Consider the following 72,089-nt stretch of genomic DNA (forward strand, 5'->3'; position numbering starts at 1 on the left):
CACTCGCAAGGTCACTCGGTCATCCCGTATCTAGACGACCTGCTTATAAAGGCACCCTCTCAAGAGGCATGCCAACACAGTCTGAAGGTGGCACTAGACACTCTCCAGAGTTTCGGGTGGATTATCAACTTTCCAAAGTCTCATCTAACCCCGACCCAATCTCTGACTTATCTTGGCATGGAGTTTCATACTCTCTCAGCGATAGTGAAGCTTCCACTGGACAAGCAGTGTTCGCTACGGACAGGAGTGCAATCTCTCCTTCAGAGCCAGTCGCACTCACTGAGGCGCCTCATGCATTTCCTAGGAAAGATGGTAGCAGCAATGGAGGCGGTCCCGTTCGCGCAGTTTCATCTGCGCCCTCTACAATGGGACATTCTACGCCAATGGGATGGGAAATCGACGTCCCTCGACAGGACTGTCTCCCTCTCTCACACTGCCAAGGACTCTCTGCGTTGGTGGCTTCTCCCCACCTCATTGTCACAGGGAAAGTCGTTCCTACCCCCATCCTGGGCAGTGGTCACGACGGATGCGAGCCTATCAGGGTGGGGAGCGGTGTTTCTCCACCACAGGGCTCAGGGGACGTGGACTCAGGAAGAGTCCACCCTGCAGATCAATGTTCTGGAAATCAGAGCAGTCTATCTTGCTCTGCGAGCCTTCCAACAATGGCTGGAAGGCAAGCAGATTCGGATTCAGTCGGACAATTCCACGGCAGTGGCGTACATCAACCACCAAGGGGGAACACGCAGTCGCCAAGCCTTTCAGGAAGTCCGGCGGATTTTGACGTGGGTGGAAGGCAAAGCGTCCACCATATCCGCAGTTCACATCCCAGGCGTGGAAAACTGGGAAGCAGACTTTCTCAGTCGCCAGGGCATGGACGCAGGAGAATGGTCCCTTCACCCGGACGTGTTTCAGCAGATCTGTTGCCGCTGGGGGACGCCGGACGTCGATCTGATGGCGTCACGGCACAACAACAAGGTCCCAGTTTTCATGGCACGGTCTCACGATCACCGAGCGCTGGCGGCAGACGCCTTGGTTCAGGATTGGTCGCAATTCCGACTCCCCTATGTGTTCCCACCTCTAGCATTGTTACCCAGAGTTCTCCGGAAAATCAGGTCCGACTGCCATCGAGCCATTCTCGTCGCTCCAGACTGGCCAAGAAGGTCGTGGTACCCGGATCTGTGGCATCTCACGGTAGGCCAACCGTGGGCACTACCAGACCGTCCAGATTTGCTGTCTCAAGGGCCGTTTTTCCATCTGAATTCTGCGGCCCTGAACCTGACTGTGTGGCCATTGAGTCCTGGATCCTAGCGGCCTCAGGTTTATCTCATGAAGTTGTTGCCACAATGAGACAGGCTAGAAAACCATCCTCAGCTAAGATCTATCACAGGACGTGGAAGATATTCTTAGCTTGGTGCTTGGCTCAGGGGTTTTCTCCCTGGCCATTTGCATTGCCAATTTTTCTTTCTTTCCTGCAGTCTGGGTTGGAAAAAGGTTTGTCGCTTAGCTATCTTATGGGTCAAGTCTCCGCGCTATCCGTATTCTTTCAGAAGCGCTTGGCACGGCTTTCTAAAGTACGCACGTTTCTCCAAGGAGTTTGTCATATCGTTCCTCCTTACAGACGGCCATTGGAACCCTGGGATCTAAACAAGGTTCTCATTGCTCTCCAGAAGCCGCCTTTCGAGCCTTTGAAAGAGGTTTCCCTTTCTCGGCTTTCACAAAAAGTAGTTTTTTCTTGTGGCGGTCACGTCTCTTCGAAGAGTGTCCGAGCTAGCGGCGTTATCTTGCAAATCTCCCTTCCTGGTGTTTTCACCAAGACAAGGTAGTACTGCGTCCAATTCCAGAGTTTTCTCCCAAGGTGGTTTCTTCCTTTCATCTCAATCAGGATATCACTTTGCCATCTTTGTGTCCGCATCCAGTTCACCAATTTGAAAAAGGTTTACATCTGTTGGACCTGGTGAGAGCACTCAGGATTTACATTTCTCGCACGGCGTCTCTACGCCGTTCTGATGCGCTCTTTGTCCTAGTCGCTGGTCAGCATAAGGGATCGCAAGCTTCCAAATCCACCCTGGCGCGGTGGATCAAGGAACCAATTCTTCACACATACCGTTCTGCTGGGCTTCCGATTCCATCTGGACTGAAGGCCCATTCTACCAGAGCCGTGGGTGCGTCCTGGGCATTGCGGCATCAGGCTACGGCTCAGCAGGTGTGCCAGGCGGCTACCTGGTCGAGTCTGCACACGTTTACCAAACACTATCAAGTGCATACCTACGCTTCGGCAGATGCCAGCCTAGGTAGACAGGTCCTTCAGGCGGCGGTGGCCCACCTGTAGGAAAGGGCGGTCTGACAGCCCGTTCATGTGGTATCTTTTTACCCACCCAGGGACTGCTTTTGGACGTCCCACTGTCTGGGTCTCCCAATTAGGAGCGAAAAAGAAGAAGGGAATTTTGTTTACTTACCGTAAATTCCTTTTCTTCTAGCTCCAATTGGGAGACCCAGCACCCGCCCTATTTGTTCTTAGGGTTTCGTTTTTCGGGTGCACATGTTGTTCATGTTGTTTCTTAAGTTCTCCGATCTTGTTATCGGATTGAATTTGTTTTTGAAACTGTTATTGGCTTTCCTCCTTCTTGCTTTGGTACTAAAACTGAGGAATCCGTACTCCTACGGGAGGGTGTATAGCCAGAAGGGGAGGGGCCTTACACTTTTAAGTGTAGTTCTTTGTGCGGCCTCCAGAGGCAGTAGCTACGGTATACACCCACTGTCTGGGTCTCCCAATTGGAGCTAGAAGAAAAGGAATTTACGGTAAGTAAACAAAATTCCCTTCTTTGCTGAGCGGCACAATACGGCTGTTTGCAGGAAAAACGCAGTTTTTTTTTTTTTTTTTTGCCGCTGGTTGCGTTTTTTCCGCATAGACTTGCATTAGCGGCGTATTGTGCCGGATGGCCTTGCGTTGCGTCCGGTTTTTGCCACATGCGGCACATTTAGCCCATGCGGCGGCCGGATGGAACATTTCCTGGCACGTTCTTTTGTGTGGCAAAAAAACGCATCGCGCAGAATCTGGTGCGATTTACAATGCAAGCCTATGGACGCCGGATGCGTTTTTTTTACACTACGCATGCTCAGTATCAAGCTGCATGGAAAAAATTATGCAACAGATCTGTTTTTTCATCGCATCCGTTGCATAGGTTTTTGAGCCGGAGTGAGCCGCACTGCAAAAAACGGATGTGTGAAATTAGCCTAAACCTTCCAAAGCAGTGCTCATCTTAAGTCTGCACTAACTTCTACTAAATAGAGTAACAGTCACATCTGCTGCCTCACAATTTAATACACTACTGTCCCTTCCCAAAATTTCCAGTCCGGTATCCATCACAGCAAAGGGCTTGGCTGTGCACTTAGCCAAGAGCTCTCTCCCAATTGCCCCATAGAAATGTTTGGCCAAGGCATCCTTTGTGTGTTCTTTATGAGCGAGCCACTGCCAGACCCCTCTGACAGGGGTTTGTTTCCACTGAACAAAAAGATTGGCTACTGAAATTTTAATGGCAGGAGCCTTCTCTTTCCTCACCGTCAGGAGAGAGTCAAGAAGTCTCCATAAACATTTGATTGACAAAAAAATTTACATTTTTGGCCAACTTTAACACTGTATGGGATGGATTTTAACATTATTAAAGTCAACGTTCTGCTGCCCTGTAATCCAACTTTTTCTTCTCACCCATGGCAGCACCACAGAGAGAGGGGATCCGCCCTTCATGGACCAGAAACCTACTGAATAGAAAGACGGTACCTGTCCCTTGCATTAGTTTCCTGTCCTTGGAGTGGGAACCTTTTGAAGCGGTACTCACCAGGAAGAAGTTCCCAGGCCTACCTTGCCTGGACAGGCAGAAGAGAGGTCTCTGCTGTGGCTGGAGCGAGGGGTCGTGAAGGCGCTGCGGTGGGCCTTTTATGTCGTGTGTGGGCACAAGCCGCAGCAACCTCTAGGTGTTTTAGACAGGCTGCTGCGCTTATCCCGAGTGTGCATACGCGAGACGCACATTCTTAACCTGAATTTTCAAGTTAAGTGCAATATACCACTATAAAGTGGCCTGAAGTCAAAGAATATTTCCATCTAGATCCCTATCTAGGGGGGTCATAATCTAAGCTATTTTCTAATATACTTGTATTAAAAATTACCCTTCCATATCTACATTATCTGCTATTCTAATTTTTTTTTTCTTCTATTTCCTGTCTGATGATGGTTGGTTTGAGAATCCCAGTGCCTCCTGGGATACTCAAAGGAAGCGTCATCAGAGCAGGGGGCAGTAAGGGAACAGTAGGGAATTTTTATTACAAGTATATTAGATAGGGATTTAGATGGAAATTTACTTTGACTTTGGAACACCTCTTTAAGTCTATTTGTAACATTGGGACAATCTGACATTTTCATGCGTGAAGTTTAGTGGTTGAGCGGTCGAATAAATTACTGTTGTAGTTAACATATTTATTAAAAAAAACTTGAAAGGAAGTCTTCATAACTGAAAATTATCTTCCAACGTAGGTGGATTGAACGTTAACTAACTGAACATTGAAGAATAGAACTTTTTGATCACATATCTTCTGTGTTGGCTTATGTCTTTTATATTACTGTGACCGGCATGTGCAGACTCTCAACACTGTGGTGGATCCCATATCCAAAATATATAGCGAAACCTGGAAAAAAAAAGTTTATATGGTAACAGGGCAGAAATGATAGCTCGTTAATGAGATTTTTTTTTCCACATTCATTCTGGGGGAAGCAGGAGGGTTGCATACAGGCTAGTCTAAAACACTGTTTCTAGAAGACCTAGGCAATGACCAGATATGTGGCCATTTCATAGGAATGGGTAAAAGTTGTGAATTTTATACATTCTAAATCTTGAGATGTAATGTAACTGTGACGCCCTGGCCTATCAGGTCGTCACAGGGTATTGTGCAATCTGCCCTTCTGCACAGTATCCACCTCCTCCTTGGTTACGGATCCCTGTTCTTTGGTGTTGCTAAGATCAGAGCCAGTCAAAACCGTAGGAACACTTTACACCTTATCCACCAGACACACCACTGGGGGGCCTGAAGGGAATAGGGCCGCCCACTTGGGGGGTTGGTAAGGGGAGGTGAGAAGTGTCAGAAAGATGGAGAGTTGTGAAGTGGAGAGCGAAGGGTGAGGAGCTGGGCTCCGAGTAGAATCCTAGGTGGCAGACGTTGGTCTGGGCCTGGGAGGAGCTGGAACCCCGGTGGCAGGGGATCGTGTCAAGGGGCACGGACTTGCTGAGGAGGGCAGCCAGAGGCCTTGAGCCATCTCCGGGCAGGGGCCAGGGCACGACTGGGTACGTGGACCCTAGGCCGGGAAGTAGCTTCAAGTGTCCTGGTAATTTACCTGACGGGGGTGAAGTCTTAAAGATTCATCCCTCTCCCACTCTAAAATTGGGGTACTAGCGCAACGAGGGGATAGGACTTTTCCCAAGTACAGTCCACCAAATCCCAAGAGTGAACTCTGAGAGCAAGCTCACTCAATTAGCCATACGGGTGAGTGGGGCTCAATTAGTTCCAGACTATAGGGTCCAACAAGTGAGAAGGTGCCACGGAAAAGGCCGCAGGCTAACAAGCAACACCAAGGGCAGGGAACCAGGTGTGCTCCCTCATTGCTGCAGTGGTGCTCAGAACTCTGGTTTATAAGCTGTCGGTGTCAGTATTCTTGGACTGAGTGAGTACGCAGAGACCCTTCCTTTTCCTAACGGCACCCCCCTGCACAACCACCGGGCCCCTGGGTACAAACCCCCTACCCACGGAGGGGTTAAACACCTTGCTGCCATACCACCGCCCCCGGGCTCCCCCACCAACAGTAGCAGTGGTACTCCATCTTACCACGCACCATGGGTGGCGTCACGAACTTCTAACTCCCCTGTATATACTCCCTTTTCAAACTCGAGTGACCGCGCGAACCCCCGGGTTTGGAGACCCCCCTCAAGCGACCGCGGTTCCGGATCCGAGCGGCTTGGCCGCTGACACGGGGTCGGTACACCTCTGTTAGGAAAGCTCTTAAGGCATTGTCCAGTAATCGGTAAACCTCTTTTTAATCCCTTTGTCGCCCACCTCCCTTTGTAAAATAGTAACACTTGGGCTGTGGTCACAAGAGAGTACATTCTCTGATGTGAGAGAAGGATCGATTATACACATGACTATGATTATAGCACATGACTGATGTATATGTTCCAGTGAGAGAGCCCTTAGGCCATGTGCCCACGGGAGCTTGCTTCTGCCGCGGAAAACCTGATAAATCCGCAGGTTTTAGCATGTACAGACATTCCCCATGTTATCCTATGGGACATGTGGAGTGTCTGTGTCCACGTTGCGGAATGTGCGACTGCGGAATATGTTGCGGATATCCCGCAGCTGCACATAACTGCATGTCAATTATTCCTGCGGATTTAGCTGTGGATGGTCCCATACTTACTTGCCTTGAATGCAGACACCCGGTCACTTTCCATCGGTGCACAGGAAGCTGGAGCGCGGTGGATCCATGAGCAGGAAGAAGGAGGTGGGCGGGGCCTGCACGAGCTCCGGTCAGGTGACAGCCAGAGCTCATTCAGGCCCGCCCACCTTTTCCTGCACAGTGTAGAGATGCTGACAGACGCCGGAGAGAAGTGCTACATGATGGAGGTAAGTATGAACTCCCCCAATCACTGCAGCACTTGTTCTGCATTGAGGATGCAGTGCCGAAGCCATGGTACTGTATACTCAATGCAGAATGCCCGCACCATATCCGCAGGACATTCTGCAAATAAACCGCAGCACAAAACAGACAAAGTTGTGCTGCGGTTTTCTGGGAGCTCCTGCCGAATGTCCTGCGGATATAACCGCAGGACACTTTCCCCCGTGGCCACATAGCCTTATACTCATTGCCGGCGCCGTTACAGCACTGACTCTCCTGGGAATCGCGTTATTGTCACATGGTCCCCAGCAGCCGCTACACTCTCCCGTCCTTCAGACGAAACATACTGTACATCTAGAACAAGTGTAACGGCAGCAGCTCATTACTTCCTTCAGGTGTATGTGATTTGTCTGGAAGTGGGGAGAAAAGGTTGCTGATCAGCCACAGGGATCGCATGACCCAGTGCCATACGATTTCCGGGAAAGCCAGTGCCAACACCACTGGAACGGCACAAGAGGTGAACACAAGTGTTATTTTACTAGGGGGAAACCTAGGGATTGAGAAGGGGTTGTCCAAATAGTGACTAACCTTTTGCCATAAAAAAGCTGAAGTGTACTCTCTTGTTGCTTATTGATGTTTCCACTTACCAAATGCCATCCAGACCAGGTATCGAAGCCATGTGTCAGGACTTAGTTGGACCATTAGGTATATGTTAACAAAGATGCTAAGTACCGGTAGAAATGGCAGACATGGAACCTAAAGAAAGAACAAATGGAATTCTAATGTAAAGAATTTGCCTTAAGGTATCTTTTAAGACACACATCCTTGATTGACCTACGATGATGTAAGACCTTGATATCTTAGTAGCCTAGTACAGTATTTACACACACCCTAAAGACAAAATCCTAAATACCACAGCTACAAAAATTAGTTATGAGCACCTTAAAGTGTAGGCAGACAACATATTAACCCTAGAACGCGCAACTATAGAAATCTACCATAGAAAACAAGTGACCTAGCAGGCCTGCGAGGCCCCAGGTATGCGTTCTAGGGTTAACATAACTACAGTATATGATGCTGAAAGCCACTGTTGCAAAAGAGCTAGGCAATGTTGTACTTTGGCTTATGCAAGTATAACACCTACTCTTCCCATGCTGTCTTCTGTCATCAATTCTCAGTATTTCATCTCCTGCACATGGTGTCTCCTCTTGAGAGCTCTCAGTTTTGCACTTCCTGCATATGGTCTCTCCTGTCCTCATCTACCAGTATTGAGCCTCCTGCACAGGGTGTCTACTGGCCTTAGTTCTTCGTAAAACTCTTCCTGCACATGGTGTCTTCTCTCGAGCACTCAGTATTGCTCCACCTGCATATTGTGTCTCCTCTCAATAGCTTTCAGCATTGGAGCACCTGCATATGGTGTCTCCTTCTCTCAGTATTGCTCCTCCTGCACATGGAATTTACTGTACTCAGCTCTCAGTATTACTTCTCCTGCACATGGTGTCTACTGTACTCAGCCCTTAGTATTACTCTTCCTGCACATGGTGTCTACTGTCTTCAGCTCTCAGTATTACTCCTCGTGCACATGGTATCTACTATCCTCAGCTCTCAGTATTGGACCTCCTACTCATGGTGTCTTCTGTCCTCAGCTGTCAGTATTGTTCCTCCTACACATGGTGTCTCCTGTCCTCATTTCTCAGTATTGCTCCTCCTGCACATGGTGTCTCCTGTCCTCAGCTCTCAGTATGGCTTCTCCTGCACATAGTATCTACTGTCCTCAGTATGGCTCCTCCTGCACATGGTGTCTCCTGCTCGCAGTATTGCTTCTCCTGCACACGGTGTCTCCTGTCCTCAGCTCTCAGTATTGCTTCTCCTGCACACGGTGTCTCCTGTCCTCAGCTCTCAGTATTGCTTCTCCTGCACATGGTGTCTCTTGCCCCTTGAGCTCTCATTTTTATGGCTTTGCACATGGTCATGGCTCTTTCCAAATGCTGAGGGCACAAAGTGTGATTAGTATCACCTACCATGAAGGCTGCTTTATTCTGATTCTGTGGCTGCCTCCAGATGAATATGGTGAGTGCAACTATTCCAAAGAGAGCCAGAGCAAGCGGAATAATATACCAAACTGTACCAGACAGCAAACAGTGCGATCCTGCTGTAGTCATCACACTCGTTACGCAGATTAGAACGGCTGTGGGAAGATATTCTTGTATGTAGTTAGTTGTTCCAATGTTTGCGTCCCATCAGCTTTTATACTACTATAAATTTTTATGGCTACTACCATACCCCACTATATGGTTAGACGAGTAGCTAAAATTATTCAAAATACAGAATTCATAAAAAATTATGAACCCATAGAGTGTCTTTTAGGTACATACAGATGGTGAAATAAATATTGAACAACAATATATTTTTAAAGGTGCTATTGAGATTAAATTCTCACCAGATCTTGGTAGCAACCCATCCAATCCATGTAGGCAAAGAAATCAAACCTTAGATGTCCATAAATTAAGTTATGTGTAATAATCAGAAATGACATTGGGAAAAAGTATTAAATACATGAAGAAACAGGGGTGCAAAAGTTATGACACCAGCTGAAATCTATCAGTAGTTAGAAAGCAATCCTGCCACTTAATATCAGATGTCTCATTACGAAGGTGTCACACAAGAAACGTCTTACGATGGGTAAAACCAGAGAGGTGTCTCAATACCTTTGCAACCATATTTTCGGAAAACATACAGATGATATTGGTTACAGAAAAAATTCCCACCACTGTATAAGTATGAAGTGAATGGTGGAGTGAAGGACGTGTGACTGCAGTGTTTCTTTGTACCCTATAACCACAAGTATCTCAATAGGATATCTATATAGAAAAGTATAGCAGATTTATGCTCAACTTGGAAAGTGGAATAATTTTATTTATTTTAGATGTTAATGCATTGGAATCAATAAAACAAAGGCGGCAACAAAAGTGGGCATAGCCTTTAACCACAATGGTCCATGTCACAGTATGACTTCAATTTTACCCAAGTTAGGGAAATTCTATACTCAACACTAACAAAATACTAGATTTACCACTATCAGAAATAATAATACAATGGACACTAACTTATTGCTACTACGCTCCGTGTCACCAGTGTAGAAGAACGTGCCGGCCTGATGGCTGAAGGCCTGTTACCGTTAGGATCCTGGATGTTTCCATTGCTGGTCGGGCTAATTTCGACTAGTAATTGGTACCTGGAGTTAAAAAAAAAATAATCAAATGCGTAATAAACAAATTTATAAAATAATAAAACATTTTATATCTGACTTTACCTTAGCAACAGGACACAAGTAGACACTAAGGTGTAGGCGAATAAGGTTCCAATAGACATCATATCCACCAAGGCTTTCAGATCAAACAAGAATGCCATGAGAGCTGTCAAGAAAAACTTTTATTTACACAATGTTTTTTTAGTAAAGCCATTTTAAAGAACTTAAAGGGAACCTGTCACCGGATGTTTATAATACTCACCTAACGGTCAGTGCGGAGAAGACTGGTCGATGGGCGTCTCCGTTCTCTTGGTCCACACCTCCTCTTTTGGCCATCTTTGTCCTTCTTCTGAAGCTAGTGTGGATGACACGTTCTACATCATACACACAAGCCGACATTGAGGTCCTGCGCAGGCGCACTACAATACTTTGATCTGGCCTAGTCAAAGTGCGCCTGCGCAGGACCTCAATGTCGGCTTGTGTGTATGATGTAGAACGTGTCATCCACACTAGCTTCAGAAGAAAGAGGACAAAGATGGCTGAAAGAGGAGGCGCGGACCCGGAGAACAGAGACGCCCATCCGACCAGTCTGCTCTGCACCGACCGTTAGGTGAGTATTATAAACATCTGGGACAAGTTCCCTTTAATATGTGCCTCTGTAATACTATAAAGTAGTAACCACATAATTTCACAACGTTTTACACCAATAATACAATCCTAACACAGTAGATAAAACTGAGTTATGGAAGGTCTGTAATGAGATTTATGGTAATAACCAAGGAGCTCTAAAGCAGTGAAGAGGTGATTACTGAACTTCTCCAAAAATAAGACTGGGGTTTATACTATATTTTTGCTACAAAAGATGGGATAGGGCTCATTTTCAGTGAATATCTTATTTTTTTTTCCATGAAGAAAAATTTACATTAAAAAAAGTCAACACTTATTCAAATATAATCCTGTCATCACATTCTGGAACATCAACACAACTCTCCAAACCCTGAATTCCATCCTGAAGTTTTCGAGATGCTATTTCTTTTTCCATGCACAACAACAATCTACAGTACATTAGCCGGTATTCATTTATAAAAAGTGTCCAGGCAGCGGCCAGTATACATGTAAAAAAAAGACCTATTTACAAATTATGTATAACCATGAATAAATTATAAAAGTATACTGAACAAAATTCTGAACATAACACTTTTGATTTTCCTCCCGTTTTTCATGAGCTGAACTCAAATATCTAAGACCTTTTCTATGTACACAAAAGGCCTTTTTCTCTTAAATATTGTTCACAAATGTGTCTAAATCTGTATTAGTGAGGATTTCTCCTTTGCGGAGATAAACCATCCACCTCACAGGTGTGGCATATCAAGAAGCTGATTAGACAGGATGATTATTGCACAGGTGTGCCTAAGGGGTACTTTGCACACTACGACATCGCAGGTGCGATGTCGGTGGGGTCAAATTGAAAGTGACGCACATCCGGCATCGCAGGCGACATCAAAGCCTAGATGATACGATTAACGAGCGCAAAAGCGTCGTAATCGTATCATCGGTGTAGCGTCGGCGTAATCCATAATTACGCTGACGCGACGGTCCGATGTTGTTCCTCGTTTCTGCGGCAGCACACATCGCTGTGTATGAAGCCGCAGGAGCGAGGAACATCTCCCACCGGTGTCACCGCGGCTCCCGTAGGATATGCGGAAGGAAGGAGGTGGGCGGTATGTTTACATCCCGCTCATCTCTGCCCCTCCGCTCCTATTGGCCGTCTGCTGTGTGACGTCGCAGTTACACCGTACGACCCGCCCCCTTAATAAGGAGGCGGGTCGCCGGCCAGAGCAACGTCCCAGGACAGGTGAGTCCATGTGAAGCTGCCGTAGCGATAATGTTTGCTACGGCAGCTATCACAAGGATATCGCAGCTGCGACGGGGGCGGGGACTATCGCGCTCGGCATCGCAGCATCGGCTTGTGATGTCGCAGCGTGCAAAGTACCCCTTAGGCTCGCCACAATTATGTACCACTTGTTGATTCTTTACCATAAACATTAAAATTTTTATCTTTATGTTTGAAGCCTGAAGGCACTGTATGTTTTATGGCCACTCTAAAATGTGCAGTTTTACAGTATTGGGACCACTCGATTCACAATGTTGACATCAGCAAACTGCTCACCCACAAGATGCCGTACACACAGTCTGCTATGCTATCTGCCCTGTACAGTGAAAATTGAGGGTCATCCATGAAGAGAACATCTCTGTAAGGCTGCTTTCACACATCAGTTTTTTGGCATCAGGCACGTTACGGCGAAAAAACTGATGCGACGGATCCGGCGAAAAAACGGATCAGTTGCATCAGTTTTTTCCATCAGTTCCGTCAATTTCTTGACAGATCCGGTGTGATACTGAGCATGCTCAGTTCCAAAAAACCGGATCAGGTGACCGGATCCGTTTTTTTGCCGGATCCGGCGTCCATAGGCTTCCATTATAAAACACGCCGTACGGCGCCGGATCCGGCGCAATCTAGTTTTTTTGCCGGACACAAAAACGTTAACTTCAACGTTTCACCCGGCCGCCGGACAAGTAAAGTTTGCCGGATCTGGCAAAAAATGGATGAAGCGCAAGGCCATCCGGCACAATCCGGTGCTAATGAAAGTCTATGGGGGAAAAACGGATCTGGCGGCAACAGACGCCGGATCCGTTTTTTCATGTTTTTGCCAGATTGTTCCTGATGGAAAAAAAACTGATGTGTGAAAGCAGCCTTACATGCTAGATGCCATGCAATGTGAGCAGTGGGCCACTCAAGTCGGTTATGATAAAGTGCAGTGAGGTGGAGACCCCGATGAGGATGACGAGCAGCGGATGAGCTTCCCTGAGACAATTTTAGACAGTTTGTGCAGAAATTCTTTGGTTATGTAGAAGCAGGCTGTAGCAGCCGCTGTCCGGGGCCCGTTCTCAGATGATCTTGGAGGTGAAGATGCTGGATGTTGAGGTCCTGGGCTGGTGTAGTCACATGTGGTCCGTGATTATGTGGTCAGTTGGAGGTCCTGCCAAATTATCTGAGTTGCCTTTGGCTTATGGTAGAGAAATGAACATTCAATTCTCGGGCAACAGCTCTGGTGGACAATCCTGCAGTCAGCATGCCAAAATGTGCAACATCCGTGGCATTGTGCTGTCTGATAAAACTACACATTGTAGAGTGGTCTTGTATTATGGCCAGCCTAAGGCACACCTGTGCAATAATCATACTGTCTAATGAGCATCTTCAAATGCTACACCTGTGAATTTTACAGTTTGGTTCAGTGTATATTTTTATTACTTGTATCAAATATCACAAAAGGTTAAAAACAAGAGGAGCATTCCTTGCATGTCAGTAGCTGCCTGGACACTTTGTTTTAACTAAATTATAACTAGAGCTTATTTTTGGAGTGGGGCTTATATTTGACACATACTCCCAAAATCCTGAAAAATTATGCTAGGACTTATTTTTGGGGTAGGCCTTATTTTCAGGGAAACAGGGTTTTACAGTTCTTGTGGAAATGGGTGGTGAAGGGATTAATGGATATATCTCCAAGGTGTAGGCTACGCAAAAAAAGGGGTTTTCTGATGTTTTTACGATGCTTTAGGTGATGGAAGTGATTAGTGTCAACATCTTTGGTAGTCTAGAGTAAAGAACATGATGAATGGTAAGAGAGCAGAAAATTATACCTGCCACTACTCCAGATGACATGGTAGCAATCACTGGACTCTGCCGGCTGCTAACTCGGGACAATGGTTGAAAAAGTAGTCCATCTCTAGCCATGGCAAAGAGAATCCGAGGCATCGGAAAAATAGACCCTAGAAGGCTTAAAAGGCAAGATAATAGAGTGAATGTTGCAAGACATGGTATAAAAAGGAGAGCAAAAGGATGTCATAGAGCAGAGACTGAAGGTGAACTACTGGTTCTCCTTAAAGGGGACCTGTCACTAAGTCATGTGTCTGTGCCGCCCCTGCAGCAGTCGGACTGCTCGGATCTGGGAGTTGCTGTGGCTCCAGACCCGGGGGCTTGCGATCACCCGAAAATGAAAGGGGGCTATTTACAGGGGATTAGTGTTCATGACGCCACCCATGGTTCGTCGTAAGGGGAATACTGCCGCTACCGATGGGAGTACCCGGGGTAGATGGAGTCGGGCAGCCAGATGACGTTCCCTCCACGGGTAGGGGAGGCCCCGGGACTCTGGATGGTGAGGTGTAGGGCAGCGTGGTTCAGGCCAGGCGGGTAGACTCAGGGGAGCGCAGCGTACTCACTCAAGCTGTGTAGATGTTGGTGCATCTATTAAGCAGACTCTGACACATTTGTAAACCAAGTCTCTGGGTGCCGCTGCCACTCAGGGGAGCTTGTACGGGAATCCGTCTCCGTGGGTATTGCTGATGGTTCTGGACCTGCCTCCATGCACTGAATTTAGACTTTTCTGAGTGACCCCTCAGCCTGAAGCTTTCAGGGTCCTGCTCCCTACAGTTAGTTAGAGGAGCTGTGCTCTCGATGGCTGACACTTGGGATCTCAGTGGGCCGCATAAGCTGGAAAGCCCTATCCCCCTCGTTGTGTTGGTGCCTTCGATCTCTGAGCTCTTGGGGAAAGTTTATAAACAGACTATCCTCCACAGGTTAATTATCAGGTTGCGTGAAGCTACTCCCTGATCTAGGGTCCAGTACCCCGCCGTGCTCGGTACCAGTCCGGTTACTAGATTTTCCGGTGCCGACCGTTCTTCAAAACTAAGTCTTGGGCACCCTTCTCTAATAACCTACGGCCGGGTCTCCAACTCCTCCGGGCCCAGACCACCATCTGCGACCTAGCTAAAGTCTCCCCAGGGAGCCCCAACTCCCTGCAGATCCTCACTCTTCGAGGGCTACCACTTGACTCTCTAAGTCCCTCCCACCAATCTGCCTGACCCCTAGGCGGGTGGCCCTTTTCCAGCTAGACCACCCACTGGTGTGCCTGACAGGGTGTGGTGTGAAGTGTGGCTAGGATTTGGATGCTGAAGGAAGCAATACCGACAGTTAGGATCCCAGAACCATGGGGGGTTCAGCTCTTCACCAGAAGAGAAAGCAGTACAGTACCCTGTGACACCCTGACTAGTTCAGGGGCGTCACATGTCCACTTTTGGCTCTTATTTTATTCCCGATGTTCCTGAGTATCCTATTTTTTTTCTTTTGTTAAATCCACCATATTGTTCCAGAGATATGGTCCTTTTTATTTAGTGCTGATGTTTATGGTCTTTACCAATGGGAAGTTGTTTCCAGGGGTAATAGTGCAAAACAGACAAAAGTCACGCCTAAGAGGATCCTGTGAGCCACACCCAAGAGGATCATGTGAGCCATGCCAGCTTGTAAAGACCATAAACATGAACACTAAATAAAAGGATCACATCTCTGGAACCAACAACAAAATCAACAACAAAAACTGTATACTCAGGAGTACAGTAGAAATGGAATAAGCGCAGAAACAACTTTGACCCCCGTGACAGGTCTGCTTTAAAGAGATTAAGTGAGGAATGCTGGGTCTTATTGGAAGTGTTCCATAGGAGAAAATTAGGCAAATTAGCTATCTCACAAATCCCACGTCGGAGAGGTGGCTACTATATAAGTCAATATCAACGCTTTAACAAACTTTTCATCAGATCCAGGGATAAATGCCAAGCTACAAATTCAACTCCAGGTAGACTGTTTCATGGTGTTTATCCCTCATAAGTGTAGAGCAGAATCTTGCTGAGTGCTACACCACTGAGCAGGGCTGGGACAAGGGATAGGTAGGATAAGCACTCGCCTAGGGCACAACCTCCTGCCTCCCCAAGGGGGCGCACTTTGGGAGAAACAAAGTGACATTGCTGAATGACTGCGACCACCCAGCATCTTCCTCCGGCCGTAGGCATTCAGCACACCGACGGTCACAGCGCAGTTAAAGAGGCGAAGTGTGTCAGTGATGTATTTATGTACTGATTGAGGTTTTGGTGAGGCATTAATTTATTGATGTGGTTCTGTTGATGAATAAATGTACTGATGGTGATTCTGGTGACATATGCATGTACTGATGATGGTACTGGTGTATTGATTTACTGACGGTGGTTCTCTTGATGTGTTCATATACTGATTGAGGTTCTGGTGTCACATTAATGTATTGATGGTGGTTCTGGTGCCATATTCACCTACCTCTGGTGGTTCTAGTGACCTATTTATTTACTGGTTAAGATTCTGGTGCTATAATTATAGTCTGTTATTGACTCTGTTGTTCTATTTTTGTATTGATGATGATTTTGGTTTTGTATTCATGCACAAATTATGGTTTTGGTGATGAATACAGCCCCAGAACCATCATCACTGCATGAATACATCACCAGAGCCATTGGTAATACAGGAATACAGCACTAAAAAAACATCACTACATGAATATATCATCAAAACCTCCATCAGTACAGGAATACGACACAAAAAAGACCATCAGTACATGGCAATGTAATTGGAACCAAAATCAGTACAGGAATATGGAACCAGAACCACCATCAGTACAGAAAAACAGCACCAGAATTACCATCGGTTTTGCTGAAAACTGTATTTGTCGCATGACGAAGGTAAAAAGCGTCATGCATATTCCTGTCCTATAATGGGGCCTTGTTTAGTTTCCATTAGGGTATCTAACAAATGCTTGATACCTTAATTGAAACCAATTGGCCCCCATTATACACTCCCTGACAGAAGTTCTGTCGCTTATCCATGTTATGTAAATAAAAGCTTATATCCTGACTTTAAATTGATCCATTGATTTCATAAATTAGTCTTTTGAAAGCTGAAACCCTCTCAAATTTGGTTTAGGTTATGAAAATAAAGTTGCTGCAAGGCTGAAATATTGATCATTTAATGAACACAGAAAGGTCAGATTTTGGCAAGACAAAAGTTTTGTCGCCCACAGAAAGTAATGTGAAATTCATAAAATAATTAACTTCTAATACAAAGATATGTCGCATTGGTGAATGAAGTTGTGGTGCTTTTAGAGCCATATTTAATATTTTGTGTGACTTCCATGAGCTTGAGGACTGCATCCATGCGGTTGAACAATGATCCATACAACTTATTGCTGAGGTCATCAGGAATAGCAAAGAATGCAGTCTTACATGCCTCCAGAGTTCATCTAGATTCTTTGGTTTTGTCTTCCAAGCTTCCTCTTTCATCCTACCCCAAACATGCTCAATGATGTTCATGTCTGGTGACTGGGCTGCCCAGTCCTTGAGCACCTTGATGTTCTTTGCCAGGAGGAACTTTGTTGTAGAGATGGATATATGACATGGAGCATCCTCCTGCTGCAGAATTTGACCCCTTTTATGATTGGGAATGTAAGAGGTAGCTAGTACTTCTTGATATTTTAGGCTATTGATATTGCCTTCCACCTTGCAAATGTTTCACACACCCCATACTGAATGTAACCCCAGACCATGATCTTTCCACCACCAAACTTAACTGTTTTCTGGATCCATACGGGCTTCAGTAGGTCTCCTGCAGTATTTGCAGAAGCTGTGGTGTAATTCAACTGAAGATTCATCAGAGAAATCCACCTTCTGCCACTTTTCCAGTGTCCATCTGTTTAGCAGGCTGTGGGACTTGGCAAATGCCACACGTTTTTTTAATTGCCGTTTGTTTAGTGCTGGCTTCTGGGCACTCATTCGACCATGGAGGCCATTTTGAGACAGAATCCTACAAAGTGTTCTAGTTGACACAAGGACTTGAGGTGACCAGGCCTGTAGAAGCTGTGCTGCAGTGGAAGAGGGGCTGGCTTTGGATTTTCTAACCAACAAACATTCCTTCTGAACAGTTGTCTTGTGGGGTCTGCCGGATCTGGGTTTGTCAAAAACAAATCCAGTCTCTTCAAATGTTTTTTTTTAATTCTTTGTACTTGACGCTGAGACACATTAAGGGTATGTGCGCACGTTGCTTTTTACCTGCTTTTTACCTGCTTTTTTGCTGCTTTTTCTTCTGCGCTGTTTAATGCCAAAATGGATGTGTTCTTCTATTCAAGCAAAGTCTATGGGAATTTGGGTTTCTTGTTCACACTATGTTGTTCAAAATGCTGCCTTTTTGTGGCAGAACTTTGGTCAAAAACTCAGCTTTGCAGTGCAAAACCCAAATGGCAAAAACAATTGACATGTTGCTTCTTTGAAAAGCTGAGTTTTTGACCAAAGTTCTGCCACAAAAAGGCAGCATTTTGAACAACATAGTGTGAACAAGAAACCCAAATTCCCATAGACTTTGCTTGAATAGAAGAACACATCCATTTTGGCATTAAACAGCACAGAAGAAAAAGCAGCAAAAAAGCAGGTAAAAAGCAACGTGCGCACATACCCTAAATGTGCCAGCCACCTCTGCAGTGGATCTGGTCTTCACCCTCTTGATAATCAAGGCTTTGGTCACAGGGTGGATTTTTGGCATGTTGTCAGAGGTCAAGTTGCAGTTCAAGTGAAGGTCTGGGGTGCTGGGTTTCTTTTTATACACACGCACTATTTAATTGATCATTTAGTGAGCACAGGTGAGGATGTAAACTAGGATTGGGTGCATTATATGACAAGGCGACAAAACGTTTGTCTTGCCAAAATCTGACCTTTCTGTGTTCATTAAATGATCAATATTTCAGCTTTGCAGCAACTTCATTTTTATAACCTAAACCAAATTTGGGAGGGTTTTAGCTTTCAAAAGAGTAATTTATAAAACCAATGGATGAATTTAAAGTCAGGTTATAAGCTTTTATTTACATAACATGGATAAGCGACAGAATTTCTCTCAGGGACTGTACTGGGGAGTTTTACTATATATTTTATAGGAAGGTATTCTATATTTTTTTTTTTTGCATGTGATAGTGATGAAAAAAGCCATAAAATAAAAATCATGGCAGTTCACCTTACCTTGTGGTCAGGGCACACAACGAACCAATGGCTACAATGTACTTGGCCACACTCCACCCCACATACTCAAAAGCAGATGGCAGTGGACTCAGAGAATCCAGGAGATAATATGGCATCATGAGAGTCAGAGACGCAGAGACTCCAAAGTACGCCAGGAAGCAAATGGACAAGGACACCACTATTCCAAGAGGAATCGCTTTCTGCGGGTTTTTTACTTCCTCTCCTAAAAATAGAGTTTTTTGTTTTTTACATTATATTTAACATTGTACTCAACTTTTTTTTTACACATTATGAGCTTGTTTGCTGATATAACACACGCCATTATTTCTGTCTTTGGCAAAGATGGCAGATCTGGAGGTCCACTATGAAAACCCATTCACACCCCTAAGCAAGACATGTGGTAGCGAGTAATGAGGTGATAGAGGAAATTTCTTAAAGGGAATCTGTCAGCAGGTTTTTACTTTGTAACCTAAGTGAAGTATGATGTAGGGGCAGAGAACCTGATTCCAGTGATGGTCTGTTTGGTGCATTTTTTTTTATAAAATCCCTGTTTTTTCTGCTGTAAGTATAGCAGTGGTCAGAATGAGGAGCTGTGTATAACCCCGCCTACTCACCTGATTGGCAGATTCCTGTGTACACTACCAATCAGGGGTGGCTGCGTGGTTAAATAGATTGGCTGCACTGCTTGGCATGTGACACCTAGTTTGGCAGTGATAATCACCTAAAACACTGATTGTATTGAAACTACAGCAAACGACTTCATAAGTGACTCATTCCTGGAATCAGCATCTTTGCCCCTACATTATCCTGCTCTCAAATTACACAACAAAAACCTGCAGACATATTCCCTTTTACTCTACCTAAATACTTGGATGCTGTAGTGCCGATTGACCAATGCATCTAAAAAATTAGACAGGATCAGAGTAATCTTTGATATATAGCTGACAGCCGCTGCCAATGGCTGTGTAGATATACGTAAGGTTGTGGGATATTGGAAAGAGATTAAAACTATAAAATGTATTTCTTTGCCACCAGTTTTCACAATACAAATTGCCTATATTCTAGAAAAAAAAAATCGCTATATATTCCTTTTTGCATCTTTCCCTGCCTAATATTTAAATTATTATTTTTATTTGCTTTAAATGTACATATAAAATGCTATTTTCTATTTCAGAATTCTACAGCACCTCTGACATTAATTTTCAAAGTAAGTACACAAGCCTCATCAGGTCTAATAGATCTATTCAGTTTCTATTGTGACAGATCAGTTTTAAATCCGTCACTTGGTGTAATACATAGTATATACATACCTGTAGTGGCGATGCAGTCAAACCCAACAAAGGCGTAGAAACAAGTGGCTGCTCCTGCCAATGTGCCGCTAAAACCGAACGGCATGAACCCACCAACTCCGTACAGGCCAGTTTTGTTGCCACCTGCAGAATTGTTACTGTGGGTATGATGGGTTAAAATAAAGTTTCAGTGAAACCATGTTATATCAAAGCTATATAGAGAGCGAGCAAAAGAGTGCACTACTATAAGAAAGCATCATCGGTATAATTTCAGTTTTTTTCTTGCCGGAAAGCCTTCAGAAAAACCTTATCACAATATTCATGTATGTTAATAATGTATAAGTTGCTTTAATCACTATGAACCTAGGGAAAATTATCATTTTACCAATATACTGCATACATATACAGTTGAAACCAGAAATGTATACACTCTCTATAAAGACACATCTGCAGATTTTTCCCTCCGCTCTCTATAAAGACACATCTGCAAGTTTTTCTCAGTATTTGACATGAAATCAGAATAAACCTTTCCAGATTTAGGTCAATTAGCAACCAAAATTATTTATATTTACCAAATGCCAGAATAATGAGAGAGAGATATTTTTATTACTTTCTGCAAAGTCAAAAGTTTACAAACACTAAAGGGGGCTTTACACAGTAGCGATACCGCTAGCAATTTCTAGCGATATTGAGCGTGTAAGTACCCGCCCCCGTCGCGCATGCGATTGTTTGTGATCACTGCCGTAGCGAACATTATCGCTACGGCAGCGTCACACATACTTACCTGGTCGTCGTCGTCGCTGTGACTGCCGAACAATCCCTCCTTCAAGGGGGAGGGACGTTCGGCATCACAGCGACGTCACCGCAACGTCACTAAGCGACCGGCCAATGAAAGCGGAGGGGCGGAGATGAGCAGGACGTAACATCCCGCCCACCTCCTTCCTTCCGCATTGTGGCCGGCGGCAGGTAAGGAGACGGTCCTCGCTCCTGCGGTGTCACACATAGCGATGTGTGCTACCGAATGAGCGATGAACAACATGGATAAACAACCCTTACCGATTTTTGAGTTTGTTACGACCTCTCCATGGTGAACGATTTTCACCATTTTTGAGGTCGCTTAAGGTTGCTGGTCAGTGTCACACGCTGCGATATCGTTAATGACGCCAGATGTGAGTCACTAACAACGTGACCCCGACGATAAAACATTAATGATATCGTAGCGTGTAAAGCCCCCTTAAGAGTACTATGCCTTTCAACAAAATGGGACAGCTCATATGATGATGTCATGTCTTTGGAAGCTTCTGATAGGTTTATTGGCAACATCTGAGTTAATTAGAGACACATCTGTGGATGTATTTTAGTGCACACCTGAAACACACTGCTTCTTTATGTAGCATCATGGGGAAAGTCAAAAGAAATCAGCCAAGATCTCAGGAGGAGAATTGTGGACTTGCACAAGTCTGGTTCATCCTTGGGTACAATTTCAAGATACCTGAAGGTGCCTCGTTCATCTGTACAAAGAATTATATGCAAGTACAAACAAGATGGGAATATCCAGCCATCATACTGCTCAGGAAGAGACGGGTTCTGTGTAACTGAGACGAATGTGCTTTGCTCAGACATGTGCATATCAACCGAAGAACAAAAGCAAAAGACCTTGTGAAAATACTGGCGGAAGCTGGTAAGATTGTGTCATTATTCACAGTGAAATGAGTATTGTAACAACATGGGCTGAAAGGCCACTCTGCCAGGAAGAAGCCATTACTCCAAAAGAAACAAAGCCAGATTAACCCTTTCACGACCGGCCGATTTTTCGCTTTCCGTTTTTTTTTTTCGCCATTCTTTTTCTGAGAGACGTAACTTTTTTATTTTTCAGTCAATATGGTCATGTGAGGGCTCATTTTTTGCGGAACGAGCTGTACTTTTAAATGAAACCATCAGTTTTACCATATTGTGTACTAGAAAATGGCAAAAAAATTCCAAATGCTGAAAAATTGCAAAAAAAGTGCGATAGCACTATGGTTTTTGAGATATTTTATTCACTGTGTTCACTATATGGTAAAACTGATGTGTGGGTGTGATGCCTCAGGTCAGTGCGAGTTCGTAGACACCAAACATGTATAGGTTTACTTTTATATAAGGGGTTAAAAAAAAATCGGAAGTTTGTCCGAAAAAAGTGGCGCACGTTTTACGCCATATTCCGTGACCCGTAGCGTTCTCATTTTTCGGGATCTTAGGCTCAATGACGGCTTATTTTTTGCGTCTCGAGCTGACGTTTTTAACGGTACCATTTTTGCGCAGATGCTACGTTTTGATCGCCTCTTATTGCATTTTGCGCAAAAGTTGTGGCGACAAAAAAACGTCGTTTTGGCGTTTGGAATTTTTTTGCCGCTACGCAGTTTACTGATCAGATTAATTGATTTTATATTTTGATAGATCGGGCGTTTCTGAACGCGGCGATACCAAATGTGTGTATATTTTTTATTTTTTTAACCCTTTAATTTTCAATGGGGCGAATGGGGGGTGATTTGAACTTTTAGGTTTTTTTGTTTTTTTTTAATTTTTTAAAACTTATTTTTTTACTTTTTTTTTTTATTTTACTAGTCCCCCTAGGGGGCTATTGCGATCAGCATTCCGATCGCTCTGCAGTATCTGCTGATCACAGCTGGAAGGCTGTAAACAGCAGATACGCTGTCTTTCTCTTTTGCTGTGCCCCGGGCACAGCGAAAGTGAAACCAATTCATGTGTAGTACAGGAGTCATCACATGACCCTGTACTACCATGACAACTATCGGGAGTCACGTGATCGCGTCACGTGACTTCCGGTTTCGGCGGTAAGTAAAAACTTTACCGCGATTGCGCTTATAATGGCGCTGTCATGTATTGACAGCGCCATATAAGGGGTTAATCGGCACGAGCAGATAACGATTCTGCTCGTGCCTAGCAGGCACACATCTCAGCTGTGAAAATCAGCTGAGATGTGTGCCGATCGCGGCATGCTGCCGCCGGAGGACCGCGGGCAGTAAGATTATGTCATTTAGGACGTAATTTTACGGCCCGCGGTCGTTAAGGGGTTAATGTTTGCAAATACACACATGAACAAAGTTCTTCGTTTTTGGAGACATATCCTGTGGTCTGATGAAACTAAAAGTGAACTGTTTGGCCATAATGATCATCATTATGTTTGGAGGAAAAAGGGAGAAGCTTTGAAGTCTAAGAACACCATCCCATCTGTGACACACGGGGGCGGCAGCATCATGTTGTTGGGTTGTTTTATTGCAGGGGGGACTGGTGACCTTCACAAAATGCCATCATCATGAGGAAAGAAGATTATGGGGAAATACTGAAGCAACATCTCAAGACATCAGCCAGGAACGTAAAGCTTGGGTGGAAATTGGGTCTTCCAAATGGACAATGACCAGAAGCTACTGCCAAACTGGTTACAAAGTGGCTTAAGGAAAACAAAGTCAATGTCTGGAGTGGCCATAACAAAGCCCTGATCTCAATCCTATTGAACATTAATGGGCAAAGCTGAAAAGGCCGGTGCGAGCGGCGACCTACAAACATGGCTCAGTTACATCAGTTCTGTCAAGAGGAATGGACCCAAATTCCTACCAACTATTGTGAGAAGCTTGTGGAAGGAGATCCAAGACGTTACACCCAAGTAGAACAGTATAAGGCAATGCTACCAAATACTAATGAAATGTATGTAAACTTTTGATTTTGCAGAAAGTAATAAAAATGCCTTAAAACCTTCTCTCTCTCATTATTCTGGCATTTGGCAAATATAAATAATTTTGGTTCCTAATTGACCTAAAACGGGAAAGGTTTATTCTGATTTCATGTCAGATAGTGAGAAAAACCTGCAGATGTGTCTTTTTAGAGAGTGGATGTAAACTTCTGGTTTCAACTGTATATATCAATCTGTTCAGCCCATCCAGCTCTATACAATTCTGCCTGCAGATTGCACTGCACGTCCATGCTAATGTACCTCCCCTGTGCCAGCGGCCGAGACGCTCGGATCCAGAGCCGCAGTGCCTCGAGGGGTCTCCGGACCCGGGGATTCGCGCGGACACTCTAGTTAGAAGAAGGGGTATATACAGGGGAGTTAGAAGTTTGTGACGCCCCCCACGGTGCGTGGTATGGTGGGATACCACCGCTGCTGTTGGGGAGCCCGGTGGCGGTGGTATAGCAGCAGGATGTTTAACCCCTCCGTGGGTAGGGGGTTAGTGCCCCGGGGCCCGTTGGTGTTGGTGATAGGGTGCTGTTGGGGATTAGGAGAAGGGTTTTTCAGCGTACTCACTCAGTCCAAGAATACTGACACCGGCAGCTTGTAAAACAGAATTCTGAGCACCGCTGCAGCAGGGAGGGAGCACGCGTGGATCCGTGTTCTTGGTGTTGCTTGTTAGCCTGTGGCCTTTTCCGTGGCACCTTCTCTCTATTGGACCCTCAAGTATGAAACTATTCGGGTTCCGCTCACCCGTATGGCTAACGGAGTGAGCTTGCTCTCAGGGTTCACGCGTAGGATTTCTTTGGACTGTAATTTGGAAAAGTCCTATCCCATCGGTGCGCTAGTACCCCGATTTTGGAGCGGGTGAGGGATGAATCTTGAAGTCTTAACCCCCGTCAGGTAAATTACCGGGACGCGTGAAGCTACTTCCCGGCCTAGGGTCCACGTACCCCGTCATGCCCTGGCCCCTGCCCGGAGACGGCTCAAGGCTGCCCTCAAGGTTGCCCTCCTCGGCAGTCCGTGCCCCTTGACACGATTCCCTGCGACCGGGGTTCCAGCTCCTACCAGGCCCAGACCAACGTCTCCCACCTAATACACAAGGAGCCCTGCTCCTGTCCTCCTCTCTCTCTCACCTCCAACACTCCTGTGATCTCTCCTCTTGACAGTCACTGCACAACTACTGTGACCTCTCTCCTTGAGAGTCACCGCCCAACTCCTTTCCACTCTGTCACTTTCCCCTACCAACCCCCCATATGGGCGGCCCTATTCCCTTTAGGCCCCCCAATGGTGTGTCTGGTGGATATGGTGCAAAGTGTTTCTAGGATTTTGACTGGCTAAGCTGTTAGCAACACCAAAGGACCAGGATCCGTAACCAAGGAGGAGTGGATACCGTGCAGAAGGGCAGATTGCACAATACCCTGTGACGACCTGATAGGCCAGCGTGTCACACTGAAAGGTTCCCTTTAAGGCTGCGCACGTCCGGGGTATTGTACGTTATTATTACATTATTTATTATTACAATATTTGTCTCAGCATTTCTGCTCAAATACAGGATAAGGAATACCTCATGCTCTGAATGGCATCATCCAGCTCTTTCTTTGTGATCTCCCAGTTCCTTCGGTCGCCCTTAACAAATCCACTCACTATGACAAACACCAAGACAATAATGTTGATGGTTGTGAAGACTTTATTTACAGTGGTGGACTCCTTCACACCAAAGGAAAGAAGACCTGAAATGGAAAAATAAATATTATATAAAATACCTCTAGTCCACATCTCGATCTATTTTTATTTAAACTAAGTACCTCCTCCAATTGAGCCTGTTTTTTCTTCTGTGCCTCTCCGTTACAAAGTTATGTCCCTAGGTAATAAAGATGTGAATTTTCCCTTCACCCAACTGGGTGTGCACCATGGAAATTCTCTGGAGGCGTGGCTGTTTTGATTGGTTACCAGAGGATAAATAGCAAACACCCACACAGAAGTTCTGTGGTATTCGCCCAGTTGTGAAAATTTGCATCTATAATACAGGGGGGCATAACTTTGGAATAGAGGGGCACAGAAGAAAAAGGAAGACTGTTCCAGAATCAGTGGAGCAGCAGGAGTTGGAGGAGGAACTCAGTGGAAATGACACAATCCAGTGAAAAGATTGCTCTTAGGCACCCATGCACATTAGATTGAAGTTGTCGGAACCGGAGGATTTTGATGGAATGGGCCATTGACCTAGAGTGTATGGAGTTTTCCCCACTAACCAAACAGATAATGTCAAAGAATTTTAAAAGTTGAATTTCAAGTGATAATTCATAGAAATGTAATACCTGCAAGAATGAGTATAAGGCACACAGCAAAAATATCGGGGTATTTTGCTAGCCCTGGCATATCCATAGGCATTACACTGCTGAAAAACGTTCCTATTGCTCTTCCAACAAGGTCATCAAATGTAGCGCTCCAAGCCCGGGCAACACTGGACGTGCCTACAAGACAATACCCGATTACTGATCAATACAATTTTTCTCAATACATGTATTAACAATTTTTTTACACTAATTTAAACCAGATACTGATGAATATTCTTTTTTTTCTAATGTTCTGTTTATATTTTCAGATTTAAAAAAAAACCAAAAAACCCTACTGTACATTATTGTAGGGCCATCTATCTTCTCAGGACTGCATTCATATACTTTACAGCAGCCATATGTACATGGCAGCTTGTACTCTGGAGATGTTCATTGATTCTTATAGGAGAGTGTAGTGGGCATGCTCAGTGATCTGTGCAGAGATCACTGTACAGAGAGGTGGAGGAGGTGAACTGGCATCATGTGTCAGGATGATTGGTGGATGCAGGGTTATACATATATAGTGATACTTTTTATTGTGATCCTATGTTGGATGAGTGATGAGAAGTCATCTCTACAAAACAATATCAGTTTACTATTATATGACAAGATAAAAAATTACAGATTTTAGGATTTACTTAAAGGGAGGTGAACTGGCATCATGTGTCAGGATGAATGGAAGATGCAGTGTTAGGCTATGTGCCCACGCTGCGGAAAATGCGCGGATTTTGCCGCGGATTTCTCGCGGAAAAGCCGCGGATTTTCCAGAAATCTGCAGCACAGCTACTCCCCAGCCGTTTCTATGGCATTTGGGAAATGCTGTGCCCACGCTGCGGATTTTTCCGCAGCGGAAATCGTGCGGATTTCCGTGCGGAAAAATCTGCAGCATGTCAATTATTGTTGCGGATTTCTCCGCAGGGTCCCATATACTTACCTGCCTCACCGGAGTCACTTTCTCCGTCCGGTGTACAGGAGCGCGGTGAATCCAGGTCAGGAAGGAAGAGGTGGGCACGAGCTCCGGTCATGTGACAGCCGGAGCTAGTTCAGGCCCGCCCACCTTCTCCTGAAGACGCTGAGAGAGTGACCCGGCTGCCGGAAAGCGAGGTGCTGCATGATGGAGGTAAGTATGAACTCCCCCGATCACTGCAGCACTTGTTCTGCATTGAGGATGCAGTGCCGAAGCCATGGTACTGTATCCTCAATGCAGAAAGCCCGCACCATATCCGCACGACATTCCGCAGCATGGAAACAGACAAAAGTTGTGGTGCTGTTTCCTGGGAGCACCTGCGGAATGTCCAGCGGATATATCCGCAGGACACTGTCCCCGTGGGCACATAGCCTTATACATATATAGTGATACTTTTTATTGTGATTCTCTGTTGGATGAGTGATGAGTAGTGTTGAGCGGACCCGGATCGGCAAAATCCGGATCCGCACGGTTTGAGCGGCAGATCCGAGTCCGACCCGGACGCGGGATTCCGGGTGCACGATCCGGATGCGTTGGTTTTTTTTTTCCTCTCTCTCTCGTCCCGGATTCCACTCCCCATTGACATATATGGTGTCGGATTCCGGATCGGATCCGGACTTCTTTATCAACCCGCCGCAGATCCGCCGGACCCAGATTATTCCCAGTCCGCTCAACTCTAGTGATGAGAAGTCATCTCTACAAAACAATATTAGTCTAATATTATATGAAGAGATAAAAAATTACAGATTTCAGGATTTACTTAAAGGGAACCAGTATTGTAGTGCACATGTGCGGGCGGTCTTTCACCTTTACTCGCGTCTGCGCATTACAGTACTTTGATCTGACCTGAGCAGTGCAGAACAAAGCGCTCCTGCGCAGGACCGTAATGCCGGCTTGTGTGGATGACGTAGGACACGTCATCTATACTGGGCTGGGTCGAAGGAGGACGGGGATCACTATAAAGAGAAGGCGCCGGACTGGAGAGCAGCGAAACCATCGGACCGGACCGCCCCCTTAGGTGAGTATTATAAAAGTGATTTTTTTGCTCTAACGAGCGGCCTGGGCTCTTATATACAGTATTCTGGATTGCTGTATATAAGAGCTCATTGGTGGTGGAGGTTATAGGGGCCAAAGCTAGTGACAGGTTCCCTTTAATGTAGATAACAATATAAAAAATGTAGATAATATTACCAATTTAAAAAAAAAAAAAGAGAAATATACAAATATCAGTAAAATAGGTGATGAGACGTCAACTTAGCACTTGCCTATGACGTAGGACAGTATCAGGTTCCATCCGGTGATGAAGGCCCAGAGCTCGCCAACTGTTACGTAGGTATACAAGTAGGCAGATCCAGTCAGGGGTACCCGAGCCCCAAACTCAGCATAGCACAGTCCAGCAAGCACTGAGGCCAGAGCCGCAATTAAGAAGGATATGATGATGCTCGGACCAGAATCCACCTTTGCCACCTCTCCTGCCAGGACATAAACACCAGCCCCCAAGGTGCTTCCTACACCCAGTGCCACCAGGTCCACTGACGTCAGACATCGGCATAGGCCAGATCCTTGTGTGCCCTCTAAATTAATTTTTTTGGTTCTTGTTAGGCTTTGGTAAAAGTAGTGTACGGCATCACAGGACGGCATCTGGAAGGAACAAGAACGTAACAATCAGTGAGTGATATTAGGAGTGAATGAAAATGGAAGAAAATAAGATGCATGGGAAAAATGGTGCACAGCCACCGATGAAAATATATAATTTCTTAGAAAAAATAATTGCACCACAAAAAGGACAAATATGTAAAAAGAAATACATCATAAGGGTATGGATATAATATTCCAAAAAGATCATGTTAATATCACAAAAGGCCCTTTTCTCTCAAATATTGTTCACAAGTTTGTCTACATCTTTGTTAGTGACGCTTCTCCTTTGCCGAGATAATCCATCCACCTCACAGGTGCGGCATATCATGATATTGATTAGACAGCAGGATTATTGCACAGGTGCACCTTAGCTGGCCAGCATGATTATTGCACAGGTGTGCCTTAGGCTGTCCAGCATGATTATTGCACAGGTGTGCCTTAGCTGGCCAGCATGATTATTGCACAGGTGTTCCTTAGCTGGCCAGCATGATTATTGCACAGGTGTTCCTTAGCTGGCCAGCATGATTATTGCACAGGTATGCCTTAGGCTGGCCACAATAAAAGGCCACTCTAAAATGTGCAGTTTTACAGTATTGGGAGGAGGGGTCTGGGAGGGTCAGATAACTAGTAAGCATCTGGGATGAGGGTACATTGAGTCAGGGCTGTTGATGTCTTCACTGAATACAGATTTTACCTCTGAACTGAGAATTTTGATAATGACTGATCAATTCTAGCAGATAAAGAAGCAAATTTATCTGATAAGATATATTACAAAGTTGCTTATTTTCATATGTACTATTCATTAATAAAGTAAAAATTAAAATTATGGTTACTCTTTAAAGGGTTATTCCCTTCTCAAAGTGCCTCTCCCAACCTGTAGTCGGTATAATAATAATAATTATAATATTAGCAAATCCCTCCAATTAGAAATGTAGTATAGTTCTCCTGATTAGGTATGTCTCTTACCTCATGTGCAGGGCATTGCAGCTTAGGTATCCATGGTTATGTCCACTCATATAGTGAAAGTTAGTTGCTCATGGTTGTAACATGGATACCTAAGTTAAAATGCCCTGCACATGAGGTAAGAGACATAGTGAATCAGGAGAACTATTCTACATTTCTACTTGAAGGTATTCGCTAATATTATTATTATACCTATTACATATTGGGATAGGATCTTTGAGATGGGATTATCCCTTCAACTTACATTAGGACAGGTCATCAATGTCAGACTGGTGGGGGTGCACCCCCGCCGATCAGCTGTTTCCGTTGTCGGTGGAAGGTAGAACTGTTCATTTGCACAGCAAAGTTCTCAAGACAGACTTTTGGCTGCGCCTAGCTACTGCACATCCGTCTCCTTTTGACTTGAATAGAGGGCAGATATGCAATATCCAGCCGAGGCCACAATATAGTTGACGGAGCATTTCTGTCCTCTGCTGACAACGGGAACAGCTGACCACCAGAGGTGTCGGGTATCATGGGGTGTCACGGATGACAGACAGTAATTTCCACCTATAGAAGGTCACAGCGTTTGGCTGCGCAAAATGCTCACTGACTTTCTATTGTTCCTACTGTCAGTATTCATTGTAATAGTTAACCTTCCTCCTGGATTCATCTCTCCCACTTTTCAACCCAGCAGGAGCTCGCCTTCCACCCAGCTGCTGATCATCAGTATTATATTGGTGCTTAAATATTCCCTTCTTCCCTCGACTGGTGCTGGTGATATTATTCAGTTAATTGTAGCTCTGGTTGCAAGCAGATGGCTTGCTCACATTTGTAGTATCATTAATGAAGCTTTGCTGAACTCCTGCCTGTGTCATCTGGGGATAAGTAATTCATGCTTTTACCCTGTGTGTCCTCCTTGTGTCGTCTACAGTTGTTTAGTGGGGATGATGAAGAGTTCATCGAACGTGTTCCCCATTTAGGGTCCAGCACTAGAGATGCCTAGTCTGGTATCCGGCTCGGCGCATAAGTGCGGAACCTCTCTAGGGTGGTGAGGGATCCCAGGGACCAGCTCTAGGATTGGGGGTCACAATCTCCCCCTTCCCTAGACACAGGGGTCCCCTTCCCTTACCTTTCGCCGTTCACTTGGTACTGGGTGTCGCACCCCCAGCGATCAGACATTCATCCCCTCTCATAATGATAGGCCATCAATGTTAAAGGTCCGGACACCTCTTTAATATTATGATCTAAGGCAGGGGTCGGGAACCTATGGCTCGCGAGCCAGATATGGCTCTTTTGATGGCCGTATATGGCTCGCAGACAGGGCTCCTACCTGTCTATGGGAAGGATGCATGCACCGCGCTCCATCAGGCCGCGGTGCACGCTGATCAGGCCCGGACTGACAGGCGGGAGGGGCGGGACTTCTCCCGGTGGGCTGGCCGGTGGAGGGGTGGGGGGGCCGCCGCCCCCCGCCTCTCCCGCAGGTCTGCAGTGGCGTAGCAAAGGGGGGGCGGAGGGGGCAGTCCGCCCCGGGCGGCACATGTCAGGGGGGCGGCATTTTGGCCACTCGCCTTCAGTTCTGCTGTCCCTGGGCTGAGTTCCGGGGACCGCAGTCCTCGGCAGGAAACTGTGCCTGCCGTCCCTTTAAGGCAGGGGTGGGGAACATCCAGCCCGCGATGACCTTTTCTGCGGCCCCCGGGGCACTGGGTCAGATTCCCGGAGGCTGCAGTGCTCGGGCAGCCGCTCATCTTGTCTATTGCCGGCAGACAGCACTGGGGGTGGGACTTCCTCCCTCCGGCTCCTACATGCTCCCTGTGAAATTGCAGATAGAAGCAGAGTGATGGGGCAGGGGCCTGTATAGTGCCGTGCGTTCTGCCCCTCACCCTCCAGTTCTGTGCTCTGCTGCTCAGGTCTATAAGGTCTTTTCTTGGAGAGAAAAGAGGAGAATGAAGCCAGCCCTTGAACTGCTGCATCCATCACTTGTGCTGCACCTGATCTTACAGGACAACTAAGCAGCAGGTACTTATATGTGTGTGCTGTGCATACGGCGCGTGCGTGTGCTGTGTATACGGCGCGTGCGTGTGCTGTGTATACGGCGCGTGCGTGTGCTGTGTATACGGCGCGTGCGTGTGCTGTGTATTCGGCGTGTGTGAGTGTGTGCTGTGTATATGGTGTGTGTGAGTGTGTGCTGTGTATATGGTGTGTGTGAGTGTGTGCTGTGTATATGGTGTGTATGTGTGCTGTGTTTGTTGTGTTTGGCACTTAATAAAGTTTCATATTGTGAGGTTTATTGGTATATCTAATTCCTGGTGTGCATATGTTTACCTGCAGAGCTTTTTTTCTTCTCCTTATGTACTGTGTATACGGCATGTTGAGTGCTGTGTATGGCTTGTGTGTGTATCTCCTGGGTCTGAGCCTCTCCTTTTTGTTCATTTTCTGTAAGACCAACACTTTTAAAAGGGCCACTGACAGATACAATTGCTCCAGCGGTCACTTAGTACACAAAGGAGTGTTCCTCTCTGCTGCACTAAGCCACCGCTGGACCTAAACAATAATTCGCTGTAAAATAATAAAATATATAATTGACATAACTGACAATGCGTTGTGTGACATGTCCAATATTCCAGCTTCTTTCTTCTGCGAATGCCTCAAAGCTGGCATTCTCTCAACATCAGGTGGGAAGAATGCCAGCTTCCAGTCATGCGCAGGAAAAAGAAGAAGCCAGACTGCTGGACTGATGTCATGCATCGCAAGTTCACAATGTAAGTTATTTATTTGATTTTTTTACTGCTAATTACCATTGTTTCAGTCCAGTTGTGGCTTTATACAGCAGGGAGGAGCATTCCTTGCTGTACTAAGTGAACATTGGAGCGATTGATCTGTCAATGACCCTTTAAACATATTGTACGGCTCTCGCGGAATTATATTTCAAAATATGTGCGTTTACGGCTCTCTTAGCCAAAAGGTTCCTGACCCCTGATCTAAGGGGTTATCCAAGTTTGTGATGAAAGTCTGCATCCCCTGATGTAACTACACTAGTTACGCTCATATACATGATAGCTGGTACACAGGAAAATAAAAATTAATTGGAGTGCTCCTTTAAAGGGGTTGTCCACTACTAGGACAACCCCTTCTGATTCCACACGTTTCCCCAAGGTAAAATAAAAAAAGGTTATACTCACCTCCTGTACCAGCACCGTTCCAGCATCCAACCGGCGTCAGTTTCTCCACCGTCGGACAGAGGACGAGTCAACAGGAAGTGAGCGTCAGGAGACACACACCCTATAAATTAAGTGGGCTCTCCTCACTACAACAATGTCGAACATGAATGTTAACTCTGGTTTATGCAACTTGTGGGGCTCAGAAGGGAGGGGGTTACTCTGGACTCTGTTTGGCCTGAAGACGCGTAAAAAGACAGACACCATGCCAAACGGGTGGTCAAAGTGACTCTCTCTGCCTCATTACAGTCCCATTGGTAATTTTGTCTGCATAAAGTTTTCAGAGATTTACACGTAATCCCTGGTGTAAGCGCTCAGCGTAGAGCGCAGGATAAATGTGAGCTGTGCCTTACTATGTTCTTTAGGAAACAGAATAAAAAAAATCAACAGCAGTTGAAGAATTGGGCCTTATTTTTACGCTATTCACCTTCCGGTATAAGTGTTAGGGCTCCTTTATTTCTCAGGTCAGTATGATTACAAAGATACCAGATTTCTATAGTTTTTTTTCTGACTAGGCCACTTTTTTTTTTTTTTTTATTCTGACGAGTGTCATTTTATGAGTTAAAAACTCTGGAACGCTTCAATTTATCCCCCTGATTTTGAGATTGTTTTTTTGTGACATACTGTATACACTTCATGTTAGTGGTGAATTTAGGATGATATTTTTCTTGTTTATTTTTGAAAATGTTGGAAATTTGGTAAAAATTTGGCAATTTTCAAACTTTGAATTGTTTTGCCATTAAACCAAAGAGCTGTCTTACACAAAATAGTTAATAAATAACATTTCCCACATCTCTACTTTACATCACCACCATTTTTTAAACTTTTTTTTTGCTAGGAAGTTAGAAGGGCTAAAATTTTATCAACAATTTCTCATTTCTTTCAACAGAATTTACAAAACTGTTTTTAGAGATCACATCACATTTGAAGTGACTTTGAGAGGCCTAGGTGACAGAAAATACCCAAAAGTGACCCCATTCTAAAAACTACACCCCAGTCACATTGCTCAAAACCACATCCAAGAAGTGTATTAAAGGGAACCTGTCATCAGAAATTTTGCACTAAACCTAAAAGATTCCCCCTCTGCAGCTCCTGGGCTGCATTCTAGCAATGTTCCTGTTGTTTATGTGCCCCCTTTCTGACCAAAACAAAGACTTTGTAAAGTGGTACCTTTTTGTATTCAGATCTTGATAATGGTACACGGGGGCGGGCTCTCTGGTGTCCGTTAGTCTGCCTCCCTTTCGCTTTAGGCCGTCCCCCATCGCGCAATTTCAAAGAGGTGACGTGAGGTAAGCTGGCCATCGCTTGCACAGAACGGTGGAGGCGGCGGTGAAAGCGCGACCACGAGATTATGGGCGGGTACTTGCTGATGAAAATCACAGCGCCGCCCATAATCTCGCGCATGCGCAACACATCACCAGCGGTCACACTGCACATTGCAGTCCCGCGAGAGTGGCACGGCGCATGCGCGAGATTATGGGCGGCAATAATCTCGCGCATGCGCCGTGCCACTCTCGCGGGACTGCAATGTGCAGTGTGACCGCTGGTGACGTGTTGCGCATGCGCGAGATTATGGGCGGCCATAATCTCACGCATGCGCCGTGCCACTCTCGCGGGACTGCAATGTGCAGTGTGACTGCTGGTGATGTGTTGCGCATGCGCGAGATTATCGGCGGCGCTGTGATTTTCATCAGCAAGTACCCGCCCATAATCTCGTGGTCGCGCTTTCACCACCGCCTCCACCGTTCTTGTTACGGTTGCTGCGAGCACTGGAGACTATGTCCAGATTTCTTGCTACTGCACATGTGCTAGCGCTGGAGACTAAGTCCAGATTTCTTGCTACTGCACATGTGCGAGCGCCGCAGACTAAGTCCTATCTTGGAGCCATTGCACATGTGCGGGTGACATCATCGCTGACACGAGGTCACATGTCTCTGACACCTTCTATGCCGATTGGTCGCTGGTCATGTGCTTGTGATGCCTTGCTCGGTGATAGGCCAGCATGACGTCACTCCTGTCGTTCTGGCAGCGGATTGGCTCTGGTGTCCTCCATCTTGGATGAGGCACAGAGTCTATATAAGACCCTGACACACGCCGCATGGCGCTCAGTCCTCTTGGTTCATGCATAAGAGTAGACGCTCTGTGCGCGTTCCTCTAGGCATTCCTCTGTCTATGCTAGGTGAGCGCTACCGGCAGGGAAGCGTTCTTATACCTTACAGCTTCGGCTGCTGTCCGTATCCTTACCTCTTAGGGGAGCGGACATAGGCAGGTGCCTGAGGCACATGGTCTGGCTGGGCCTTGTGGTTCGACTCGTAGGTGGACGTTGCCGCTAGGGTAACGTTCCTTATACTGCGTCTGGCAGTTGTTCGTATCCTCGCACACTAGGGGAGCGAACAGAGGTAGGAGCTTTGTGCGGCTTACGCTGCTGTTCGTCTCTTTTGCACCACTAGAAGAGCGGACCTAGGCAGGTGCCATATCTAGTGGTTCGTGTCCTCGCAGACTAGTGGAGCGAACGCAGGTAGGAGCTTTGTGCGGCTTACGCTGCTGTTCGTCTCTTTTGCACCACTAGAAGAGCGGACCTAGGTAGGTGCCATTTCGCACACATTGCCTTTGTCTCTGTGATTATTAACAGAGATCATTCCACACACCCTCCAAGTAAGGTAGGAATTGCTTTACTTACTTATTATATCCTTCTGTGAGTTAACAAAGGTATTGCACTCTGCCATAGTCTGCAGCAGAGTCTTTGCACGATGGACCCTGACTGTCTGATACTCCTTTAGGTTATTATCAGACAGCCCCCCGTAACATTAGGACTGAGCCAAGGGTCTGGCAGTTATGGCAGAATATCAGCAGTTACACCGTTACATACAAGTACTTGAGTCACGGCTCAAGAGTATAGAGGATAAACCTCAGACCATGGTGACATCTGCACATGATCCTCGACTTGCTCTGCCAAACAGATATTCTGGCAATGCCAGATCATGTCGTGGGTTCATTAGTCAGTGTCAGATACACCTAGAGGTCAACTCTTCTCGCTTCTCTACGGAGAGGTCCAGAGTAGGCTTTATCATCTCCTTACTTCAGGACAAAGCCTTAGAATGGGCGACTCCCCTATGGGAGCGCTCTGATGTGGTTACTCTGAGACATCAAGACTTTCTTGATGCTCTTAAGGCGGTATTCATGGGTCCGCAGGTTACCCATGATGCGGCCCTGAGACTGTTAGATCTATCTCAGGGTTCGTTATCCACTAGTTCTTATGCCATTGCTTTTAGAACTCTGGTGGCAGAACTAGATTGGCCAGAGAAGGTGTTGATTCCTATCTTCTCGAGAGGGTTGGCAGGCTATGTCAAGGATGCTCTTGCTACTCGTGAGGTCCCTGCTTCTCTGGAGGACTTGATCACAGTAGCAACGAGGATCGATGTACGCCATAAGGAACGTAGACTCGAGGTCTCTTCCTCACGCCCTAAGCATCGGGCTATTCCAGCTGTTGAGGGTCCACTACCATCTTCCTCAGCATCTGAAACATCTCCCACTCCTATGGAGTTAGGTCATACGTCTTCCAGACTACGCAAGTCTTGTCCTCCTATATGTTACGTATGTCGTCAGGCTGGGCACTATGCCAACAAGTGTCCTAGTCATCAGGGAAACTCCCTGGCCTAGTAACCATTAGAGGGGGGTTACTAGAGACGTCTTCTGCACCCTCTAAGTGTTGTATCCCAGTTCAGCTCTCGTTATCTGAGAATACATGGCCTATTATGGCTTTTGTGGATTCCAGAGCTGACGGGACTTTTGTGTCCTCAGGATTTGTAAAGGGACACAATATTCTCTCTATCATGTTAGAGGCGCCTATTCCTGTCCGTGTTGTTAATGGAACTATGTTGTCTGACTCCATTACATTGAGGACAGTTCCCTTGCGCCTTTCCCTGTCTCAGGGTCACATAGAGATTTATTTTGTTGTTTTGCCTGAGGGTATAGACGACGTCCTTCTGGGTCTCCCATGGCTTCGGACTCATGCTCCTCACATTGACTGGGAGTCTGACAGCATTATTAGTTGGGGTTCGAAATGTCAGTCCCGATGTCTTCCCTTACCACCTAAGGTTGTTGCGGTTGCATCAACTGATCTCTCTCCCATACCTACACCCTATCTGGATTTCGCTGACGTGTTCTCCAAACAGGGTGCTGAGGTTCTTCCACCCCATAGGCCGTATGACTGTGCCATAGACCTTATCCCAGGTTCGGTTCCACCTAAAGGCAGGGTTTACCCCCTGTCGATACCTGAGTCGGAGGCCATGTCAACCTATATAAGAGAGAGTTTAGAGAAGGGGTTAATTCGTAAGTTTGTCTCTCCCGCGGGAGCTGGGTTTTTCTTTGTTCGGAAGAAAGAGGGTGATTTGCGTCCCTGCATAGATTACAGGGGTCTCAACGCAATCACAATAAAGAACAAATACCCATTACCTTTCATTTCGGAGCTCTTTGACAGACTGAGAGGAGCTCAAGTTTTTACGAAGTTGGATCTGCGGGGTGCGTATAACTTGGTACGAATTCGAAAGGGTGACGAATGGAAGACCGCTTTTAACACCCGAGACGGTCACTATGAATACCTCGTCATGCCTTTTGGGTTATGTAATGCACCCGCAGTATTTCAGGACTTCGTAAACGATGTGTTCAGGGATTTACTGTTATCCTCAGTAGTGGTGTATCTGGACGACATCCTGATTTTTTCTCCTGATCTGGAGACTCATCGTCAGGATGTCGTTCGTGTCCTTTCCTGTTTAAGGGAGCACTCATTGTTTGCTAAACTCGAGAAATGTGTATTCGAGCAGTCCTCATTGCCTTTTTTGGGTTACATTATCTCACAAGAGGGCCTGGCTATGGATCCTGCGAAGCTCTCTGCTGTCCTGCAATGGTCCGAACCTCATTCCTTGAAGGCGGTGCAACGCTTCTTAGGATTCATAAATTATTACAGGCAGTTCATACCCCATTTTTCTACTTTGGTGGCCCCTTTGGTGGCCTTGACTAAAAAAGGTGCTAATCCCAAAGCCTGGTCTACTGAGACATCTCAGGCTTTTGAGGCAGTAAAAAGACACTTTTCAACTGCTCCCGTTCTTCAAAGACCCGATGAGAGTAAGCCCTTCCTCTTAGAGGTTGATGCCTCTTCAGTGGGTGCTGGTGCGGTCTTGTATCAAAAGAACGGTGCAGGTAGAAAAAGGCCGTGTTTCTTCTTTGCGAAAACCTTTTCATCGACAGAGAGAAACTATACCATTGGAGATAGGGAACTGCTCGCCTTGAGATTAGCCTTGGAGGAGTGGCGTCACTTGCTGGAAGGAGCGAAACATCATTTCCAGGTCTATACAGACCATAAGAATCTGACGTACTTACAAACCGCTCAGCGTCTGAATCCTCGCCAAGCCCGCTGGTCCTTGTTTTTCTCCCGCTTTCAGTTCTCCATCAACTATCTGTCTGGGAGTAAGAATAACAAGGCAGACGCCCTGTCTCGCTCTATGCTTTCTACCCAGGAAGAGATTGACGAACCTCGTCTTATCCTTCCCTCCAGGGTTTTTCATACGCTCTCCCCTGTGACGTTAGACCAAATCCCAGCGGGCAAGACCTTTGTTCCGCCTGATCGACAGAATGATATACTGTCATGGGCCCACACCTCAAAGGTGGGTGGGCATTTTGGTATTAGGCGGACACGAGAGTTACTGGAGAGGTGGTATTGGTGGCCACACTTAGCCAGCCACGTCAAGAGATATGTCGGTTCCTGCTACTCGTGTGCTCGCAACCGTCCATTACGGCAGAGACCGGCTGGGCTCTTGCATCCTTTACCAGTGCCAGATAGACCATGGGAGGTGGTAGGCATGGACTTTGTGGGTGATCTTCCATGTTCACAGGGACATAGATTTGTGTGGGTCATTACGGACCATTTCTCCCGGATGGTTCATCTCGTACCGTTATCGAGAATCCCATCTTCCAGGGTACTAGCCAAACTATTCCTCAAGCATGTCTTTAGGCTTCACGGGATGCCAGATCGTATCATTTGTGATAGAGGCCCGCAATTTACTTCCCGTTTCTGGCGAGATCTTTGTAGCCTTCTGCAAATTGAGTTGAATCTCTCTTCGGCATACCATCCGGAGACCAATGGTTTGGTTGAGCGTACCAATCAATCTATGATTATATACCTTCGACACTTTGTTGCTGAGAACCACGATAACTGGTCCTCCCTCCTACCCTGGGCAGAATTTGCCCTTAACAATTCGCTGGCTGAGGCCACTGGGCAGACACCGTTCGTACTCAATAATGGGCAACACCCTAGGGTACCGGTACCGTTTCCCGCTGCTGCACCTCCTCCTCTTGTGGCCGACTGGGCAACTAATGCCAGAGAGGTTTGGGATCGGACTCAAGAGTCAATCCAAGCAGCTAAGGACCGTATGAAGACGGTGTCCGATCGGTTTCGTCGCCCGGCTCCTGTCTTTTCTCCAGGGGACTTTGTGTGGCTCTCTGCAAAACACGTGAGACTTAGAGTGAGCTCTGTCAAATTTGCTCCTCGCTTCCTGGGTCCTTATGAGGTTCTTCGACAGGTAAATCCTGTAGTCTACCAATTGAAGTTACCCGTCCATCTTAGGATTCATGACAAATTCCATGTCTCACTGCTAAAGCCGGCTATTTTACCTCACGCTCGTGAAGTGCACCCTCCTGCCTCTAATTCCTCACGCTCTAGCTATGAGGTACGAGCCATAGTTGGTTCTAAGATGGTTAGAGGGCGCAGGTTCTTCTTGATAGATTGGGAGGGTTACGGCCCGGAACATCGCTCATGGGAGCCTGAGGAGGCTGTCCATGCTCCCGACTTAGTTGCCGATTACCTGCGTCGCCGGGAGGGGGGCCCTTGAGGGGGAGGTACTGTTACGGTTGCTGCGAGCACTGGAGACTATGTCCAGATTTCTTGCTACTGCACATGTGCGAGCACTGGAGACTAAGTCCAGATTTCTTACTACTGCACATGTGCGAGCGCTGGAGACTAAGTCCTATCTTGGAGCCATTGCACATGTGCGGGTGACATCATCGCTGACACGAGGTCACATGTCTCTGACACCTTCTATGCCGATTGGTCGCTGGTCATGTGCTTGTGATGCCTTGCTCGGTGATAGGCCAGCATGACGTCACTCCTGTCGTTCTGGCAGCGGATTGGCTCTGGTGTCCTCCATCTTGGATGAGGCACAGAGTCTATATAAGACCCTGATACACGCCGCATGGCGCTCAGTCCTCTTGGTTCATGCATAAGAGTAGACGCTCTGTGCGCGTTCCTCTAGGCATTCCTCTGTCTATGCTAGGTGAGCGCTACCGGCAGGGTAGCGTTCTTATACCTTACAGCTTCGGCTGCTGTCCGTATCCTTACCTCTTAGGGGAGCGGACATAGGCAGGTGCCTGAGGCACATGGTCTGGCTGGGCCTTGTGGTTCGACTCGTAGGTGGACGTTGCCGCTAGGGTAACGTTCCTTATACTGCGTCTGGCAGTTGTTCGTATCCTCGCACACTAGGGGAGCGAACAGAGGTAGGAGCTTTGTGCGGCTTACGCTGCTGTTCGTCTCTTTTGCACCACTAGAAGAGCGGACCTAGGCAGGTGCCATATCTAGTGGTTCGTGTCCTCGCACACTAGTGGAGCGAACGCAGGTAGGAGCTTTGTGCGGCTTACGCTGCTGTTCGTCTCTTTTGCACCACTAGAAGAGCGGACCTAGGTAGGTGCCATTTCGCACACATTGCCTTTGTCTCTGTGATTATTAACAAAGATCATTCCACACACCCTCCAAGTAAGGGAGGAATTGCTTTACTTACTTATTATATCCTTCTGTGAGTTAACAGAGGTATTGCACTCTGCCATAGTCTGCAGCAGAGTCTTTGCACGGTGGACCCCGACTGTCTGATACTCCTTTAGGTTATTATCAGACAGCCCCCCGTAACAGTTCTGCGCAAGCGCTGGCCAGCTTACCTCACGTCACCTCTTTGAAATTGCGCGATGGGGGACGGCCTAAAGCGACCGGGAGGCAGACTAACGGACACCAGAGAGCCCGCCCCCGTGTACCATTATCAAGATTTGAATACAAAAAGGTACCACTTTACAAAGTCTTTATTTTGGTCAGAAAGGGGGCACATAAACAACAGGAACATTGCTAGAATGCAGTCCAGGAGCTGCAGAGGGGGAAACTGTTAGGTTTAAAGCTAAATTTCTGATTACAGGTTCCCTTTAACGCTTCAGGTGCTTCATAGGAACTAAAGCAATGTGGAAGGAAAAAAATGAAAATCATCTTTTTCCCACAAAAAATGTTACATTAGACCAAATTTTGACAAGGATGACAGAAGAAAATGCCCCATACTATTTGTTGAGCAATTTCACTTGAGTATGCCGATACCCCAAAATGTGGACCTGCCCCCCCACTTATGTTGGTCAGATGTATGTATGTATACATACGAGTTGCCTCCCCCATTATGTTGTAATGTCCCCCGCCCTGTTCTAATGTCCCCCATCCTGACCTCCTTTCTCATAAATATGTCCCCAATCCTGGTATATATGCCCCTTCCTGGTAAGTATGTCCCCCATCCTGGTATATATATTCCCCATCCTGGTATATATGTCCCCCATCCTGGCATATATGTCCCCCATCCTGGCATATATGTCCCCCATCCTAGTATATATGTTCCTTATTGTAGCCCACATTCTGGTGTATATATAACCCCATCCTGGTAAAAATGTTCCCATCCTGGTATATATGTCCCCATCTTGGTATATATGTCCCCATCCTGGGCCCCTCCTCGTATATACTGTCCCCCTCCTGGTATCTACTCTCCATCTTCTGGGCCCTCCTGCTATATACTATACCATTCCTGGGCCCCTCTTGATATTTACTGTCCCCCTCCTGATATGTACTGTCCCCCTCCTGGGGCCCTTATGGTGTGTGCTGTCCCCTTGTTGGGTCCCTCCTGATATACACTGTCCCCCTCCTGATTTATGCTGCTCCCTTCCTAGTATCGACTGTCCCCCTCCTGGTATATATGTCCCCATCCTGGTAAATATTTCTCCGTTCTGTCTAAAGGAAAAAACAACATTATTCTCACCGTCCCTGGCTCCCATGTCGCGCAGTATCCTCCTGTGTAGCCAGCACACAGTGGCCAGCAGCTTTTATCGGTGTCGGTGCTATTGCAACGCATAACGTCATTGCCATGTGCCGCCGTCAGTCACTGGAACACCGATGAAAGCTGCCAGCTTCTGTTTGGCCAGCAGTGTGTATCACAGTAGAGGGTCCCGACGGGTCTCTGCACCGCTATGCATTTCAGCTGGACGTGCAGCCTCAGACGCACATCCAGCTGAAACAGGGCCTGGGGCCGGTGGGCACCCTGCACCCCCGGGCTCGTCATGGTTATGATTCCTGCGACTGCGATCGTTCCGCCCCTGGGTAGAGGGTCTATTGCAGATTCTGCCAGTTCAATGGGAGAAATATAGATACATGCAGTAATTCTTGACTGATGCTATTGTAGTTTGATCAAGGGGTCCATCAAGCTCTGCTGGCAGACTCCACAAAGCTCCATGGATTTCATTATAGATCAGTGTAAACAGAGCCTAATGCATTCTTGTCCTGTTAGAGTGGGAACCAATGGTACCATCTCATAATTCTGCCTTTGACCTTCATTTTACATTATCTCAATATAGATCAATAATTCTGAAGAAATCCAACATTTAGTAGCAGAAAACTTAAGGAACTTTATAAAACAGCAGAAAAACTTACCCTCGGAGAGCTGTGCTTCCAGCACCTGATCTGTTCCTCCAGAAAAGTATTTCTAAATTAATTCCCGAAAATCCTTTCCCCCCTCGGTTTAAGCCTTTCTATTATTTTAACCCTTACTTTACTTCCCCGGTAAAGAATCATGGCACAACATTGCATCCCACTGTCACTACCAAAACACCAAAGATAAGTCCTGCTACCGGCATGATATCGAAGCTCGCTGCTGGACACCAATGAATGAGATAGAAAAACGGGGTTAAAGGCGCCAGCCCAGTCCAATACTAAAGAACTATTCAACATTTGCTATGTGTTTCTCCAATCTCATAATCTCCTTTCTTTGGGAATGTGCTGCAGGTCTCGCCTCCGCTTGTAGTAAGCAGCCATAGTCAGCAAATTGTTGACTCGGAGCCTATCCGTTGGCACCGAGTATGAGAGGGAAGAAGTATTTTCTTTGATAGAAGAAAAGTTAAGGAAACAATAATTAAAAAGTTTGACAACATCTGACTCATGAATGTAAATTTCCATCATTCGGACAAAATGGTTTATTGTCCTTTCTCCTTATTCTGTAATGTACAAAGCCCTCATTCATATTCCTAGTCCCATTAAATAGCAGTTTTCTGCTGGATTTTATCAGTGTTACAATATCAGTTGCTGTTGGCTCCGGATGCCAAACTTTTGTACCCGCTCTCCACTGAAATACACAGTGTGTCCACCAATGTCCTGTCCACCGCTATTAACTTGAGAAGGCCGGCGGCAGCTATAGGCATAGAAGTGGTGTCTAGGTATAGTAAAGTAGCCATGCGCTACGCAATGAAACCACCTATAGCGCCACCTGGTGGAAAACAACGGACTTTGGCATTTTTATCTCAAAAACGGAACGAGATAGAGAAAAAAAGTGAATTATAAAGTTGTAGGGCATCATCAATTCAATACGAATCGACACCTTGCATACAGAAATGCTATGATTAGAACGTGTAAAACTCAAAAGGCTGCGAACGTGAAGCGATACCTCATGGAGACCTTCCTACAAGTCATTGGGTAGCGTGGCTGCATGGAGTGGCCTCCACGCTCACTAGAACCCATTGGACTTCTTTCTGTGAGGTCACATCAAACAGCAGGTGTATGCGACCCTTCCACCAACATTGCAGGACCTACGACGACGTATCACAGAGGCTTGTGCAAACGTGTCACCTACCATATTGCACAATGTGCAGCAAGATACAGTATGCTGTGCAGAGTCCAGATGTGCATTGCAGCTGACGGGGGCCACTTTGAGCATCAAAGTTAAATAAGCACCATATGCGTGACCAGCATTCAATGTTTTGAGGGTTATGGGTTTCATATCATAGCATTTCTGTATGCAAGGTGTCGATTCGTATTGAATTGATGATGCCCTGCAACTTTGTAATTCACTTTTTTCTCTATCTCGTTCCATTTTCGAGATAAAAATGCTAACTCCGTTGTTTTCCACCAGGTGGCACTATAGGTGGTTTCATTGCGTAGCGCATGGCTACTATACTATACCTAGACACCACTTCTATGCCTATAGCTGCCGCTGTTCTGAAGTTAATGGCGGTGGACAGGATATGGGTGGACACACTGTATATTATGCTGTGAGCCTGCTTGTAAAACTGCATTTGCATAGAAATAGGGGTGATACCACATGAAGAGTTATTTCGGCACCATATTACTGGGCTGCAAATGCAAATGATCCACGTGGTCATATCATAACATACAGCCCAGGTGCCAAGATTAGTGGAAAATACTGGAGTATCGGTGCTTGAGTCTTGGGGGATTTATTATTTTTATGGCATTTTTTTTTACATTCACAAAGTACCCCTTTAGGGTATGTTCATTTTTGCTGCAGATTATTCTAAATACCCCCCCCCCAGGGTGTTGGGAAAAAAATGCTACACACAGTACACTGTGTTTTCACTTGTGTTTTTGTTTCCCATTCATTTGAATAGGGTAAAAACGGTGAAAGAATTAACGAGTTGCAGATTGTAAAAAAAAGTGTCTTCTGACCTTTGTCTAGCTGGTAACTGGAATAGTTTGGAATAGTATATACAGCCCTGTTCACACTGCATTTCTGCACTGCGTCCAGGGGAGGTCCACCTGAATCCCCCTTGAATAGGATTCACACAAATCCCCCTATGGGGCTATAGACTGCAATGATACAAATGGAGTTCAAATATATTCCATAGATGTTTTTTTTCTGTTATTGACCCTCTGTTTTTTTCCTTGGGGTATGTCTCAATGCTGCAGTTTTGTGTTCACCACAGATGGAAGCCTCTTCTAAAGATGATGCACAAGAAAGTCTGCAGTTTGATGAAGACAAGCATTCTAAGGACATGGATTACTGGAACCGTCTTGTATTCTGATTAGAGCAATATTAACTTATTTGGTTTAGATAGTGCTAAGCATGTGTGGCGGCAACCAGATGAGGAGCACATAGACAAGTGTGTCCTGCCTACAGTCAAGCATGGTGGTGGGAGTGTCATGGTTTGGGGCTGCATGAGTGTTGCTGGCTGTGGGGAGCTACAGTTCATTGAAGCAACAATGAATGCAACATGTACTGCGACATACTGAAGCAGAGCATGATCCCCTCCCTTTGGAAACTGTGCCGCAGAGAAGTATCCCAATATAACAACCTCAAACACACTGAGGGTAAAGATGCTGGACTGGCCAAGCATGTCTCCAGACCTAAACCCTACTGAGCATCTGTGGGATCTCCTCAAACGGAAGGTGGAGAAGCACAAGTTCTCTAACATCCACCATCTCCGTGATGTCGTCATGAAGGATGGAAGAGGATCCAGCGGCTCCTGTGAAGCTCTAGAGAACTCCATGACCAAGAGAGTTAAAGCAGTGCTTGAGAATAATGGTGGCCGCACAAAATATTGACACCTTAGCCACAATTTGGCCATTTTCACTCAAGGGTCAACTCAGTTTTGTTCCCAGCAGTTTAGACATTAATGGCTGTGTGTTGAGTTATTACTAAATTTACACTGTTATACAAGCTGGACACTGACTACTTTACATTGCATCAAAGTGTCATAACTTCAGTGTTGTCCCATGAACATGGTGAAGCCAAAGACTGTATCTACAGTTTTATGTTTTTACATAAATATTCTTAATTATTGGTGTGTTATATTTTGCATTTTGTGTTCTTTATTTTGTGCGGGGGGGAGGGGGGGTTATATTTTTTTAGTTTTTTAAAACCTTTTTCTTCTTTTTTTTACCTAGTCCCAGGATGGGACGTCAACTTTCCCTGCTCTGATGACTGATCTAATGCTTTTCAGGCAGAATCCACCTGAAAAAGCACTTTAGAACTGCTACAAAGAATGAACACATGCACAGCAATGTCAAAACAACTTGCTGTGTACATGTTCTGTTTTTCTCTATTATTCTAAAAGCTTCAGGTTTCCAAAGCCGTAAAGTGTCTAAAACAAATGGCCTGACCATTCATCAAGAGGCTTCCAAATTGGAAGCCTCTCGCCAGTTTAGCCATAAAAACAACAAAAACATGCCAAGTAAGACGCTTCAGGAAAAACAATGCCCATACCCTTAGAGGACCTGCCAACTCTTTTACTATGACCTTACTTATACAGTGTGTCCATCCATATCCTGTCCACCGCCATTAACTTCAGAACGGCGGCAGCTATAGGCATAGAAGTGGTGCCTAGGTATAGTAAAGTAGCATGCGCTACGCAATGAAACCACCTATAGCGCCACCTGGTGGAAAACAGCATTAGCATTTTTATCTCGAAAACGGAACGAGATAGAGAAAAAAAGTGAATTAAAAAATTGTAGGGCATCATCAATTCAATACGAATCGACACCTTGCATACAGAAATGCTATGATATGAAACCCATGACCCCCCCAAAACATTGAATGCTGGTCACGCATATGGCACTCATTTAACTTTGATGCTCAAAGTGGCCACTGTCGGCTGCAATGCACATCTGGACTCTGGACAGCATACTGTATCTCGCTACACGTTGTGCACAAGCATCTGTAATACATCGTCGTAGGTCCTGCAATGTTGGTGGAGGGGTCGCATACACCTGCTATTTGGTGTGACCTCACAGAAAGAAGTCCAATGGGGTCAGGTCAGGTGAGTGTGGAGGCCACTCCACGCAGCCACCATACCCAATGAATTGTAGGAAGGTCTCCATGAGGTATCGCTTCATGTTCGCAGCCTTTTGAGTTTTACACGTTCTAATCATAGCATTTCTGTATGCAAGGTGTCGATTCGTATTGAATTGATGATGCCCTACAACTTTGTAATTCACTTTTTTTCTCTATCTCGTTCCGTTTTTGAGATAAAAATGCTAACTCCGTTGTTTTCCACCAGGTGGCGCTATACGTGGTTTCATTGCGTAGTGCATGGATACTTCACTATACCTAGATACCTCGTCTATTCCTATAGCTGCCGCCGTTCTCAAGTTAATGGTGGTGGACAGGATATAGGTGGACACACTGTATATGGAGCATCTTTTCGTAGAATTTAGCATTCGACCATTTCTCCAGAAGTGTTATTTCATGGAGAAATACAGGTATATACCAATTTTTCTTAAATCATAATTTAAAAGAAAAAAAAAATAAATTGTCAAGCCATAGTCAGATCCATTAAATACAGTACATAAAATAATAAACACCGTGGGAATCAACAATAACTCATTTAGCACACATGCTATATAGGAATATATCACAGTATCATAGACCTACTGCCAAGAAAGATGATGCCTTATGATATCCAGAGACCGCATCATTAATTCAATAATCATCTTCAATGAATGTTTCGCATTAAGCTTCTTCAGGGGGTTAATGCAGACCTGTCTCACACCCCTTAAATAATGGTGGCTTGACTTGGAAAAATCCTTTTAATAGATGCCGATAAATCTGTGAATATGGTGTATTAAATAATTCCCTTACCAATCTTGGTCTTGTAGACAATAAATAGACGTGTAGGCGTGTTCAACTCTTCATAAAGAAATCCATTGGTTCTCCGTGAAATACAGCAAGACAACACATTATAATCTAAAGTTAGCTTAATATCTAAAACTTTTTACCTTATTTGCCCGGAGAGACTATAGTCTGGTAGTCATGGCACACAGAGATGTGGAATGGTCCAGAGAGAGCGGAGAGAGAGGGCAGAACCTCCTTAATAAATAGACTCTGAGAACGGATTTCTTTTCAGCTGGATCCCCACCTACTGCTGCCCTTTATCAGCCCCTACCGCCAGCTCCAACAAGGAGATCTGTCTAGAAACACTTTTTTTCCCACAACACTTTCCAAATTCTGTACAAGTAACAGAGGGCTGATGTGCTGCCTGCTAGGGCTAAGGCTGTAATTAACATTTAGAAGAGACTCATTGTGGCAGGAAATTTCTATCACTTCATTGCTTTCCTTGGAATTCATGTTTTCTATTGAGTAATTTGTTTAAATTTTGATATTTTATTTTTGACTCCCTTATATGGAAAACCTTTTTATTTACATGATTTTAAAGAAAGTGATCTTAGGCTAAATGGCAAAATTCCAGTTTAGTATATTGTACTGTTTCTTCCATCACCAACTATACTAAATCTTAAAAGTATTTTCTCATCATTTTAGAAGCACAATGCTGCCCTGTCATCTTGCTTACTGGTTGATTGATACTTTGACCCCCAACTGTGTGCTCACCAATACAGCAAGAGAAAGTAGCTTTACATCTAAAGCATAGGAGGCGAGCAACAGAGGAGTGCATCGGAGGAGCACATCAGAGCAGTGCATCAGAGGAGCGTGTATCGGAGGAGAACAAAGGAGTAGTGAATCGGAGGAGAACAACAGAGGAGAGCAATGGAGGAGCGCAACGGAGGAGTTTATCAGAGGAGCTCATTGGAGGAGAGCAATGGAGAAGTGCATAGGAGGAGCACAACATAGGAACGTAATGGAAGAAAGAAGGAGGAGCACATCAGAGAAAAGCAACAGAGGAGCACAAAAGAAGAGCGCATCAAAGAAGCGCAACATAGTAGAGCAATGGAGTAGAGCAATGGAGGAGCACATCAGATTAGCGCATTGGAGGAGAGCAACAGAGGAGCACAATGGAGGAGGGCATCAGAGGAGCGCAATGGAGAAGATCAATGGAAGAGCACATCAGAGGAGCACATCGGAGGAGCACATCGGAGGGGCACATTGCAGGAGAGCAACTGAGGAGACCAACGGAGGAGCACATCAGAGGAGCACATCAAAGGAGCACATCAGAGGAGCACATCAGAGGAGAGCAACTGAGGAGCACAATGGAGGAGACCAACGGAGGAGCACAAAGGTGAAGCACATTGGAGGAGCACAACAGAGGAGCGCAATGGAGGTGCATATCGGAGGAGCACAGCGGTGGAGCGCATCAAAGGAGAACATCAGAGGAGCTCATCAGATGAGAGCAACAGAGGAGAGCAACGGAGGAGGAGCACATCAGAAGACCAAATTGGAGGAGCACATCGGAAGAGCACATTGGAGGAGCACATTGGAGGAGCACATTGGAGGAGCACATTGGAGGAGCACATCGGAGGAGCACATTGGAGGAGCACATCGGACGAGCACATTGGAGGAGCACAGTGGCAGTGAAGCTGGCTGGATCCAACATTTATCACATTGAGAAAATCTTTTTTGTCAAGGTTTCAAAATTAAAGGCTGCTTTCTTCAGGAAAAAGTTCCACACCTGTCTAAAGGTTGAATTTGGTATTAGCTCAGATCCACTGAATAGGGGTAAGCTGCAATAGCACAGGTGCGGCATTGTTTTTCGGAAGAAAAACGTGTTTTTCTAAACCTGGGCAGCCCTTTAATCTTTTACCGACAACTACCAGGTGGTTGACAGCGACAGTAACAGCGTGCCGGCATGGGGGTGCATCATTCTGTGCCTGTATAATCTGCAAATGAAAATGAGCATTTTTTGAGTGCTGGATTCATAAAATAATCATTCTAATTGCAAGCATTATAAAACCATTCTAACAGTATACAGATTTTCAAAGCAAGTACACCAGCTTTTTCAGGTTTAAAAGCTCTATTTATTACTGTATGCAGTTTGTATTGTGAAATACTTTTCTTCCCGTAGGTTACAAAGGATTCCTCAGGTGAGATATGACTTGTGGGTGTAAATCAAAATTTGCTATAAATACAGGGATAATAAAAGGTCTCAGAATGTTTTCTCAGAGACCCAAAACAGGTAACTGATAAGAGATCACAGTGTAATGGTACCAAGTAACAGCAGTGTTGCCCGAACTGACCTGTAGTAGTAGGGGGGCGCTCTATCCTCTGTTGATTTACTTCTGAATTTTCTCACTTTATTGCTATGAGTGGTTGTGGTCTTAACCTTTGTTGTCTTTTTGTTGCTGCCTTCTCTTGTTTTTCTCCTTTGCTTCTTCTTATGCTCACGGGGCGAGCACTGTATTAGTGGGTCGACTGGACCAAAGGTACTGTTCGCTTGGCTGGGGGAGCGAACTGGACCAGCCACCGAGTCTTTACTTTTGCCACTGGAGGTGGCAGCAGGTACACTCACTGGTAAGCAACTGGCAGAGGGCAACCCCAGGGGATCTGCGGTACCCCGGCAGCTTGCGCCATGGACACAGTACAGTCTCTGGTAGAAACGGCAGCACCGTCAGGTAGAGTTGTGGATCCATTCAGGATGGATGGCTGGATGGAGAAATGGTTGGATGTGGCAGCAGCGACCGGAGTGGATACTTATGGAAGCTTGAATGGTAGTAGGCAGCTGACGTGGTTTGTTGAGGCTGCAGCAGATAGGAGTACACTGAAACAGAGGTATACGTGAGCAACAGCGATAACACAATATCAGTAGCAGCAGCAGCACTGAGGACCTTAGAACAAGCAACTAACGCATTACCCAGGCACCTCCCATAGGGCATAGGTGTCTTAAGTACCTGCTGCCTCTCAGTTGACTTGAGAGGCACTTCTGGGTTAGGAGTACGCTGGCCCTTTAATAAAAGGGATGTGGCCACGGGAACGCCTCTAGCACAGAACCAGGAAGCCTGCGATGAGTACACAGCTTCATGATGGGTGAGACGGAGGGAGGAGGGAAGGGTCAGGACAATACAAGGACACAGATATGGGTGTTACAGTACCCCCCTTACGCCCCCCCCTTTTTAAGAATCTCTTAAGGAAAAGTGGGGCATTGATATTCTCCCTTGGCTCCCATGACCTCTCCTCCAGATCAAACTGCTTCCAGACAACCAGGTAGTAGGTTTTACCTCTGACCTCTGTCATCCCAAGGATGGCGTTTACCTCATAGATGTCTTCATCACTGACCGGAGGCTGTGAGGTACCAGGATCCCTATGATAACGGCGCAGGATGTTGGGTGTGAGGAGGGACACATGAAAAGAGATGTGAATGCATAGGGAGGCCGGAAGCTTCAGTTTGTAGGACACCTCGTTGATCCGCTGGAGCACCTCAAAGGGACTGTGATGCTCGTTGAAGTGCCGCAGGAAGTTCGTCAGGATCTGGTTCACCTATTCTACTTGGCCGTTGGACTGCGGATGGTAGGCCAACAAGAAGTACAAGGTGATATCCAGCAATTTGCAGGTGGCCCTCCAGAATTAAGACGACGTAAACTGGATGGCTCGGTCGGATACAATATGGAGTGGTAGAACATGCAGCCGGAAGATTTGCTGGATGAAGTGCTCAGTGAGCACCGGTGCGGTGCGGAGGGCAATCCGTTCAGCAGCATGAAATGGGCCATTTTAGAGAATCTGTCTACCACTACCCAGATGACGGTGCAATCGTAGGACTTTGGGATATCTGTAATAAAGTCCATCCTGATGTGCTGCCAGGGGGCACATGGCACTGGCAAAGGAAGCAGTGGACCAGCAGGAAGCTTCTTCGGTGTCTTGTTGCGGGCACACAAATGTCAAGCAGATACAAACTCCAGTACATCTTGTCATAATGTAGGCCACCAATAATGCCGTAAAATCAGCTGCAACAACTTCTTCTGGCCAGCATGACTGGCCAGCCGGGGGGAATGACCCCCACTTAAGAACTTGCTTCCCGTCTGCTTCAGTAATGAATGTTTTATTGGGGGGAACCTGGGAAACATCTGTGGTCACCAGCCTGGAAGGCTCGATTACATGTTGAGGCACCTCCTCCTGATTGGTCAACAGAAACTACCACGACAGCGCATTAGTTTTGATGTTCTCAACAGGGCGGAAATGAGAGTGAAAAATAGCGACCACTGGGCTTGGCTTTGGTTCAACCTCTGAGCCAACTGTAGGTAGGCCAAGTTCTTGTGGTTGGTGTAGATGATTACAGGGTGCATCGTTCCCTCCAGCAGATAATGCCATTCCTCCAGAGCCATCTTGATCGCCAAGAATTCACGATCGCCAGTCGAGTAGTTGTGCTCGGCTGAAGAGAAAGCCCTGGAAAAGAATCTGCAGGTTACAGTCTTAGCTGTAGCAGACTTCTGTGTAAGGACCGCACCGGTGCCGGAGGATGAAGCATCCACTTCCAGGATAAACTGCCTGCTTATGTGAAGCCCCTGGACTAGTCAGATCGTCACAAGTCCAGGACTCAACCCCTCTTGGTTCTAGGTTCCTAACTTACAGTGCTGCTTCCATCAGCATCCAAAAATCCCAATCACACCTCACACCACACCCTGTCAGACGCACCAGTGGGCTGCTGAGCTGGAATACGGCCACCCACTTAGGGGTCAGGTAGACTGGTGGGAGGGGTTAGAGTAGTTGGCTCCAGGGGAGCAAGGAGAGAGGAGCTCAGAAGTTGGCTCCAGGGGAGCAAGGAGAGAGGAGCTCAGAAGTTGGCTCCAGGGGAGCAAGGAGAGAGGAGCTCAGAAGTAGGCTCCAGGGGAGCAAAGGGAGAGGAGGTGTAGGAGAAGCTCTCCAAGGGAGGGGAAACTGAGAGTTGGAGCTCCCAGGGTAGCTGAGCAAAAGGTTGGGTTGCAGACGGTGGTCTGGGCCCGGAGGAGTCGGAGACCCGGTCGCGGGATATTGGGACTGGGTGTCTGGACTTAGTCTTGGAGGACGGTCAGCAGCTCGAGTTCAATAGCCGGTCTGTGACCGAAAGCACGGCGGTGTACTGGACCCTAGGTTGGGGAGTAGCTTCAATCAACCCAGCAATTAACCTGTGGAGGATAGTGACTTAATGGATTGTCCCCACGAAGCTCAGAGATCAGGGGCACTAGCGCAACGAGGGGGATAGGGCTTTCCAACCCAAGCAGCCCACTGAAATCCCAAGCGTTAGCCCTTGAGAGCAAAGCTCCTCTACCAAATTGTAGGGAGCGGGGCCTGGACAGCTTTATGCCTACGGGCCAACTGAACACTTCTAAATTTGTGCACGGAGACAGGCTCCAGACCATCAGGCAGTACTGTAGGGGACGGATACCCAGACGGGCTCCGCTCAAGAGGGCAGCGGAACCCAGAGACTTGGTTTACCTTCTTGTCAGAGTCTGCTTTTTATCACCAACGCTGTCTGAGTGAGTACATGGTCATCCCCTGCTACCACCTAGCCCTGCGCTCCCCTGCACACCACTATCCAGAGTCCCGGGGACTCCCCTACCCGCGGAGGGAACATCATCTGGCTGCCCCACTCCATCTTCCCGGGGTACTCCCATCAGCAGCGGCAGTACTCCCCTTACCGCATACCACGGGTGGCGTCACAAACTATTATCCCCTGTAAATAGCCCCTTTTACATTTGAGAGTGGCCACAAGCCCCCGGGTCCGGTGACCCTCGAGCCACAGCAGCAGCAATCCCCAGATCCCAGCGGTTCGACCGCTGCAGGGGCGGTACACTAGCCTCTGGTGTATGCAGCACCGGAGCGAGCCGAAGCGAAGACCTGCTTGAGGGACATAAAGGCATCTTCTGCTTCCGGGGCCCATGCTTTCGGATTTCCCCTTTGCATGTCAAGGCCAAGATGGGAAGGACCAGAGATGAAAACCGTGGGATAAACTGCCTATAATAAATGGCAAACCCAAGGAACCGCTGGATCGCTTTCAGACCGTTGAGACGAGGCCACTTACATACTGCCGCAGCTTGTCTGGATCCATCCTCAGGCCAGTATCCGAGATGATATAGCCCAAGAAAGGCAGAGAGGACTGCTCAAAGAGACATTTCTCGTATTTGGCGTTTAGATGGTTCTCCCTTAACCTCTGCAGCACTTGACGACTATTCCTCCTGAGTGTAGGCAGGTCTGGTGAGAATACGAGAATGTCGTCCAAGTATACCACGACACATGTGTAGAGCAAATCCCAAAAAATATCGTTGATGAATTCCTGAAAGACTGCCGGGTTATTGCTGAGCCCGAATGACATTACTCGATACTCATAGTGGCCTTCACGGGTGTTGAAGGCAGTCTTCCATTCATCGCCCGACTGTATCCAAACCAGATTGAATGCACCACGGAGGTCCAGCTTGGAGAAGATCTTGCTCTTACCAGTGATTTGGTTGAGCCCTCTGTAGTCAATACATGGCCGAAGAGACCCGTCCTTTTTTCTAGACAAAGAGGAAACCGGCTTCGTTCGGTAAGGAAGATTTTTGAATGAAACATAATGCCAGATTCTCCTTAATGTACTTAGCTTGGGTCTCGGCCTGGAACAGAGGATAGATAAGAGCTAAGGGGAGGAGAAGACCCAGGGAGGTAGGTCTAGACCCAGGGAGTATTGTCTGTGTGACGGCAGAGTCTCAGCCTCTCTCTTGTCAAAAATGTCTGCATAGGCCCAGTAGGCGGACGGCAGACCTCGAAGGTTAGAGGGTCTCACTGGAGGTTGAGGAGGTTGCACGGAAAAAAGACAGCTTTCATGGCAGGTGTGGCCTCACCTGAGCATGTCCCCAGATCTCCAGTCCAGAAGTGGTTCATGTTTCCGAAGCCACGGTAGGCCCAGCAACAATAGGTGTGACATTCATGGAAGAACATGGAAGGTGATACTCTCCGTATGCAGCATTCTCACAAGTAGGACAACTTCCTTGGTGATGAACTGGATGGCCTCAGGCAGAGGCTTTCTATCCACTGACAGCACTGGGAGTTTGCAGCTGATGCACAGGAATCCAGTACCGATCCACTGTGGCCTGTTTTATGAAGTTCCTGTCAGTGCTGGGGTCCAGAAGAGCCACTTTGGAGAATCGGGAGTCACCACTGGTTAAGGACACAGTCCTGTATGGAGGAGAAGAGGATGTGCAGTCACCTAGGGTTGCCTCTCCTCCTGACCCTAGGCTGGAAGTTTCCCAACTTCTTGGGGCAGAAGCAGATTAGGTGCGTAGAGCTTCTACAGTAGAAGTACCCTTCAGTAATGCGACAGGTCTCCCGTCGACGGCAAACTGTTCGCACTTGATCTACCTCCATGGACTTGGAGTCTACAGCGGGAGTTACTGGTAGTGGCACAATGGGCCCCTGTAATGATGGAGCCAGGCGCCATGACTTCTTCTCACGGCTCGACTCTCTGGACCATTCTTGGAACCGTTGATCAATGCGTTCAGCCAGGGATATTAGATCGTCCAGAGAAGATGGCACATCTTGGACTGCAAGTTCATCCTTTATTTTTTCGGACAACCCCTCTGAGGCTTCATTGTTCCAGCCTAATTCGGAAGATATGATGTGGACCCGGACAGCATATTGGCCTACAGTGAGGCTCCCTTGGCGGAGTCTGAGCAGTGAATATGCTGCTGAAAAAAATTGACCCGGCTCGTCAAAAAATCTTGCGGAAAGTCTTCAAGAAGCCCGGTAGGCTCTGAGTAATCAGGTCATTTCTTTCCCATAAAGGATTAATCCAGGCCAGGGCTTCACTGGTCAGGTGTGACATCATAAAGGCCACCTTGGTACGATTCGAGGAAAACAGGTGTGACAGCAGCTCAAAGGTACCGTTCACTTGCCTGGGGGAGCGAACTGGACCAGCTACAGAGTCTTCACTACTACCACCAGAGGTGGCAGCAGGTCCAAGCGGATCTGTGGTACCCCGGCAGCTGGCGCCAAGGACACAGTACAGTCTCTGGAAGAAACGGCATCACTGGTAGGCAGAGTAGTGGATCTGTCCAGGATGGATGAATGGATGGATGCATGTGGCAGCAGCAACCTGCATGGATACTTGCAGCAGCTTGTATGGTAGTAGGCAGCTGGTTGGTCGCAGCAGCAGAAAGGGGTACACTGAAACAGAGGTAAAAGTCAGTAACATAATAACACAATATCAGTGTATCAGTAAATAACACAATATCAGTAGCAGCAGCAGCAGCAGCAGCACTGAGGACCAGGGAGCTAGCAACGAAACTAACATATTGCTCAGGCACCTCCCATATGGCAGTGTTGCCTTAAGTACCTGTAGCCTCTCAGCTGACCTGAGAGTCTCTTCCGGGTGAGGGGGACACCCTTTAAGAGCAGGAAGCCTGTGATGAGTACACTGCCTCCGGGAGACAGCAGCATGGGACAGGAATGGAGTGGCCATCGCAGGAGGGCCAGACGGGTGAAAGGGCCCACGTCCCCGTCAAGGGAGGGTGGGGGCAGTACAATGCGGGGACGCTGGTGTGGGCATTAAACTTCTTACCGATTGTTCCTGTGAGTTAGCAGTGTGTTTGAGTTTTATTTTTTCTTTGTCTTTATCTGTTTTAGCATCACACTCCTGCTCATTCCTTCCCTGAAAGGGGTGGGGGGGTCACAGATGTCTTCTGGCCAGGAGCGGGACTCAGGAATCTCCACCATTAGGAGTATCCCTGAGGTTAGCGATAGCCTTGGGTCATTTCGTGTGAGGGACAGTAGTCATAACGACACAAAGAGGGGTCATATATAGGGGAGAGTATTTCCGTGAAGGCAGGCATTAAAGAGGGAGTGTTGCATTTTACTTCCCCTAACCCTAAGGGGTACTTTGCATGCTACGACATCGCAAGCCGATGCTTGCGATGCCGAGCGCGATAGTACCCGCCCCCGTCGCAGCAGCAATATCTTGTGATTGCTGGCGTAGCGAACATTATCACTACGCCAGCTTCACATGCACTCACCTGCCCTGCGACGTCGCTCTGGCCGGTTTTGTGGGTGTCATCAGGTATATGGGAAAATTAATTAAACATGTTCTGAAAATAGGGATTAAGACATTGGGAGGTAAACCATAAGGAATAGTTTAATCAGAGGTTAGTGGTATTACCCTATCCTGTGATCAAGGGAAGTATAGCGCTAACTACATTTCTGTGTTAGTTTAACACAGAGCTCCAAATTTCATCCATTAGATTGTCCATGCATATAGACACCACTAGAGGGTGCTCACTGCAGACAAATATCCAATTGAAGTCGGTGAAGCTGTATACATGTATGTGCCATTAGCTGGGAAGATGCAGTACAGTGTCGATGACAAGGCACACTTGTCTTGTGATAATGCTCATGGTAAGATGTAAACTCATTACAAGTTTCACTGGTAACCTCTCCTGCTGTGTTATGTGCCTGTTAGATGTCTGATGTGTGGATAGTGTTGTATTTTCAGGATAATTCTTTGGCGTGTACTGACTTTTTGCATGCAGCTTCAGTTTTACTTTGCAGGATTTGTCTGAGAATGTCCCGTGATGTTGGCACTTATCCCAGAAAATGCAAGAATGGAGCTTTCTGTGAGCTGGAGGGATTTCAATATCTCAGCAGCTTTGAGTCGTTTGGAAGCAAAATGTTAAAGAGAACCTGTCATCAGAAGTGATGAGTGGAACCTGACTGTAAAAATCCAGATCCGTGTGGTTTCCAAAGGATCCGGGTCCAGGCCCAGGCCCAGAGTTCTCAGGGAACTCCGGCTAATGATCCAGATCCAGCAACTCGAGAAATAAAAATAAAAAGGAGAAATAAAAATAAAGCAAGCGATCTATATTTACCGAGGCTCCGGCGTGGATGTAACTGCTTCTAGTCCACCCACTCTTCTTCCGGGGCCTCTCATTACCCTCATACATATTCACTGCTTCCTCTGCCCACTGTCAGTCCTGGTGTCTGTGACTGACTGCAGTAAGACAGGACCCCCAGCCCAGAGTGCCTGACTGCATGGAATCACAGACCAGACCCTGTCTGTGTGTCACTGAAGACTGGAGTAAAAATAAATAAGTTAAAAAAAAAAATTGGTGTAGGGTCCCTCAATATTATGATACCAAACACAGATAAAGCATATGGCTACAGGATGCAGCCCCCAGTCATTCGCTTATCTTGGCTGTGGATCAAAATAAGAGGAACCGCATACAGCTTTTCATTTTTTTTTAAGTTATTTAAATAAATCATTAAAAAACGGCATGCGATTTCCCCCCAAGTTTGATACCCAGCCATGATAAAACCAACAGCTGGAGGCTGCTATTCTCAGGCTGGGGAGACCCATGCTTATTGGGCCCTTAGCCTAAAAGCAGCCTGCAGCCGCCCAGGATTGTCGCATCCATTAGATGTGAAAATCCTGGAACTTTACCAGGCTCTTCCCGATTGCCCTGGTGTTGTGGTAATCGGGGTAATAAGGGGTTAATAACATCCCACAGCTGCCACAAGGCTCTAGATTAGTAATGGGTGGCATCTATGAAACCCCCCATTTCAAATCTGTAAGTGAAAAGAAATAAATCAGGCAAAGAATGAGCTGCAGCGATTAGCGGTGATGCACTCAGGTTATTTGCGGTCACAAATGGAGGTTCCCACAGTACCCTACCTGTGATCGCAGGTAACCTGACCTCAGGTGACCTCAATAAACTCAGTGACCACCTCAAAAACAAACACCAAAAAATCCTTTATTTGAAATAAAATACAAAAAACAATCCTCTTTCACCACTTTATTAACCACAAAGCACCCAGGTCCGACCTAATCCACACAAGGTTCCATGACAATTCCAGCTCTGCTACATCTGAAGTGACAGGAGGCGGCTATATAACATGATCGCTCGCTGTGGGCTTCAGGCAGAGAATGAGCCGCAGCAATGAGCAGTGACGTCACTCAGCTAATTTGCGGTACAGCTGAAGGTTCCCACGGTCCTCCACCTGTGATCGCAGGTAACCTGGCCTCAGGTGACCTCAGTAAACTGAGTTCACAAACCTTCATCTCCTGGCAGAAAACCAGAGATGCCAAGAGATGCAGATTTGGTGCTGAACTTTCAACAATATATTCCTGCACCCAATCTACACTTACTGGCAAAGAAGGGAATTATGTTTACTTACCGTAAATTCCTTTTCTTCTAGCTCCTATTGGGAGACCCAGACAATTGGGTGTATAGCTTCTGCCTCCGGAGGCCACACAAAGTATTACACTTTAAAAAGTGTAACCCCTCCCCTCTGCCTATACACCCTCCCGTGGATCACGGGCTCCTCAGTTTTGGTGCAAAAGCAGGAAGGAGAAAACTTATAAATTGGTCTAGGGTAAATGCAATCCGAAGGATGTTCGGAGAACTGAAAACCATGAACCAAAGGAACAATTCAACATGAACAACATGTGTACACAAAAGAACAAACAGCCCGAAGGAAAAAAGGGGCGGGTGCTGGGTCTCCCAATAGGAGCTAGAAGAAAAGGAATTTACGGTAAGTAAACAAAGAAGGGAATTTTGTTTACTTACCGTAAATTCCTTTTCTTCTAGCTCCTATTGGGAGACCCAGACAATTGGGTGTATAGCTTCTGCCTCCGGAGGCCACACAAAGTATTACACTTTAAAAAGTGTAACCCCTCCCCTCTGCCTATACACCCTCCCGTGCATCACGGGCTCCTCAGTTTTGGTGCAAAAGCAGGAAGGAGGAAACTTATAAATTGGTCTAAGGTAAATTCAATCCGAAGGATGTTCGGAGAACTGAAAACCATGAACCAAAGGAACAATTCAACATGAACAACATGTGTACACAAAAGAACAAACAGCCCGAAGGAAAAAAGGGGCGGGTGCTGGGTCTCCCAATAGGAGCTAGAAGAAAAGGAATTTACGGTAAGTAAACAAAGAAGGGAATTTTGTTTACTTACCGTAAATTCCTTTTCTTCTAGCTCCTATTGGGAGACCCAGACAATTGGGTGTATAGCTTCTGCCTCCGGAGGCCACACAAAGTATTACACTTTAAAAAGTGTAACCCCTCCCCTCTGCCTATACACCCTCCCGTGCATCACGGGCTCCTCAGTTTTGGTGCAAAAGCAGGAAGGAGGAAACTTATAAATTGGTCTAAGGTAAAATCAATCCGAAGGATGTTCGGAGAACTGAAAACCATGAACCAAAGGAACAATTCAACATGAACAACATGTGTACACAAAAGAACAAACAGCCCGAAGGAAAAAAGGGGCGGGTGCTGGGTCTCCCAATAGGAGCTAGAAGAAAAGGAATTTACGGTAAGTAAACAAAATTCCCTTCTTCTTTGTCGCTCCATTGGGAGACCCAGACAATTGGGATGTCCAAAAGCAGTCCCTGGGTGGGTAAAAGAATACCTCAATAACAGAGAGCCGAAAAACGACCCCTTCCTACAGGTGGGCAACCGCCGCCTGAAGGACTCGCCTACCTAGACTGGCATCTGCCGAAGCATAGGTATGCACCTGATAGTGTTTTCTGAAAGTGTGCAGACTAGACCAGGTAGCTGCCTGACACACCTGCTGAGCCGTAGCGCGGTGTCGCAATGCCCAGGACGCACCCACGGCTCTGGTAGAATGGGCTTTCAGCCCCGAAGGAAGAGGAAGCCCCGAAGAACGGTAGGCTTCAAGAATCGGTTCCTTGATCCACCGAGCCAAAGTTGACTTGGAAGCCTGCGAACCCTTACGCTGGCCAGCGACCAGGACAAAGAGCGCATCTGAACGGCGCAGGGGCGCCGTGCGAGACACGTAGAGCCGGAGTGCTCTCACTAGATCTAATGAATGCAAATCCTTTTCACACTGGTGAACTGGATGAGGGCAAAATGACGGTAAGGAGATATCCTGATTGAGATGAAAAGGAGATACCACCTTAGGGAGAAACTCCGGGATAGGACGCAGAACCACCTTATCCTGGTGAAAAACCAGGAAAGGGGAATTGCATGACAGCGCTGCAAGCGCCGACACTCTTCGGAGTGAGGTAATTGCCACAAGAAAAGCCACCTTCTGCGAAAGACGTGATAAAGAAACATCCCTCAGCGGCTCGAAAGGTGGTTTTTGAAGAGCCATTAACACCCTGTTAAGGTCCCAGGGTTCCAGCGGACGCTTGTAGGGTGGAACTACGTGGCAAACTCCCTGCAGGAACGTGCGGACCTGCGGAAGCCTTGCCAGGCGCTTTTGAAAAAATACTGAGAGCGCCGATACTTGTCCCTTGAGAGAGCCGAGTGACAAACCCTTGTCCATTCCGGATTGAAGGAATGAAAGAAAATGGGTAAGGCAAAAGGCCAGGGAGTAAAACCCTTATCAGAGCACCAGGACAAGAAGATCCGCCACAACCTGTAATAGATCTTGGCGGACGTTGGTTTCCTGGCCTGTCTCATCGTGGCAATGACATCCTGCGATAAACCCGACGACGCTAGGAGCCAGGACTCAATGGCCACACAGTCAGGTTGAGGGCTGCAGAATTCAGATGGAAAAACGGGCCTTGTGACAGCAGGTCTGTGCGGTCTGGAAGCACCCACGGCTGACCCACCGTGAGATGCCACAGATCCGGGTACTACGACCGCCTCGGCCAATCTGGAGCGACGAGAATGGCGCGACGACAGTCGGATCTGATCTTGCGTAACACTCTGGGCAACATCGCCAGAGGAGGAAACACATAAGGAAGTCGAAACTGCGACCAATCCTGAACTAACGCGTCCGCCGCCAAAGCTTTGTGATCTTGAGACCTTGCCATGAAAGCCGGGACCTTGTTGTGCCGTGACGCCATGAGATCGACGTCCGGCGTTCCCCAGCAGCGACAGATCTCTCGAAACACGTCTGGGTGAAGAGACCATTCCCCCGCATCCATGCCCTGACGACTGAGAAAGTCTGCTTTCCAGTTTTCTACGCCCGGGATGTGAACTGCGGAGATGGTGGAGGCTGTGGCCTCCGCCCACAGCAGAATCCGCCGGACTTCCTGGAAGGCTTGACGGCTGCGCGTGCCGCACTGGTGGTTGATGTACGCGACCGCCGTGGCGTTGTCCGACTGTATGCGGATCTGCCTGCCCTCCAGCCACCGATGGAACGCCTTTAGGGCTAGATACACTGCCCTTATCTCCAGAACATTGATCTGAAGGGAAGACTCTATCGGAGTCCAGGTTCCCTGAGCCCTGTGGTGGAGAAAAACCGCTCCCCACCCTGACAGGCTCGCGTCCGTCGTGACCACAGCCCAGGATGGGGGCAGGAAGGATTTTCCCTGCGATAGAGAAGTGGGAAGAAGCCACCACTGAAGAGAGGTTTTGGCTGCAAGGGAAAGAGATACGTTCCTGTCGAGGGACGTCGACCTCCTGTCCCATTTGCGGAGAATGTCCCATTGGAGTGGGCGCAGATGAAACTGCGCGAAGGGCACTGCCTCCATTGCTGCCACCATCTTCCCCAGGAAGTGCATGAGGCGCCTCAAGGGGTGTGACTGGCCCCGAAGAAGAGATTGCACCCCTGTCTGCAGCGAAAGCTGTTTGTCCAGCGGTAGCTTGACTACCGCTGAGAGAGTATGAAACTCCATCCCGAGGTAAGTCAGTGATTGGGTCGGTGTCAACTTGGACTTTGGGAAGTTGATGATCCACCCGAACCGCTGGAGAGTCTCCAGAGCGACGGTCAGGCTGTGTTGACACGCCCCCCGGGAGGGTGCCCTGACTAGGAGATTGTCTAAGTAAGGGATCACCGAGTGGCCCTGAGAGTGTAGGACCGCCACAACGGATGCCATGACCTTGGTGAAGACCCGTGGGGCTGTCGCCAGGCCGAAAGGCAGTGCCACGAACTGAAGGTGTTCGTCCCCGATGGCGAAACGCAGGAAGCGTTGATGCTCGGGTGCGATCGGCACATGGAGATAAGCATCCTTGATGTCGATTGATGCTAGGAAGTCTCCTTGTGACATCGAAGCGATGACCGAGCGGAGAGATTCCATCCGAAACCTTCTGGTGCTCACATGCCTGTTGAGCAGTTTGAGGTCCAGAACGGGACGGAATGATCCGTCCTTCTTTGGCACCACGAACAAGTTGGAGTAGAAGCCGTGACCATGTTCCTGAGGGGGAACGGGAATCACCACTCCTTCTGACTTCAGAACGCCCACAGCCTGAAAAAGTGCGCCGGCCCGAGATGGGGGCGGAGATGTTCTGAAGAAACGAGTCGGAGGACGAGAGCTGAACTCTATCCTGTAACCGTGAGACAGAATGTCTCTCACCCATCGGTCTTGGACATGTGGCCACCAGGCGTCGCAAAAGCGGGAGAGCCTGCCACCGACCGAGGATGCGGTTCGGGGAGGCCGAAAGTCATGAGGAGGCCGCCTTGGAGGCAGTGCCTCCGGCGGTTTTTTGGGGGCGTGACTTAGACCGCCACGCATAAGAGTTCCTCTGGCCCTTCTCTGGCCTGTTGGACGAGGAGGATTGGGACTTGGCTGAGGGCCGAAAGGACCGAAACCTCCGTTGTATTTTCCGTTGCTGAGGTCTCTTCGGTTTGGACTGGGGTAAGGACGAGTCCTTTCCCTTGGATTCCTTAATAATTTCATCCAATCGTTCGCCAAACAATCGGTCGCCAGAAAACGGCAAACCGGTTAAGAACTTCTTGGAAGCAGAGTCTGCCTTCCATTCGCGTAGCCACATGGCCCTGCGGACTGCCACCGAATTAGCGGATGCTACCGCTGTACGGCTAGCAGAGTCCAGGACGGCGTTCATCGCGTAGGACGAAAAAGCCGACGCCTGAGAAGTCAAAGACGAAACTTGCGGAGCAGAGGTACGTGTGACCGCATTAATCTCAGACAGACAAGCTGAGATAGCTTGGAGTGCCCACACGGCTGCAAAGGCCGGGGCAAAAGACGCGCCTGTGGCTTCATAGATGGATTTCACCAGGAGCTCTATCTGCCTGTCAGTGGCATCCTTGAGCGATGAGCCATCTGCAACTGATACTACAGATCTAGCCGCCAGTCTAGAGACTGGAGGATCCACCTTGGGACATTGAGCCCAACCCTTAACTACGTCAGAGGGGAAGGGGTAACGTGTGTCATTAAGGCGCTTAGTAAAGCGCTTGTCCGGAAATGCTCTGTGCTTCTGGACAGCATCTCTGAAGTTAGAGTGATCGAAAAACGCACTCCGTGTACATTTGGGAAACCTAAACTGGTGTTTCTCCTGCTGCGAAGCCGACTCCTCTATAGGTGGAGTTGGGGGAGAAAGATCTAGCACCTGGTTGATGGACGCTATAAGGTCATTTACTATGGCGTCCCCTTCAGGTGTATCAAGATTGAGAGCAACGTCAGGGTCAGAGCCCTGAGCTGCGACGTCCGCCTCATCCTCCAGAGAGTCCTCAAGCTGAGACCCCGAGCAGCGTGAGGAAGTCGGGGAAGATTCCCAGCGAGCCCGCTTAGCCGGTCTGGGACTGTGGTCCGTGCCGGAGTCCTCCACGTGAGACCTAGGGGCCACCCCGGGAGCACGCTGCGGCGCAGACCGAGAGGGGCCTGGAGGCGATGATCCAACAGTGCCCGGGGCCTGTGTAAGGACCGGTCTGGACTGCAAGGCTTCTAGTAGCTTGGCAGACCATTTGTCCATAGACTGAGCCATGGATTGTGAAAGCGACTCAGAGAGTTTCTCAGCAAAAACTGCAAACTCTGCCCCTGCCGCCTGGACAGGGGAAGCAGGAGGGTCTGCCTGAGCCGAGGGGCCCACTAGTGCCCGAGGCTCCGGCTGAGCAAGTGCAACAGGGGTCGAGCATTGCTCACAGTGAGGGTAGGTGGAACCTGCAGGTAACATAGCCGCACAAGAGGTACAGGTTGCAAAAAAACCCTTTGCCTTAGCGCCCTTGCTCCTTGTGGACGACATGCTGTTGTCTCCTAGGAGAGTGATCACTGAGGGTATATAGCCAAAAGCAAAACAACCCGGCCGAACAGAGAAAATATATACAAATATATATATATATATACTCCGGCACCCTAGGGGGACCAGCACCGGGTGACCGGTGTGGCTTACCGACCGCCCAAAGCGGTGTGTGTGTCCACCAGATTCCCTGCCTTAGGTCTCCCAGAGCTGCAGAGCTCGTTGTTGAAATCCTCCACCGGCAGAATGTGTGTAAAAATGGCTGCCGGAGCTTTCAGGGGAGGAGGGAGCCGTGGGCGGCGACTAGTAAAGTGCGGGAATCTGGTGCCCCACAGTGATCAGTGAGGGGGGGGAGGAAACCTAAAGTATGCTCCAGCCCTCACTGCCGACGTCAGGTCGACCGTCCCGCCCTTACCCCTGACTGGCAGGCCCGGGGGCGGGAGTTATGGTACTAGGCCGCAATGAAGCCGGGGACTAAATTTAATACCGCGGCCGACAAACAGGCGCGGTCGGCGCGGAAGTCCCGGTCGTCACAAAACCAGCAGCTGCTGCAGCGTCTGTGAAACAAGTGCTCCATGCACCGTCCCCATGGGGACACAGAGTACCTTTAGATGCAGGGCCCTGTCCCTGATGATACAAAGTCTCCTGTCCGGCAGATTCCCACAGGGGCTGCGGAGGGAGCCCGGTCCCAGTGAATGGATGACCGGTTAGGATCCCACTTCTCCCAGAGCCTCTAAGGGATGGTGAAGGAAAACGGCATGTGGCTCCAGCCTCTGTACCCGCAATGGGTACCTCAACCTTAACAGCACCGCCGACTTAGTGGGGTGAGAAGGGAGCATGCCGGGGGCCCTGTGGGGGCCCTCTTTTCTTCCAACCGATAAAATCAGCAGCTGCTGCTGACTAAAATGGGAGCATGAGTGGATGTGTGCCTCCTTGTTGTCTCCTAGGAGAGTGATCACTGAGGGTATATGGGAAAGGGGTATACAGCCCACCGAACAGATAGATATAGATATATACGTATCTAATCCGGCACCCTAGGGGGACCAGCACCGGGTGACCGGTGTGGCTTACCGACCGCTAACGAGCGGAGTGTGTCCTCCAGATTCCCTGCCTTGGATCCCCCGGAGCTGCAGAGCTGTTCACTAAGAATCCTCCACCGGCAGAATGCCAAAAAATGGCTGCCGGAGCTCTCAGGGGAGGAGTGGAGCCGTGGGCGGCGCCAGCAAAAGTGCGGGAATCTGGGGTCCCCACAGTGATCAGTGAGGGGGGAGGAAACATGCAGGATGCTCCAGCCCTCACATCCGACGTCAGGTCGGTAATCCCGCCCTTACCCCTGACAGGCAGGCCCGGGGGCGGGATTTTTGCGACTAGGCCGCGATGAAGCCGGGGACTAAATTTGAGACCGCGCCCGACAAGCAGGCACGGTCGGCGCGGAAGTCCACCGGCCTCCTGAATTCAGCAGCCGCCGCGGCTTCCGGGAAGAAGGTGCGCTCCCTGCAAAGTCCCCTATGGGGACACAGAGTACCTTTGAGTTGCAGGGCCCGGTCCCTGAGGTTGAAGAGGCTCCGGTCCGGCAGGTTCCCACAGGGGCTGCGGATGGAGCACGGTCCCAGTAAATGGATGACAGCTTAGGATCCCACTACTCCCAGAGCCGCTTAAGGGATGGTGAAGGAGACGGCATGTGGCTCCAGCCTCTGTACCCGCAATGGGTACTTCAACCTTAACAACACCGCCGACGTAGTGGGGTGAGAAGGGAAACATGCCGGGGGCCCCGTGGGGGCCCTCTTTTCTTCCAACCGACATAACTAAGTTGAGAATGCATGAGTGGATGTGTGCCTCCTTCCACACAAAGCATAAAACTGAGGAGCCCGTGATGCACGGGAGGGTGTATAGGCAGAGGGGAGGGGTTACACTTTTTAAAGTGTAATACTTTGTGTGGCCTCCGGAGGCAGAAGCTATACACCCAATTGTCTGGGTCTCCCAATGGAGCGACAAAGAAATTCCCTTCTTCTTTGTCGCTCCATTGGGAGACCCAGACAATTGGGACGTCCAAGAGCAGTCCCTGGGTGGGTAAAAGAATACCTCAATAAAAAGAGCCGAAAAAATGGCCCCCTCTTACAGGTGGGCAACCGCCGCCTGAAGAACTCGCCTACCTAGACTGGCGTCTGCCGAAGCATAGGTATGCACTTGGTAGTGTTTCGTGAAAGTGTGCAGACTAGACCACGTAGCTGCCTGACACACCTGCTGAGCCGTAGCCCGGTGCCGCAATGCCCAGGACGCACCCACGGCTCTGGTAGAATGGGCTTTCAGCCCTGAAGGAAGCGGAAGCCCAGAAGAACGGTAGGCTTCGAGAATCGGTTCCTTGATCCACCGAGCCAAGGTTGACTTGGAAGCCTGCGAGCCCTTACGCTGGCCAGCGACAAGGACAAAGAGCGCATCTGAACGACGCAGGGGCGCCGTGCGAGACACGTAGAGCCGGAGTGCTCTCACAAGATCCAAAGAGTGCAAATCCTTTTCACACTGGTGAATTGGATTAGGGCAAAATGAAGGCAAGGAGATATCCTGATTGAGATGAAAAGGAGATACCACCTTAGGGAGAAATTCCGGGACCGGACGCAGAACCACCTTATCTTGGTGAAACACCAGGAAGGGGGCTTTGCATGACAGCGCTGCTAGCTCAGACACTCTCCGAAGTGATGTGACTGCCACTAGGAAGGCCACCTTCTGCGAAAGACGTGATAGAGAGACATCCCGCAGCGGCTCGAAAGGTGGTTTCTGAAGAGCCGTTAGCACCCTGTTAAGATCCCAGGGTTCCAGCGGACGCTTGTAAGGTGGGACTATGTGGCAAACTCCCTGCAGGAACGTGCGGACCTGCGGAAGCCTGGCTAGGCGCTTTTGAAAAAACACGGAGAGCGCCGATACTTGGCCCTTGAGAGAGCCAAGTGACAAACCCTTGTCCATTCCGGATTGAAGGAATGAAAGAAAAGTGGGTAAGGCAAACGGCCATGGAGTAAAACCGTTATTAGCGCACCAGGATAGGAAGATTTGCCAAGACCTATAATAGATCTTGGCGGACGTAGGCTTCCTGGCCTGTCTCATGGTGGCAATGACATCCTGAGATAACCCTGAAGACGCTAGGAGCCAGGACTCAATGGCCACACAGTCAGGTTGAGGGCCACAGAATTCAGATGGAAAAACGGGCCTTGTGACAGCAAGTCTGGGCGGTCTGGAAGCGCCCACGGTTGACCCACCGTGAGATGCCACAGATCCGGGTACCACGACCGCCTCGGCCAGTCTGGAGCGACGAGAATGGCGCGACGGCAGTCGGACCTGATCTTGCGTAACACTCTGGGCAGCATCGCCAGAGGAGGAAACACATAAGGCAGTCGAAACTGCGACCAATCCTGAACTAATGCGTCCGCCGCCAGAGCTTTGTGATCCTGAGACCGTGCCATGAATGCCGGGACTTTGTTGTTGTGCCGTGACGCCATGAGATCGACGTCCGGCGTTCCCCAGCGGCGACAGATCTCTCGAAACACGTCTGGGTGAAGAGACCATTCCCCCGCGTCCATGCCCTGACGACTGAGAAAAGCTGCTTCACAGTTCTCTACGCCCGGGATGTGAACTGCGGAGATGGTGGAAGCTGTGGCTTCCACCCACTGCAGAATCCGTCGGACTTCCTGGAAGGCTTGACGACTGCGAGTGCCGACTTGGTGGTTGATGTATGCGACGGCAGTGGCGTTGTCCGACTGTATGCGGATCTGCCTGCCCTCCAGCCACCGATGAAAAGCCAATAGGGCTAGATACACTGCCCTTATTTCCAGAATATTGATCTGAAGGGATGACTCTATCGGAGTCCAGGTTCCCTGAGCCCTGTGGTGGAGAAAAACCGCTCCCCACCCTGACAGGCTCGCGTCCGTGGTGACTACAGCCCAGGTTGGGGGCAGGAAGGATTTTCCCTGTGACAGAGAGTTGGGAAGGAGCCACCACTGAAGTGACGTCTTGGTTGCAAGGGAAAGAGAGACGTTCCTGTCGAGGGAAGCCGAACTCCTGTCCCATTTGCGGAGAATGTCCCATTGGAGTGGCCGAAGATGGAATTGCGCGAACGGGACTGCCTCTATAGCTGCCACCATCTTCCCCAGGAAGTGCATGAGGCGCCTTAAGGGGTGTGACTGACTCCGAAGAAGGGATTGCACCCCTGCCTGCAGAGAAAGCTGTTTGTCTCTCGGAAGCTTGACTAACGCTTGCTGGGTATGAAACTCCATCCCAAGGTACGTCAGTGATTGGGTCGGTGTCAACTTGGATTTCGGGAAGTTGATGATCCACCCGAACCGCTGGAGAGTCGCCAGAGTGACAGATAGACTTTGTTGACACGCCACCCGAGACAGGGCCCTGACTAGGAGATCGTCCAAGTAGGGAATCACCGAGTGGCCCTGAGAATGCAGGACTGCCACAACGGATGCCATGACTTTGGTGAAAACCCGTGGTGCTGTCGCCAAGCCGAAAGGCAATGCCACGAACTGGAGGTGTTCGTCCCCGATAGCGAAACGCAGGAAACGTTGATGCTCGGGTGCGATCGGTACATGGAGATAAGCATCCTTGATGTCGATCGATGCTAGGAAGTCTCCTTGTGACATTGAGGCGATGACCGAGCGGAGAGATTCCATCCGGAACCGTCTGGTTCTCACATGTCTGTTGAGCAGCTTGAGATCCAGAACAGGACGGAATGACCCGTCCTTTTTTGGCACCACAAACAAGTTGGAGTAAAATCCGCGACCACGTTCCTGAAGGGGAACGGGGCCTGAGCGGGGGGTGGAGAGGTTCTGAAGAAGCTAGCCGCAGGACGAGAGCTGAACTCTATCCTGTAACCATGAGACAGAATGTCTCTCACCCATCGGTCTTGAACATGTGGCCACCAGGCGTCTCCAAAGCGGGAGAGCCTGCCACCGACCGAGGATGCGGTCAGGGGAGGCCGAGAGTCATGAGGAAGCCGTCTTGGAGGCAGTGCCTCCTGCGGCCTTTTGTGGGCGAGACTTGGATCGCCACGCATAGGAGTTCCTCTGGCCTTTCTCCGGCCTGTTGGACGAAGAGGATTGGGACTTGGCGGAGGGACGAAAGGACCGAAATCTCGATTGAACCTTTCTCTGTTGAGGTCTCTTAGGTTTGGCCTGGGGTAAGGAGGAATCCTTTCCTTTGGATTCCTTAATAATCTCATCCAATCGTTCGCCAAACAAACGGTCGCCAGAAAATGGCAAACCGGTTAAGAACCTCTTGGAAGCCGAATCTGCCTTCCATTCGCGCAGCCACATGGCCCTGCGGACTGCCACAGAGTTAGCGGATGCTACAGCTGTACGGCTAGCAGAGTCCAGGACGGCGTTCATGGCGTAGGATGAAAAGGCTGACGCCTGAGAGGTCAAAGACGCAACTTGCGGAGCAGAATTACGTGTGACAGCATTAATCTCAGTCAGACAAGCCGAGATAGCTTGGAGTGCCCACACGGCTGCAAAGGCCGGGGCAAAAGACGCGCCCGTGGCCTCATAGATGGACTTCACCAGGAGCTCAATCTGTCTGTCAGTGGCATCTTTTAGCGATGAGCCATCTGCAACCGACACCACGGATCTAGCTGCCAATCTTGAGACTGGAGGATCCACCTTGGGACAGTGAGCCCAACCCTTAACGACTTCAGATGGGAAGGGGTAACGCGTGTCAGTGAGGCGCTTAGTAAAGCGCTTGTCCGGGACCGCTCTGGGCTTCTGGACAGCGTCCCTGAAGTTAGAGTGATCAAAAAACGTATTGCGTGTACGTTTGGGGAACCGAAACTGGTGTTTCTCCTGCTGAGACGCCGACTCCTCTACAGGAGGAGGCGGGGGAGAGAGATCTAACACCTGGTTGATGGACGAGATAAGATCATTTACTAACGCGTCCCCCTCATGTGTATCAAGGTTAAGGGCGACGTCAGGGTCAGAGCCCTGAGCTGCGACGTCCGCCTCGTCCTCCAGAGAGTCCTCAAGCTGGGATCCCGAGCAGCGAGAGGAAGTCGGGGAAGAGTCCCAGGGAGACCGCTTAGCCGGTCGGGGGCTGCGGTCCGGGCAGGAGTCCTCCGCCTGAGACCGAGGGGCCAACCTATGAGCGCGCTGTGGCGCGGACCGAGAGGGGCCTGGAGGCGACGAGCCAACAGGGGCCGGGGCCTGTGAAGGGTCCGGTCTGGACTGAAAAGCCTCTAGCAGCTTAGAAGACCATTTGTCCATAGACTGTGCAATGGATTGAGAAAGTGACTCAGAGAGTTTCTCAGCAAAAGAGGCGAACTCTGTCCCTGCAGCCTGGTCAGGGGGAGCAGGGGGGTCTACATGAGCCGAGGGGCCCACCAGTGTCCGAGGCTCCGGCTGAGCAAGCGAAACAGGGGTCGAGCATTGCTCACAGTGAGGGTAGGTGGAACCCGCAGGTAACATAGCCCCACAAGAGGTACAGGCCGCAAAAAAACCCTGTGCCTTAGCAGCTTTGCTCCTTGTGGACGACATGCTGTTGTCTCCTAGGAGAGTGATCACTGAGGGTATATGGGAAAGGGGTATACAGCCCACCGAACAGATAGATATAGATATATACGTATCTAATCCGGCACCCTAGGGGGACCAGCACCGGGTGACCGGTGTGGCTTACCGACCGCTAACGAGCGGAGTGTGTCCTCCAGATTCCCTGCCTTGGATCCCCCGGAGCTGCAGAGCTGTTCACTAAGAATCCTCCACCGGCAGAATGCCAAAAAATGGCTGCCGGAGCTCTCAGGGGAGGAGTGGAGCCGTGGGCGGCGCCAGCAAAAGTGCGGGAATCTGGGGTCCCCACAGTGATCAGTGAGGGGGGAGGAAACATGCAGGATGCTCCAGCCCTCACATCCGACGTCAGGTCGGTAATCCCGCCCTTACCCCTGACAGGCAGGCCCGGGGGCGGGATTTTTGCGACTAGGCCGCGATGAAGCCAGGGACTAAATTTGAGACCGCGCCCGACAAGCAGGCACGGTCGGCGCGGAAGTCCACCGGCCTCCTGAATTCAGCAGCCGCCGCGGCTTCCGGGAAGAAGGTGCGCTCCCTGCAAAGTCCCCTATGGGGACACAGAGTACCTTTGAGTTGCAGGGCCCGGTCCCTGAGGTTGAAGAGGCTCCGGTCCGGCAGGTTCCCACAGGGGCTGCGGATGGAGCACGGTCCCAGTAAATGGATGACAGCTTAGGATCCCACTACTCCCAGAGCCGCTTAAGGGATGGTGAAGGAGACGGCATGTGGCTCCAGCCTCTGTACCCGCAATGGGTACTTCAACCTTAACAACACCGCCGACGTAGTGGGGTGAGAAGGGAAACATGCCGGGGGCCCCGTGGGGGCCCTCTTTTCTTCCAACCGACATAACTAAGTTGAGAATGCATGAGTGGATGTGTGCCTCCTTCCACACAAAGCATAAAACTGAGGAGCCCGTGATCCACGGGAGGGTGTATAGGCAGAGGGGAGGGGTTACACTTTTTAAAGTGTAATACTTTGTGT

The 72,089-nt window shown here is 48.1% G+C and overlaps 1 protein-coding gene across 2 annotated transcripts; it reads right to left on the bottom strand.

Moving 5' to 3' along the window:
* Window positions 1-4,441: 4,441 nt before the first annotated feature.
* Window positions 4,442-47,912, bottom strand: LOC142303168 (cationic amino acid transporter 2-like). 2 transcript variants are annotated; one of them, XM_075344339.1, is made up of 12 exons: window positions 47,653-47,755; window positions 28,412-28,787; window positions 26,162-26,317; window positions 25,411-25,576; window positions 20,138-20,274; window positions 18,828-19,050; window positions 13,611-13,747; window positions 9,972-10,074; window positions 9,766-9,893; window positions 8,680-8,846; window positions 7,306-7,414; window positions 4,442-4,680 (listed from the first exon to the last, which is right to left on the bottom strand). In XM_075344339.1, exons 2-12 carry the CDS (start codon window positions 28,785-28,787, stop codon window positions 4,607-4,609), a joined length of 1,776 nt encoding a protein of 591 aa, XP_075200454.1. In that variant the 5' UTR covers window positions 47,653-47,755; the 3' UTR covers window positions 4,442-4,606. The 2 variants fall into 2 exon arrangements, with proteins under 2 accessions (XP_075200454.1, XP_075200453.1); XM_075344338.1 differs by lacking the exon at window positions 47,653-47,755 and adding an exon at window positions 47,790-47,912 and having other exon boundaries at window positions 4,444-4,680.
* Window positions 47,913-72,089: the final 24,177 nt, after the last annotated feature.

This window comes from Anomaloglossus baeobatrachus, chromosome 4 (assembly GCF_048569485.1).
Source record: "Anomaloglossus baeobatrachus isolate aAnoBae1 chromosome 4, aAnoBae1.hap1, whole genome shotgun sequence".
NCBI lineage: Eukaryota > Metazoa > Chordata > Amphibia > Anura > Aromobatidae > Anomaloglossus > Anomaloglossus baeobatrachus.

What these genes read in the sequence shown, in the direction of transcription:
- LOC142303168 (XM_075344339.1), bottom strand. Translation starts at nt 28,787, where the DNA reads ATGCCGTCCTGTGATGCCGTACACTACTTTTACCAAAGCCTAACAAGA. An exon ending in CCTTATACTCATTCTTGCAG is followed by an intron (nt 25,577 to 26,161) that starts GTATTACATTTC and finishes TTTCCATTTCAG; the next exon opens with GTCTTCTTTCCTTTGGTGTG. An exon ending in GATGCCATTCAGAGCATGAG is followed by an intron (nt 20,275 to 25,410) that starts GTATTCCTTATC and finishes TCATACCCACAG; the next exon opens with TAACAATTCTGCAGGTGGCA.